Here is a 72,089-nt window from a genome sequence, read left to right as displayed (position 1 = left end):
GGAAAAAACAAGATATAGATCAATAAATTGTGATAAGTAGTGATAAAGTTATTAGCGAATGAATGGGAGGTGAAAATTGCTCTGATGCATAAGTCGAAAAATCCCCGCGGGCTGAAATGGTTAAAGATGATCACTGCAGAGACCCGCTGCTAGCAAGTGAGTGTGGTATATCTATGGAGGTGTTGCCAGTCTGACTTGAAACGCAGGGAGACTAATTGGGACACAAGGTGCAAACTGATCATAACTGTCTAGAGTGCTGCTGTGGATAAAAACAGATTTATTATGTTTTGCTGTACTTAAATATACATCATGTCGAGCTGCTTGAGCTGTTAGCAGCAAGGATTCAAAGAAAGTTCACTTACCTCTAATAGTAATTAAATGTATTGAAGTTGAACCTTTTAGTCACATCTATAGCGATGCAGTCTTAATTTATCATGCAGTGGATCCTATTCACATTATTAAAATTGTGGTGATTAGGTGATGTAATGGAATCTCATTAGCATGCTGATTATACTCATTCTATGATCAGAATAATGTTAAAGTGCATATCATTTCTGCAAAGCTCCTGAATAGAAATGCTGACATCTTGAGGGACATCTAGCTGTTAACCCTTGGGAAAATGGAGCTTGATGTTATCTTTTGAGGCAGTTATTGACCTTTCATTGATTTCAGTGAGACAGACTCTTTATTGATGTAAACTCTGTCACCACAGATGACCTGCAGATCAAAAATTAACTGATGAAAGGTCATAGCAGAGCAGACTGGAAAGATGAATGCTAAACATTAAAGACAACTCTCATCATTTACACTCTAGGAAAGAACAGATGTCAAACTAAGGCAAGAAAATTATATTACGTTATAACTTTCAAGCTGCAAGCAAAAGACTGAGTTACATGCTGCTGGCATTTACGCAAGTCCATTCCTTGATTAATCAATCGATAAGTCTGCATCACATTTATTGATGTAAAACATTTTGTGCTTAATTGGAAAATGCAGTTTTAATATTTAAATGTCATTGAACACAATAAATAAACGTGTGATATTCTTTGTGGCACTTTCATCCACAAAAGTTTCTTTAAAGGATACATCTGAGCTCCCCCCAAAAATGAGATCTATGTAGAGCTCATTTTTGGGGGGAGCATGGATGTAACCTTTAAAGTACTTAGCTTACACATATGAAGGCTACCATAATTGGTTGAAGGAGAAAGAGAAGAAAGCACTTCATTTAGGCACCCGCCTCAATGGCTGTGTAATACACCACAATGTAAATTGTGACTCTATAGTGCCATTATAGCAGCAGCTATAGCAGCACGAGCTCCATAATCAGCACAGCACTCTAAATTGAAGGCAGCACGCTACGCTCGCTCTTGCAGTGTAGAGTGCCTTCCTTAGTTATGCTTGTTTCTTACATAGCAATGCACGTTCCTTTAAATGCCGACCCCTGCTTTGAAGTGTCACAACCGCGATACTTCACTAGCGCTATTATGTTAATTAACATAGTTGCTTAATTAACATAGTAGTAGCCACTCTAGTGAAGTATTGCAGTTGTGATACTTTCAAGTAGGGATGGTCGCTTCCGGTTCTTATATGACGGAACAGAATTGCTATAGGGCTAAAACGGAATTCCGCAGAAAATTTTAAAATTCCGCAAAATTTTACGGAATTCAAATTTGTTTCCCCACCAAACTGATTTCTACCTGATAACAGGTATTTCTACTCCTCTACTCCCTCCCTTAGGAGGAAGGTCTCATCTTCCAGGGAATTGTAGTATTTCAAAAGCCAGCTTACATAGCTTGGCCGGGAATTGAACCCAGGTCTGAGTGCGTGGTAGGTAGCTCTCTTCACCACTATACCAACACCAACACCACGTGCTGAAGCCAGCCTAGCATGTACCATTATGGAATATCCAAGAGAAAAATGAGCTTGCTTAAGGATTTGTAGCATGTCAAAAGCTAACTCACATTGGCCAGGAATCGAACCCAGGTCTAGTGCTCGGTAGGCTGCTATCCTAACCATTATACCACCAACACAACACACTACAATGCTACATGCTGAAGCCAGCCTAGCATGTACCATTATGATATATCCAAGAGAAAAATGAGCTTGCTTAAGGATTTGTAGCATGTCAAAAGCCAACTCACATTGGCCGGGAATCGAACCCAGGTCTAGTGCTCGGTAGGCTACTATCCTAACCATTATACCACCAACACAACACACTACAATGCTACATGCTGAAGCCAGCCTAGCATGTACCATTATGATATATCCAAGAGAAAAATGAGCTTGCTTAAAGGGAACCTAAACAGAGAAGGATATGGATGTTTCCTTTTAATCACTACCAGTTGCCTGGCAGTCCTGATCCCTTTGGCTGAAGTAGGGCTGAATCACACACCTGAAACAAGCATGCAGCTAATCCAGTCTGACTTTAGTCAGAGCACCTGATCTGCATGCTTGTTCAGGGGCTGTGGCTGAAAGTATTGGCAACACAGGGTCAGCAGGAGAGTCAGGCAACTGGTATTGTGTTAAAAGGAAAAATCCATATCCTTCTCAGTTTATAGGTTCCCTTTAAGGATTTGTAGCATGTCAAAAGCCAACTCACATTGGCCAGGAATAGAACCCAGGCCTACTGCTCTGTAGGCTGCTATCCTACAGATTATACCACCAATACAACACAATCTCAAAGTCAATGCTGCGCCTGCTTAGTCCCAATCTCACAGTGAGACAAGACCGCTATGGGAGAAAAAAGTAAAGATAGCGCACATAGTGCTCAATACTGCATGAATCTGCCACGGCTACCACCTCGTGCTGCACTCCAGTGGGATGTGCCTTCACCAATGGGAATAGAAACAGGGTTCCCCCCTCTGTGAATCCACTCACCGGATAGCCACTTGGTATATAGCATGTAGTAATACAGTAATCCACGCTCCTCCACTCGATCTCCGTATAAAAGTTCCTTTATTAAAATCAATAAAAGGCAATCCAAGATACACCAGACATCAGAGCAGCCCTTGGCCGCGGATACAAGGCGCTCCTCCCTTGGTTAGCCCGTGCTTCCGGAATGTCTGCGTGCTGCCTGGCTCCGCCCTACGCGTTTCGTCGTAATGACTCATTCAGGGGCTGGCAGCACGCACTAAAGACATCATTAAAATACCGTCGCTGCCCGTCTTGAGTACCGCCCATGTCGCCGCCCTCTTCCGTCACTAGGCAACCAAGCGGGGAGCGTAACTATTCATACTATGAACACTTGAACTTCTCCATAAATACAATGATAAAATTATTAGACCAGTATATGTTATCTCCTGTAAAACAACATTATATATATATAAATTCCAATTCATTACTGAAACATCAGAGCGAGCAGCGATACCACATCTTACTGCCTCCTATGTAATCCCTCTTCCTACCTTACTGTATACTCCTACACCCCATTTCGTGTATAGCATGTATTGTATAACACAATTATCATGCGCCTTACACCAGCCCTATCATACCTTGTGTCAACCATCAAACTATCTTTCGTGACACATCCTCATGTTAACCCCCCTTAGCAAATACACCTCCTGTGACACCACATGCCTATCAGCTCCCACATATACACGTGGATACCAGTGTCAAGTGTATCAATATACTAATCTATTGTATACACACTGCGTGCATCATTAAACCATTATGAACCACAGTGCACACAGCACAATCCTGCTGCTATACATGTGGTATGATACTTGTGCCCAGCCACCACTATGATCAATCCACTACCCTTAAAGAATCACCATTCACTATCTGTTGTGACCAGTATACTATGCCAATTACCTTCTATATGGGCACCTATATCTATATGTGCTCCACCATTCCTCTGTGCAAACTATGCAATTGTTTGTGCAAATCATGCAATAACCTGTAATAGTGTTAACCTCACAATATTCAAAATGTCTTATCCAGACAGCCTTCATAACAATTAACAGTGCTCTGTGTAACCTTAAAGTGCCATGTGCCCATAATAATGATAATCGCCCAAAATACCCCCCTGTCAACCTATACAAACCCCACCTTATATTCCAACTAATTTTACCTATTCGTTAAAAAACAATTGATATCCAATTCAATATTTAACCCATGAGGCTCCATTGTACCCAATTTGTAGATCCACTCAGTTTCTTTCTTACATAATTGCTGGAGTCTATTAGACCCTCGCCAGTGGGTATGAACCTGCTCCACTGCTATTACCTTAATACCTTTAGGATCATTGTTGTGCACCTTGGCAAAATGTGCTGACACACTGTGCCACATGTAACCTTTTTTAATATTATAAATATGCTGGTATATGCGCTTTTTCAACGGTCTCGACGTCCTACCAACATATTGAAGATTACATGTGCACGTCAGCACATATACCACATAAGATGAGGAACACGTCAGGCATTGCCTTAACTTATGGCTCCTCCCATCTCTCCTAGAGACAATCTCCTCTGCCCGGGCACTTGAAGTGTCCCTACAAATGCAACAATCCCGACATAAAAAGAAACCTGGTCTTTGCCAGAACACCGTAGGTCTCACTGGCGGGTTTACACAACTTGGAACAAGTATATCTCTGAGGTTCGGGGCCCGCCTATATATAAACTTCGGTCTAGGCGGGATCACCTTACTCAGAGACTGATCCTGTTCCAGAATTGGCCAGTATTTATGAAAAATTTGCTCTATCTGTCTATACTGTGTATTGAACGTACAGATAAAGGGAAGCTCCATGTGGTTGTCCTCTTTTTTGGTTCTCTTGCCCAGAACCAGCTGATCTCTGTCCATTCTCGCTACTTCCTGCATCTGAGTATTCAAAACTCTCTCATTATAGCCTTTTTGTTCAAATTTATGGGCAAGAACAGAGGCTTGCTCAGTGTATGCCTCCACCGTAGAACAGTTTCTCCTGATCCTTTGGAATTGCCCTTTAGGCACTGATCGGATCCAAGTGGGATGGTGACAGCTAGTTGTTGGTATAAAACCATTTCTGTCGGTTTTCTTAAAAAAACATCTTGTCAGCAACTCATTGCCTGCCTTATAGATGTTCAAATCCAAAAAATTAATACTATCATAACTCTTCTCCGCTTCAAGTTTGATATTGGGTCTCAACTGGTTAGCCTCCTTTAGGAAGTCTTCCCATTCCTCCATAGTACCCGTCCACAGGATCAACAAGTCGTCTATATATCTATGCCATTCTTTGACTTTGCTAGCATTAATCTGAATCGCCTCTTCTTCCCATTCTGACATGTAAATGTTTGCCAGAGATGGGGCGAAGGGGGCCCCCATGGCACATCCCTTTATCTGTAGGTAGTACTCCCCTTTGTGCCAGAAATAATTCTTTCTTAGGGCAGACTCCAGCAACTTCACCAGAAACTGGACCTGACGTGGATGCAACTTCCCTTCCCTCATGAATGCACTTCCCACTGCCGTAAGACCCTCCTGATGTGAGATGTTGGTGTATAGAGACGCCACGTCCGCTGTGATCAGCAACGTGGCGCCATCCACCACCACATCCCTGAGAATACGCAGTGTATGGGAAGTGTCCCTCAGTACTCTTGGAAGAAGCCCCACCAGCGGCTGCAAGAACTTGTCTAAATAACTACCCAACCTATATGTGATAGAATCGATTCCATTAATAATGGGACGTCCAGGGGGTGCCGTAGTGGACTTATGAACCTTGGGTATCTGGTATATAATGGGCGTCCTAGGATGTAAGGGGACCAAATATTGGAACTCTGCCTCATGACCAACTCTGACCAAATACTCTGGAACTCTGAGTGGTATGCAGAACCATTCCTTACCCCCAAAAAAGCACGAAAAAGAGAGCCAGGAGGGGAATCAGAGGAGGAAGGAGATTACAACAAAAGAAGGAAGGAGTAGGAGGAGGGGAGGGAATATTTAATTTAAGTGGGGTACCTCTGTCCAAACGGGAAGTTAACCTTCTGGATAGGGGATTAAAATTTGCTCAAAAAAAACCCATTAATAAATTTGAAACGTTTATCGATTTGCATAAATTTGTGAGGAAAATCAACCTTAAAAGGTACTTTCTAGATAAAGAGGGACCTACTAACAGGGTTAATGTGGTGGGGGGACAATTCCTACACACCAATATGAAAAATAATTCCACATTCAATCCAGCAGAAAATGCAAGCAAGCATACTATAGATGTTTTTAAGAATCTTGTGGCCAACGATCTGGAGCGTCTGCAGGTACCTCGGGGCAATGTGGCGGACCGTGATGCCTGTAAGATGTTGAAGGATAAAAAGTTGGTGATCCGACCGGCAGATAAGGGGGGAGGGGTGGTTGTCCTTACTAATGATCAATATTTTGGTGAGCTGGATAGACTGGTAAATGACACCACTGCATATATTAAATTGAGTGGAAATCCAGTCTTCCAGTTTAAAAAAGAGCTTATTACCCTATTAAAAAGTGGGTTGGATGAGAACCTAATTAGTGAGGCAGAGTTCCAATATTTGGTCCCCTTACATCCTAGGACGCCCATTATATACCAGATACCCAAGGTTCATAAGTCCACTACGGCACCCCCTGGACGTCCCATTATTAATGGAATCGATTCTATCACATATAGGTTGGGTAGTTATTTAGACTTCTTGCAGCCGCTGGTGGGGCTTCTTCCAAGAGTACTGAGGGACACTTCCCATACACTGCGTATTCTCAGGGATGTGGTGGTGGATGGCGCCACGTTGCTGATCACAGCGGACGTGGCGTCTCTATACACCAACATCTCACATCAGGAGGGTCTTACGGCAGTGGGAAGTGCATTCATGAGGGAAGGGAAGTTGCATCCACGTCAGGTCCAGTTTCTGGTGAAGTTGCTGGAGTCTGCCCTAAGAAAGAATTATTTCTGGCACAAAGGGGAGTACTACCTACAGATAAAGGGATGTGCCATGGGGGCCCCCTTCGCCCCATCTCTGGCAAACATTTACATGTCAGAATGGGAAGAAGAGGCGATTCAGATTAATGCTAGCAAAGTCAAAGAATGGCATAGATATATAGACGACTTGTTGATCCTGTGGACGGGTACTATGGAGGAATGGGAAGACTTCCTAAAGGAGGCTAACCAGTTGAGACCCAATATCAAACTTGAAGCGGAGAAGAGTTATGATAGTATTAATTTTTTGGATTTGAACATCTATAAGTCAGGCAATGAGTTGCTGACAAGATGTTTTTTTAAGAAAACCGACAGAAATGGTTTTATACCAACAACTAGCTGTCACCATCCCACTTGGATCCGATCAGTGCCTAAAGGGCAATTCCAAAGGATCAGGAGAAACTGTTCTACGGTGGAGGCATACACTGAGCAAGCCTCTGTTCTTGCCCATAAATTTGAACAAAAAGGCTATAATGAGAGAGTTTTGAATACTCAGATGCAGGAAGTAGCGAGAATGGACAGAGATCAGCTGGTTCTGGGCAAGAGAACCAAAAAAGAGGACAACCACATGGAGCTTCCCTTTATCTGTACGTTCAATACACAGTATAGACAGATAGAGCAAATTTTTCATAAATACTGGCCAATTCTGGAACAGGATCAGTCTCTGAGTAAGGTGATCCCGCCTAGACCGAAGTTTATATATAGGCGGGCCCCGAACCTCAGAGATATACTTGTTCCAAGTTGTGTAAACCCGCCAGTGAGACCTACGGTGTTCTGGCAAAGACCAGGTTTCTTTTTATGTCGGGATTGTTGCATTTGTAGGGACACTTCAAGTGCCCGGGCAGAGGAGATTGTCTCTAGGAGAGATGGGAGGAGCCATAAGTTAAGGCAATGCCTGACGTGTTCCTCATCTTATGTGGTATATGTGCTGACGTGCACATGTAATCTTCAATATGTTGGTAGGACGTCGAGACCGTTGAAAAAGCGCATATACCAGCATATTTATAATATTAAAAAAGGTTACATGTGGCACAGTGTGTCAGCACATTTTGCCAAGGTGCACAACAATGATCCTAAAGGTATTAAGGTAATAGCAGTGGAGCAGGTTCATACCCACTGGCGAGGGTCTAATAGACTCCAGCAATTATGTAAGAAAGAAACTGAGTGGATCTACAAATTGGGTACAATGGAGCCTCATGGGTTAAATATTGAATTGGATATCAATTGTTTTTTAACGAATAGGTAAAATTAGTTGGAATATAAGGTGGGGTTTGTATAGGTTGACAGGGGGGTATTTTGGGCGATTATCATTATTATGGGCACATGGCACTTTAAGGTTACACAGAGCACTGTTAATTGTTATGAAGGCTGTCTGGATAAGACATTTTGAATATTGTGAGGTTAACACTATTACAGGTTATTGCATGATTTGCACAAACAATTGCATAGTTTGCACAGAGGAATGGTGGAGCACATATAGATATAGGTGCCCATATAGGAGGTAATTGGCATAGTATACTGGTCACAACAGATAGTGAATGGTGATTCTTTAACCTCCTTGGTGGTAATCCCGAGCTGAGCTCGGGGTATGCCGCCAGAGGTCGCCGCTCAGGCCCTGCTGGGCCGATTTACATTCTGTAAAAAGCAGCACACGCAGCCGGCACTTTGCCAGCCGCGTGTGCTGCCCGATCGCCGCCGCTCCGCGGCGATCCGCCGCGTGCAGCGGCGAAAGAGGGTCCCCCCAGCCGCTCGAGCCCAGCGCAGCCGGAACAAACAGTTCCGGCCGGCGCTAGGGGCTGGATCGGGCGGCTCTGACGTCAGGACGTCGACTGACGTCCATGACGTCACTCCGCTCGTCGCCATGGCGACGAGGAAAGCGAAACAAGATAGGCCGCTCATTGCGGCCTATCTTGTTACTTTCGATTGCCGGAGGCGATCGAAAGTACGCTTCCGGAGCGCCCTCTAGTGGGCTTTCATGCAGCCAACTTTCAGTTGGCTGCATGAAATATTTTTTTTTTTATTCAAAAAAAACCACATTGCAGCCTCCCTGGCAAAATAATTAAACCGCCAGGGAGGTTAAGGGCAGTGGATTGATCATAGTGGTGGCTGGGCACAAGTATCATACCACATGTATAGCAGCAGGATTGTGCTGTGTGCACTGTGGTTCATAATGGTTTAATGATGCGCGCGGTGTGTATACAATAGATTAGTATATTGATACACTTGACACTGGTATCCACGTGTATATGTGGGAGCTGATAGGCATGTGGTGTCACAGGAGGTGTATTTGCTAAGGGGGGTTAACATGAGGATGTGTCACGAAAGATAGTTTGATGGTTGACACAAGGTATGATAGGGCTGGTGTAAGGCGCATGATAATTGTGTTATACAATACATGCTATACACGAAATGGGGTGTAGGAGTATACAGTAAGGTAGGAAGAGGGATTACATAGGAGGCAGTAAGATGTGGTATCGCTGCTCGCTCTGATGTTTCAGTAATGAATTGGAATTTATATATATATAATGTTGTTTTACAGGAGATAACATATACTGGTCTAATAATTTTATCATTGTATTTATGGAGAAGTTCAAGTGTTCATAGTATGAATAGTTACGCTCCCCGCTTGGTTGCCTAGTGACGGAAGAGGGCGGCGACATGGGCGGTACTCAAGACGGGCAGCGACGGTATTTTAATGATGTCTTTAGTGCGTGCTGCCAGCCCCTGAATGAGTCATTACGACGAAACGTGTAGGGCGGAGCCAGGCAGCACGCAGACATTCCGGAAGCACGGGCTAACCAAGGGAGGACGGAGCGCCTTGTGTCCGCGGCCAAGGACTGCTCTGATGTCTGGTGTATCTTGGATTGCCTTTTATTGATTTTAATAAAGGAACTTTTATACGGAGATCGAGTGGAGGAGCGTGGATTACTGTATTACTACATGCTATATACCAAGTGGCTATCCGGTGAGTGGATTCACAGAAGGGGGAACCCTGTTTCTATTCCCATTGGTGAAGGCACATCCCACTGGAGTGCAGCACGAGGTGGTAGCCGTGGCAGATTCATGCAGTATTGAGCACTATGTGCGCTATCTTTACTTTTTTCTCCCATAGGGGTCTTGTCTCACTGTGAGATTGGGACTAAGCAGGCGCAGCATTGACTTTGAGATTGTGTGTACATTGGAGTGAGGTGACTCTTCAACCAGCTGCGATCCCCTATAGTGCTAATTTATTGCTTTCTGTGGAGCGCAGTGTATCTTTCTAAATTGTGAATACAACACAATACAATGCTACATGCTGAAGCCAGCCTAGCATGTACCATTATGAAATATCCAAGAGAAAAATGAACTTGCTTAAGGATTTGTAGCATGTCAAAAACCAACTCACATTGGCTGGGAATTGAACCCAGGTCTAGTGCTCGGTAGGCTGCTATCCTAACCATTATACCACCAACACAACACACTACAATGCTACATGCTGAAGCCAGCCTAGCATGTACCATTGTGATATACCCAAAAGAAAAATTAGCTCTCTCTCTCTCTTTCTCTCTAGAACTTGATGCCATTGAACTGAATTTTCAGCTTAAAACCATCAACGGATACCGGCAGAATTTCACAGGCAATTTCGGAATTCCGCCAGAGAAAAAAAGCAATTCCGTTCCAACCAAACGGAATGGAATGACCAATTTCCGCCTAAAATTGCGGAAAATACAATTCCGCGGAAAGCGGTGACCATCCCTACAGAGAGAGAGAGAGAGATGAATCTACCTGGCTATTTGGGGTTCTCTTCGGACAACTGTTGAACACAAATGGCAAGGCCATGCCTGGACGGGCTTGGACCACCAACCTTGCAGTTAACAGCCAAACGCGCTAACCAATTGTGCCACAGACACTGTGTACCACATAGACTGTGCATGCAGTTGCTGTTGAATGATTTTATGGGGATGTATGTGTGTCTTTTGGAAGGAGGAAGTAAGTCTGCTCCAAGAAGTTTCAGCATGTAGTGTTGGTGGTAAATTGGTTAGGATAGCAGCCTACAGAGCGGTAGGCCTGGGTTCTATTCCCGGCCAATGTGAGTTGGCTTTTGACATGCTACAAATCCTTAATCAAGCTTATTTTTCTCTTGGATATATCACAATGGTACATGCTAGGCTGGCTTCAGCATGTAGCATTGTAGTGTGTTGTGTTGGTGGTATAATGGTTAGGATAGCAGCCTACAGAGCGGTAGGCCTGGGTTCAATGCCTGGCCAATGTATGTGAGTTGGCTTTTAAAATCCTACAAATCCCTAAGCAAGCTCATTTTTCTCTTGGATATATCATAATGGTACATGCTAGGTTGGCTTCAGCCTGAACCCAGGTCTAGTGCTCGGTAGGTAGCTCTCTTCACCACTACACCACCACCAACACTGGTGGTGGTGTAGTGGTGAAGAGAGCTACCTACTGAGCACTAAACCTGGGTTCAATTCCCGGCCAAGACCTGGGTTCAAATCCCGGGCAAGGTATGTAAGCTGGCTTTTGAAATTCTACAATTCCCTGGAAGATGAGATGAGAGAAGGGAGGAGAAAAAGGACTAAGGGAACAGTTAATCGGGTCTATGGGTTACCATATAGCACAAACAAGGTTCCATTTGCGATTATTATAATTTTTCCGCCGGAATCCGGAATTCCGCGGAAATTCATAAAAATGTAACGGAATTCTCATAGCGATGGAATTTAGCTCTGGCGGAATCAGCGAATTCTGGCGGAACGGAATTTGTTCGTTCCGATCATCCCTACTTTCAAGCAGCGGCTGGCTTTTAAAGAAACACACGTTGCTATGTAAGCAACATGCGTAACTAAGGAAGGCACGCTACACTGCAAGAGCGAGTGTAGCATTCAGCCCAGGATTTAGAGCATAGTGCTGATCATGGAGCTTGCGCTGCTATAGCAACGCAGCTTCACGAATCAGTCCCATAGACACTTATCTAATGGTTGTAGGGTTACTAAGCAGTTGATCTAGCTTTGCAATTTTACATTTCCAAGTTCAAAAATCAGGATCATATTTTTCTTGAAAATTTGTATTTCTTTGAAATTTATATTTTTCTACCCATGTTTGGGTAAGGTGATATAGTGTGCATCATACTGGAACAGTTCATATCCTTAATATTTTGAATACCAGTTGACTTTAGAGAAAAGAGGAAACCTCCACCAGTACACTCTGGTAATTTACTCATCATCTTATTCACCCCCTACCATAGAGAATTAACATACTTTAGGGTTGTCCAGCCTCCCTCCCCCTCAAATACAAACTTAACTCTCCCTCATTATCAGGATATCCCAGTTGTCTCACAGATGTTCAATGCCCCCCCCCCCCCCCCATACATGGTTAAATCCCCTAGTGGAGTTCTAAACAGAGTGCACACTAAGTGCTCCCATGGAAAGGGTGACAACTAGAGATGGCCTGAACAGTTTGCCAGCGGACAATTCCCAGTGAATTTCCACTGTTTGCATTCTCGGGGAACTGAGAACATATGGCATGTTTGACCCGCCTCCTATACATCATCATGGAGCCAAACATTGACCCCTTACCTCACAGTTAGCAGACACATGGCAGCCAATCAGCTAGCACCTCCTCCTGGACCCCCCACCCCCTATCAAAAAGCAGTTGCAATGTCCATATTGGATTCATTCTCTGCTGGCTGCTGACTGTTAGTGAGAGCAGAGTCAGACTTGCTGCAGATAGGTAGGGAAAGCATTAGCTAGGTCTGTGTTCTTGTTCTTCACTCGCTGTGAAAGCACCCTAAACAGCCCTTTTGAGGGCTAGCACATCAGTCTCCTGTGTATTTTTGTGTGTGACACTCCAAAGCCCACTGACACCCAGAGCTGTGTGCACACTACTGCTGTTGCTACATTAAATGGAACCTTAACTGAGAGGGATATGGAAGTTTTCGTTTAAACAATAACAGTTGCTTGTCTATCCTGCTGATCTATTTGGCTGCAGTAGTGGCTGAATCACACACTTGAAACAGGCATGCAGCTAATCCAGTCTGACTCCAGTCAGAGCACCTGATCTGCATGCTTGTTAAGGGGCTGTGGCTAAAAGTATTAGAAACACAGAATCAGCAGGAGAGTTAGGAAACTGGTATTATTTTAAAAGGAAAAATCCATATCCTTCTCAGTTTAGGTTCCCTTTAACCAGACAGTTGTACAGTTACCAACAGCGGCATGTGTCACTGTGCCTTTAACATGGGTGCAGATGGATGGTGGGGCATTAGGATGACCGGTGACGGACGCTTGGTCATGTTGGGTCAAAGGCCAGCATGGCCATTTTTCTTTCTATCCAAACAATGTATGTACCTATTAAACTATGATTAAACTTTCAACGTATTATCCTTTATAAACAGAATGTGTTCGGTGATTATTTATTTTTGGTGATTATTTTCATTTTTGTGCAGACATGTACAAGTGAGAACGCTGCATACATTATACCTTTTTTCTTGTTTCCAAATCACATTGTAAAAAGAAATATAGAAAATTATGCATTCAAACCTTCTTATGAGATCCCCGGGGTAGCTGAAACATTGATGTTTGTGGAAGCTTGTAACTCTTTGGACTCAAGCTGTAAAAGAAGACTCTTCTGAGTTTTATCATCCATCACAATCCATGTCTATCTGATGACAGATTGCTTTCAGCAAAAGGTCCTCTACTGTTGATTATGTGTGTGATGTGCATGTTTCAGCAGCTTGTAATTGGGCATAGCAAATTGATAGTGTTCTTGTCTCTCTTTGAAGTGATAAAACACATACACAGTGCATCCGTTATAGTATTATAACGTTCACAGTAAGCTTGCCCTTAAAGCTATTACAGCACGTAGCATATTAGCTTAACATAACCTAATTATTTTCCATTGATGATTTCCATTTCGCTACTTTGTAGTTAATACAAAATGCAAAACCTGGGTAAGAGAGTATCGGTGTATCCTAAGACTATATTTAAAATATGCCTGTATGCTGGACAAAACCATATGCTATAATCTCTTGTTTGAAACTATTTTCTGTGGCCCGATGGCTCATGCTGAGAACATGAATTAAATCCCTATGCAAATGTCATATTTTAATTTCAAATCACAAAGGACAAATAGTATTTCCGATTGCAGGAAACTTTATATAGCATAGCACACCCACCCCCAGAAACCACATTTCATTTTATTCTTTCATTTGTATTCATTTATTTACTCATTGTGCATATGTCCTACAAAGTGCTGTGTTTTAAAAAATATATACATGACCTGATAGAAATATGGAAAGGGGCGTTTGCTCAAAATGCTATTGGTCTGCTAAAACCAGTGTACATATCAAATGTTCTGACTCTACTGACTGGATATTAGTTGCAGTTATGTGGCTCAAAAACTAATGAAACAATCAAACATTTTTATGTTAAAAATGTTTACAAACTACAGTGGGTACCTGGAAAAAGAAGCAAGATACAGTATATCGCCTCTTCTCCCTCGGTCACAGAATTTAGCTAATCTCCATTGTATATTATAAGATGGGACAGGTCCTCTCCCCACCTCTTCAGTGTACAACTGCTGTACACTGGAGTAATGTATAAGGAGCAGGGCCAGCTTTAGGCCAAGGCCACCTAGGCCATGGCAAAGAGCACCACAGGAGCACGGGCACCACAGGAGCAAGGGCACCAAAGCAGCAGGCTAAACTGGTGCAGCATTTGCAAACTTGCAAATGCTGCAATGCAGGGAGACCAGATGAGCACCTGACTGCGGTACTCTGCAGCTAGCTGTCTGTGCAGCAGCTACCTTGTGCTCCGTGCATGTTTGCATTGTGGCCGGCGGCTATGGATTTGGGCAGCATTGGAGACGGAAAGGAAAAGGAAGCTTCTGCACTGGAGACAAGTGGAGAAATGAGTGAAACAGATGGCTGCTGCGGTGTGAAGGAGAGGTGGTTACCTATACTGAAAGGGGGAGTGGTAAAAGGAGGGATTATGGGAGCCATCTGGCTACTTATACTGAAGGGTAGGGGGGAGGGGTCATCTTGCTACTGATACTGAAGGGGGCGGCTGTTGACAGTGGCCTTGGGAGGTAAAGAGTTCAAATCCGGCTCTGATAAGGAGGTAATGTATTCTCCACTGCCCTTGCTGTACATTATGCACAGTAGTAGGCGAGAGTCACAGGGGCTATATTCATGCACCTGTCTAAACCTAGCTTCCCAAAGGGTACCTGAACTGACATGTAACATGATGTAAGGTGTAACCAAGTGTTGAGACAATGCATGAGTCATATCTTGTCTAGGTTTAGTTGTGCCACATAGAGTGATAATTGTAGAGAAGATTTGGGTCTTAGGGTCTGAAGAAAGGCAGGAGAACTGCTAGGCCTTATACACACACCTTTATTAACTCCCTAGCAACCGCATCACGCCAAGGGGCGTGAACACAGCGGCAGCCCCAGGACCGCCTAACGCCAATTGGCGTCAAGTCCTGGTACAGGAGATTGCGCACGCTGATGTGACTTGAATGACGGAGCAGCGGCGATCGCTGCTGGGAGACTGTTAGACGGCGAAACCGCTGTCTATTTACACTGTACAGCGCTGCAATCTAAGGCAGCGCTGTACTGGGGACAACCGTGTGACATGGCTGTCCCCTCTGCAAACACAGAAGCGATCCGCTGTCATAGGCTGGCAGCGGGAGAGAGGGTTATAAAATCAATAAAGATATACGTTTATTTATCTCAAAATAAATACAATAAATATTTATAAAACATAAAAATAAACATCCTGGGAGCAATCATAGCCCACCAACAGAAAGCTCTGTTGGTGGGCAGAAAAGGGGGGGATCACTTGTGTGCTGAGTTGTACGGCCCCTGCAGCAAGGCCTTAAAGCTGCAGTGGCCTAATTGCTAAAAAATAGCCAGATCACTAGGGAGGTGTAAGCCTACAATCTTTAAGTGGTTAATAACAAACCTTTCCAATCTAATGCCATTTACTTTAGGACAGAACGGAATTCTACATTTCTTGTCATCATGTCCTGCTTGATGTTTGCAATTCTATGATCAGAAGTTCTTGAATATAAGATATTGATAATATATTGTAAACTACAATAAATCATGTTCAGCTGTTTTTATGTGAAAAATATTGTGGCATATCCTTATAATATATACAGCTAATTATATTTACATACAAACATACTGTAGCATTGCATTTGTAAGCTTATGTTAACCTGCTATTCTAAAAGCCTATGAGATGTGATTGATGAAAAATAAGTTTATGTGAAGTGTTCCATATCACATAAAAACACAGGATACTTCAACTCTTTCAATTCATTCATCACACAATTAATTTCTGACTCTTTCAATAGTGATTCATGGCAAATTGTCTAAACGTTCAGTATCTGTAACGATTGCGGAATTATTTCCGAGGTCAGCGCACAAGATGTGCGCTGACACTGCGGAAATCCTCCACAAGCGTACGAAAGAACAGAACCCAGCTTTGGTGTAATGCACTTGTAGAGGGAAATTCCCACCGGCAGATGGAGCTGTGGAGTGCAGAGGAACAACCCCTCTACATTGCCACAGATGCCAGATGGGAATTGTATGAATTGCAACAATGCAGGACAAGACCACCAATCTAGTCGCCACCCAGCGACGGTGAACACACAATAAGACAGAGTAAAGGAACAGACAGAACCAACTACACGCGGTCCCCACGCGTTAAGCGCAATAGCGACAAAGCGCGTGCCCGGTAAGGTTGCCACACGAGAAGCGCAATAGCGACAAAGTGTACCAACCCTGACTAACCAAAGAAACCCGAAAACAAAAGAGAACACGAACGCTTGCTAAACGGTTCCCTCACCGAGACTACAGCAAGCGTTTGATCCAGACAAGACAGGCAGAAGGAGTAACCAGTAGCTACCTCAGCTATGGCCTACACTCCCAGACAGAGTGCAGAAGGAACCACCGCCACTACCGCTAGGGCGAATGCGATCCCAACAGACAGAAGGATTTCCTGTCGACCGCCGCTGGCGACAAGACAATCGCAACAGACAAGACAGAACTAGGCAATACAGATAATCAACAACCTAACTATGCTAGAAGGAATGCAAGTGCACTCCCAAGGATTACTCTAAGATAATCTTAACAAACAATATGCAGAGGGCTGAGACTCAAGGTAAGTCTAGCAGGAACAAACCATCATGACCACAAGGGATTCTGGGAGAAAATGGTATTTATACTGCAAGCCATCAAAGGAAGCAGCTAAGCAATTTGCATGCCAAGTGGATGCAAATTCCTCACCAGAGCACAATCATCCGATAACGGTGTCTCTTTATTGGGGTCAATTGGTTGATGTGTGTGCAATTCATCCAAAATCATCTGCCACACACAAATCACCATATCCACAACACACTCGTCACACTCATCAGATTCAATCAAAGTGTACACAGAATCGATACAAGCATTAAGAATCTCTTCGCTTTTTGCGATGTAAAAATCGCAAAACGCCTTCCAATCAAACTCAAACTCCTCAATCAAAGCCCCAATCTCCCACGGAGCGAATGGAGGCTCAAACAACCCTCTATCAAGGAAACACTCATACGGGTCGGGATCAGAAACATGCATAGATTTTCTTACTGCTTTAATATAGTGTATAACTCTGCCTAACATAGGATCCACATATGCTTTTGCTTGAGGTAATGAAACCTGAGAAAAATCATACAAATCGAAAACTCCCTCTACACTGGGAATTTAGGTTTGGCTCGTCATACTGTAACGATTGCGGAATTATTTCCGATGTCAGCGCACAAGATGTGTGCTGGCACTGCGGAAATCCTCCACAAGCATACGAAAGAACAGAACCCAGCTTTGGTGTAATGCACTTGTAGAGGGAAATTCCCACCGGCAGATGGAGCTGTGAAGTGCAGAGAAATAACCCCACTACACTGCCACAGATGCAAGATGGGAATTGTACGAATTGCAACAATGCAGGGCAAGATAGCCCTGAGAAAGAGAGAGTGAGCACGGCGACAGAATGTAGGTGTGTCCACCAATCTAGTCGCCACCCAGTGACGGTGAACACACAATAAGACAGAGCAAAGGAACAGACAGGACTAACTACACGCGGTCCCTACACATTAAGCGCAATAGCGACAAAGCGCATGCCCGGCACGGTCGCCACACGAGAAGCGCAATAGCGACAAAGCGTACCAACCCTGACTAACCAAAGAAACATGAAAACAAAAGAGAACGCGAACGCTTGCTAAACGGTTCCCTTACCGAGACTACAGCAATCGTTCGATCCAGACAAGACAGGCAGAAGGAGTAACCAGTAGCAACCGCAGCTATGGCCTACACTCCCAGACAGAGTATAGAAGGAACCACCGCCGCTACCGCTAGGGCGAATGCAATCCAGACAGACAGATGGAGCAACCAGTAGCAACCGTTGCTCTGGCTTGCACCCCTAAGACAGAACTGTAGTATATACGGTTTTAATGGTGTTTTCAGTTGTGCGTAAAATCACCATTTGTATCAAAAATTGTGACATTCAAAAGGTAGGTACAAAACATCATCATCTGTTGAAAAATTATCATGTGCAAACATCTTGTGCGTTCAAACAGTTGCAAGAGGAGGATGTCCTACCATTTCAGAGGGTGGCGGTGGTGGGTGCAAGGCAAAAACGATGGCCATTTCGCACAGCTGTGCTTTTTCCGAGGCTGATCTACGTTAATACACAAAAATGCACAGGTTTTTATTTCCTGTGTCATGAACTGGGGGCGGGTACGCGATGACGTACGTATTTCCGACCGCATGCGTAAAAACATAAGCGGCAACCAGACGTTCACGCGTCCAAAAAGGAGTCGTGTTTCCGTATGCGTAATAAGTTACGCATCAGCGTAGACCATGTGTTCCAATATGGGACGCACGCGGACGCGTAACTTTATACGTTTGCAATCTAAAAAGAGGCGTATTCACCATCTTAAGGAAGTACATTGCTCCTAATTGCAAAATCAATTGCAAAAAAGGCCGTTTGAGGTTGGCTGTGGGGTACAGTGACTCAAACGTGCATATGGAATATAAGAATGCATAAAAACGCTGAAAAAGCGAGGGGAAGAAAAAGCTGGAGGACAGTGGGAACAATTGTTGCAGGAATCGTGCATCGTCATTGCAGGCCTGTTTACATAAAATTGCAACACATAAATTTAAAGATTCAACTTATCAAAAATTCTTTATGCATATTTAAACCTATGAAGAATCTCGGATGCAAAAATAGCTACAGCTATGGATCTAAAAAAACATGCCAAATCATTATAGTCATTAAAACCCAATGGACCTAGGGCTTCACTTTTGATAATCACTTTTGATGCTGATCCTATGTGTATGTTTCACAATTTTAGTCATGAGCACGCAGTATCTATAATATCATCAAGGTGGCTTTTTGAGTATCCGTCCATCCTCACTCCCAGTGACACAGCTACAGATCCCGTAGTGCCGGCAACCCTTTACTCCTAGACTTGACCCCTAAGACAGAGTACAGAAGGAACCACTGCCACTACCTCTAGGGCGAATGCGATCCCAACAGACAGAACGATTTCCTGTCGACCGCCACTGGCGACAAGACAATTGCAACAGACAAGACAGACCTAGGCAATACAGATAATCAACAACCTAACTATGCTAGAAGGAATGCAAGTGCACTCCCAAGGATTACTCTAAGATAATCTTAACAAACAATATGCAGAGGGCTGAGACTCAAGGTAAGTCTAGCAGGAACAAACCATCATGACCAGCAAGGGATTCTGGGAGAAAATGGTATTTATACTGCAAGCCATCAAAGGAAGCAGCTAACCAATTTGCATGCCAAGTGGATGCAAATTCCTCACCAGAGCAGCAGCTCAGCAAGTTGCAGAGTGAAGACAGGTCTCCTTTCCAGGGACCTGCAGTACTCAGACTTACAAATTGGTCAAAAAGCTGTCTGCCTGTGCAGACAGCAGAGCAGATCATTACAGTATCACAACCAGGGCTGCTCATCAGGATTCCGGATATCCGGGTAACCCGGATATCCAAACTTTTTTACGCTATCCGGATCAGATTCAAGATTCCGGATTTCTCTAGAATTCCGGCTAGCTATCTGCGGATATTTGGCCGCTTAACTCGGATATCTGCGGATATTGCGGATATCCGGATCCGAAATACTGTAACTAAGGAGCTGACATCCTGGAGCCAATCAGAGGGCTCCCAGCAGAAGCCCTAGCAACCAATCACAGAGGGGAACCCTGGCCAGCCCCACCTGACCTCATTGAGCCAATCAGAGGGCTCCCAGCCTAAACCCTGGCACCCAATCACAGAAAGGAACACTGGCCAGCCCCCCTGTATAATGCCATGATGAGACATATTGTCTTAGCTTGCTGAATGCTCACTGAGAGACATGCTCCAGTGCTGGTGGCCTAGCAAGGGGGATGTACACAGTTATAAAGCTAAAGCTGTTCAGTGATTAACCCCTTCACTACTATCACTACACTATTGTTAAATCATTAATTAGCTTGATTGATGTCATAGTGTGACAGTCAGAGTGTGTGCTCCAGTGCTGCTGGGCCAAGGGCTGTACACAGTGAAAAGCTATTCAGTAATTAACCACTTCACTATCACTACACTATTGTTTAATCATTAATTAGCTTCATGTCATTTGTGTGACAGAGTGTGTGCTGCAGACAGCTGCTATGTGTCTGTATGTGTGCTGTGCATAGACCAGGCCAGCTGCTGCCTGCTGGCCAGCTATTAGCCTTAGGTATAGGTTAGGTTAGGGATTAGGGGATAGGATTACTGTGTTATTGTGTAGTTAGTACTGTAACAACTACTAGTACACTGGCTGCAGTACTATAGTAGTACTACTGTGTTAGCTTTCTACAGAACTGCTGTGCTGTGAGCAGTGCCAGTGTGACAGTTATTGTGCACTAGTGTTTTCTCCTCTGCTGTCTGACTGTCACTTGGCTCTTGGCATCTGGCACGTGGCAGTTGGCATGTGTCACTTGCCATGTGTCACGTTGCACTTGGCACGTGTCACTTGCCACGTGACAAGTGCCAAGTGACACATGCCAAGTGCCACGTGCCACGTGACACGTGCCGAGTGACAGTTAGTGCCCGACCCTTCTCCAGTAGCAGCAGCGGACTTCCAAAGTGACTACCTGGCTATGGGCAGGCAGTGGCGGAGAGGGGAGAGCAGTGGTAAGCGGCATGGCTGGGAAGCAGCACGGGCAGTAGCGGTGTGCGAGCACATGGGCCTGATCTGCTGATTGCACAGTCAGCTGGCAGCCCACAGCAGATAGCTGAAGTTGCTGAAAATTGGGCTCCCCAGTTTCCACCGGTTTCCAGTATCCTTCCCAGTAGATTAGGGATGATAAGGGGGCAAAAAAAAAGAGAGAGAAGCCACAGCCCTGTGGCCGTGACTACAAGTGTAGCACCATCTTGATGTTATCTTTGATAACGTAAAATCTGTACATTCAAACAAAATAATATGAAAAAAAACTAGAACGTCGCTTCTAAAACGATAACATATTTCAAAAAATTCAATGTTCTAATGTTGTTAACAATATTTGTTGGGCACCCTTTTTTCTGCTTTGGGCACCGTATTAATGATAAATACATTATAGTAGGGATGGGAGGACGAATCCGGCAAATCCACGGCTCCTTGAATATTGGGAAATATTCCGGATTCGTGGATTCAAATACCGATGCCATTTACGATCCCCGGATCTGCCGAATCCCGACGCTGCGTCCCTGCGCATCCACGGCTCCTCCCACTCGCCCTCGTCCTCCTCCGACCCCCGCGCGCCTCCTCCGCTCGCCCCCCGCATGGTTAAAATAGTAGTCGCTCACCTATCAAGAGCGGAGTGCAGAGCGGCAGACCTCTTGCCGACTTCCTGGTTCCCCCTAGTGACCGACTTTTACTATTACATCATCAGTAAAAGCCGGTCCAGCCACTAGAGGGAACAGGAAAGTAACGAAGAGGTCTGCTGCTCTGCGCTCCACGGGAAAGGTTAGTGGATACTTATTTATGCAGGGGGGGGGGGGGGGCTACCTACCGGCCCTTATACCTTCCTACCTAAAGGCCCCTATACCTACCTACCTTTGTGAAGGCCCCTATACCTACCTACCTACCTACCTACATACCTACCTATACTGAAGGCCCTATACCCTGCTACCTATACTGAAGGCCCCTTTACCTACCTACCTACCTACCTAAAGGCCCCTATACCTACCTACCTAAAGGCCCCTATACCTACCTACCTACCTATGTGAAGGCCCCTACTCCTGCCTACCTGCATACCTACCTATACTTAAGGCCCTAGACCCTGCTACCTATACTGAAGGCCCTTTTACCTACCTACCTACCTATACTGAAGGCACATGTACCTTACTACCTATACTGAAGGCCCCTATACCTACCTACCTATACTGAAGGCGCATATACCTTGCTATCTATACTGAAGGCACACATACCTAGCTACCTACCCATACTGAAGGCACATGTACCTTGCTACCTATACTGAAGGCCCCTATGCCCTGCTACCTATACTGAAGGCACACATACCTTGCTACTGATACTGAAGGCACACGTACCTTGCTACCGATACTGAAGGCCCCTATACCCTGCTACCTATACTGAAGGCCCAAGTACCCTGCTACCTATACTGAAGGCACATATACCTTGCTACCTATACTGAAGGCTCATATACCCTGCTACCTATACTGAAGGCACACGTACCTTGCCACCTATACTGAAGGCACACGTACCTTGCTACTGATATTGAAGGCCCCTATACCCTGCTACCTATACTGAAGGCCCAAGTACCCTGCTACCTATACTGAAGGCACATATACTTTGCTACCTATACTGAAGGCTCATAAACCCTGCTCCCTATACTGAAGGCCCATATACCTTGCTACCTATACTGAAAGCTACCAATATTGAAGGCACCCATACCTAGCTAGCTATACTGAAGGCACCTTTACCTCGCTACCCATACTGTGGGTACCTATGCCTGGGTACCTATACTGCGTGCAATTATACCAAAGATTGCACAATTCTCATGTGCAGGATTCGTTAGATTCGGGATTGGAAAGGTTCGAGATATTCGAGAACCTTTTTAGATTCGAATTTGTATTCGGATTCAAAGAAATTGTGGATTTGTCCCATCCCTACAATATAGTCTATGGTGGCGTCCTCTTCGTCCACCAGCCGACGGCGCCCTTTTTTCCTGCTTTTTTTTAATGTATATTATTTATGCATGTACAACTATGGTATGAAAAATCAGTTTGTTTGTTTGTTTTTTTTTACTTTAAATTGGTTTGAAACTTTAAAGATTAAATATATGCAATATAAGCATACACCTCTTACCTTTCTTTCTCCAAAACAATTAGTAAGATCCCTGAATATTCACATTGCAAAGCAGTGCCTCTGCCACTGAGCGGAAACTTAGGTTAGCTCATGGCACTGGTGGATTTGTAGTTTTATGCTGGTACATAATAGTAATCTATGGAAAAGAGACAAACAACACAGGGGGAGGAAGTGAAGTCACAGCAGTACTTCACTTGCTTTTCACATAGTTGTAGACTAGGAGAGGGCATTGAAGCAAAGAAAATGATTTAGACTGCCCGAGGCAGGCTGTAAAAGAGACAAGTAAGGCTGCACTTTCACAGAAGAGAATCAAACAGCATAACGTACGTGTTATACAAGCAACATATACATAACATGAGCTGCACTATTTGTTATATGTTGCTTGCATACACGCCAGTAAAATTGATGTGTGCTGTGTGCACATGTCTACTATACCAGTGCTTTGTGAACCAGAGCCAATGTGTTGTGTGAAAACAAGGCTCAGCCAATTATTTTTTAGCCCCAAACCAACTGAATGCCCCTGTGTATTCTTCCTTGATTAGGGTCACTGGGAAGTAAAGCCTAGTGTACTATACTGAGCTAAGTGAGAGTGTCCCATGATGGAAAGTGTTACATTGCTGCTTTGTTTTATGGGCTTGATTTACTAAACGTGTGATGGGCCGTAATCCTAGGTGGCAAACAAGAAGGCTGAAAAATCACTGTTCCTTTTATTTATAAATAAAACGTTCCCGTGCAGTTCACCAACCATAACTGTGGTCTAATGTGACCCAAAAAATGCCTGCAGCAAACACTATTTTTTAATAAAAAGTGCTTACTTTAAAGGAAGGCTATCCCGAGTAATAGAAATGTAGTACCGGTACTAAGCAATTATACACAAGTGTGCAGAAGGTCTTATTTTTAAAGGAAAGAGCAAGATCTTGATTTCAGTGGTAATTAAGTGCAATAAGCCCAGGTGTTTGTGATAACAGATATAAACAATCTCTTTACAATAAAGCAATTTGCTGGAATAAAAACTGTTATATAAAGACCATTATCCTACAACCCCCCCAAAACAGGTGGGAACCTTGGCAACTGTAGTCAGCCTCGGTATGCAAGCCACATGTTTGGCACCACTATAATCCTTCTGAATTATGCTGGTATCTCGGTGACAACCTACTGGCCTAACACACTGTGGGCCATATCCTATTAACATTTCTCGGTGTAGATATTTTCAAACCTTATCAATAAAATACTTGTCAAGCTCCTACAAAGCAAGATATTAATCATAATAATTTGCTATGACCTTTTTTTTATCAGCTATTTTCAGTTTTTTTGCTGAAACATTATCTTCTTGGAGAAAACGCAGATGAAAAGTTAATAGAATATGGTCTATTGAAAGATGGACACACTGAATCCGTGGACCTGATTTGCACAACTACAAGACATATAACATTTATATCATGCTTTTCTCCTGGTGGACTCAAAGCGCTTCAGAGTGGCAGCCACTTGGGATGCTCACCACGGGTGACCAGGAGCATTAGGGAGCCTTGACCAAAGCCTCCTTACTGTTTTACGTACAGGCTTGAGCAAGGATTTAAACTCTGGTCAAAGGCTTGAACTCTACATTAAAGGAAGCACCCTTAACCAGCTGCTGAAACAAGACAGCAGTGAGTAGGACAGTGTACTGAGGACTGCTGAGAGCTGGAGCTGGAGAGGCTGGAGCACTCTTGATTACACAGGTTACTGCGTAACACTTGAATGCACTATTTAGCTGCAGAGATTGATCTGGAACAAGCTGCACATATTACATTATCAGCTGGCTTATAACATTGCTCATCCATAAGTAACCTGGCACAGATTATACTAAAGGGATTTTTAGGAGTGTTGTGTCCTAGAATAAAGACTATGGCTCTCGGCACAAATTACCCTCTCAGGAGTTATATATTAGGACATTTGACAGTTCACTCTGAGGATAGGGATAGTGAGGAGTGTGGAGGAGTTTGTGTAATGAATGGAGATTGTGTGGTCCACAGTCGGGTGTGTGATCAGGTCGCACTTTGATGGTGCCGCTGCAGTATTGTTTTTTTTTTTGGGGGGGGTGTTGGGGGGGGGGGGGGTCTTTTGATATCAATACATTGCTTTATGGTGAAGTGACACTTGGGGTGAATTTTTGTATGAGCAATTTAGGATACAGCTCAAGCTGTGGTCCCTTTCGAGGTACCGTTGCAAAAAATAAAGAGGGAGGAGCACTCTCTGATTTATAAATGATTTGTGATAATGGAAAGGCAATCTTCACATTAATTTACTAAGAGATAGAAATACATTTAATGTACACTTTAACTGGGAGGGTTATGGTGGCTGACATTTTTTTTTTCTTTCAAACAATGTAGATTGCCTGCCTGTTCAGGTATAGATACCAGGAGATGATGGAAGAACACAGCAGGGAGAGTGCCTCCTGCCACTACTCTGCAGGGGCCTCAGTGGAGCAGTATAGCCTGGGGGAGACCTGGGGCATGTCAGCAGTTCTGAGGGAGCGGCAGTAGTGGTGATATATAGATTTTTTTAATAGATTTCTTGCTAAAATCTATTACAAATCTATTTGCAGTGTGTGACAGTAATAGAGCCCTCTCCAATCAGATGCTGGTCAGAGAGAGAGAGAGAGATCTATTTTTTTGGGCACCTCGGGTGGCAATCTCACAGTGTATGGCAGGCCTAAGAATCCCTATATATTACTGTGGTTCAAATTCTTCTCACAGTGACATTGGGGTAGATACAGATGAATGCAAAGTGAAGGTTTTCATGGCCCCTTTTAGGAGATTAATTACTCAGGGTCTGCTACTAGCTGTGAATCGGGATGAGTAAAAATGATGCAAATTTTTTTTTTGTGTGTGAAAATCCTTCATTAACATCAATGATGCCACCTTTAGTGGTTAATTACAAAGCCCTCGTACATCCTAGATCATTAAATCTTATTAAGGAGAACAGTGGGAACAAGGGAAAAACATCTTTAAAAAAAAAAAAAAAACTTGTTTATTAGGAAAAAAAATATTTTTAAATACAGTTAAATGACGTAACAGACGGTAGTGAAAATGTTCATTTTGTCAACAGAGAGCGCAGTGAATTTCCTGGCGGAGTTTGCAGAAAGTCAGTTCACAGTATGCAATGACCACTTGGAGACCAAATGCAAGTTGCAACGTTTTGGCCAGGGAGCACTGTACAGCTGTGATACTGCTGTGTAACGTTCCTTGGCAAATATACATATTGTTTGTACTATTAAAATAATTTTTTTATATCATGAAAAAGCACCATTTTCATTAAAAAGTTTGGTAAGCGAAAATAGGCCAATTTGCCATGAGATCAAACTTAAAAAATGTGCCCACTCATCTCTATCTGCTAGTTGTTTTGCATCTTCTGGATTTGTATATGTAACTTATTCTCGCTTGTGCTGTTCCTCAACATTAAAAAGCTATTTTCATAGTACAGTATCTGTGTCAGCTCTTGCATGCCGACAAGGTTGAAATAATCAACAGCATATTTTATGTCATTAAATAGAACATGGTCTTCTATAACAAGTACATTCATTTACAGGGAAAAATAGGATCAGTTGTTAGTATTTGTCCTCCTGGGGAAAATGGTTGAAAATATAATAAGAAAGAAAAATAGTAATACCACATTGAGTGTCATTGGGAAAGGAAATAGGTGATTAAAGGACGCCTGAACTGAGAGGAATATGGAAGCTGTCATATTTATTTCCATTTAAAGGGACACTTAAGCCAACTAAAAAAATGAGTTTTACTCAACTGGAGCTTCCCTCAGCCCCCTGCAGCTGATCGCTGCCCTCGCAGCCCCGCTCCGATGCTCCTGGACCCGCTGGCGACCACTTCCGGTTTCGCCATCACCGGCCGACAGGCTGGGAACGCGAGTGATTATTTGCGTTCCCAGCCACAATTGCGCCCCCTATACTGCTATTGTAGCCTTCCTTGCCTGTCGGCCGAAACCGGAAGTGGTTGCCAGCGGGTCCAGGAGCATCGGAGCGGGGCTGCGAGAGCACCGATCAGTTGCAGGGGACTGAGGGAAGCCCCAGGTGAGTAAATCTCATTTTTTTTGGTAGGCTTAAGGTTCACTTTAAAAACTCCAGTTGCCAGGTTGTCCTGCTGATTTTCTGTCTCTAATACTTTTAGCCTTAGACCCTGAACAAGCATGCAGATCTGAGATTTCTGACTGAAGTCTGACTCAGTCTAGTCAGACTTCAGTTGCAGGCTGCATGCTTGTTTTAGGTGTGTGATCCAGATACTACTGCAGCCAAAGAGATCAGCAGGATTGCCGAGATCTAGAATGGTTTATAAGGAAATAAATATGTAAGCCTCCATATTGCTCTCAGTTCGGGTGTCCTTTAAATACCCTACAAATTGTTAATGCGATTTATAAATGTGAGTAATTATGGTAAACATAATATTTTATTTGAAAAAAAATTAAAGATGCAATTGGCGCATTTCTAGTGCTACTGCATATATTGTAGCACTGCCAAGATAATTAAATCAGTGGAAAAGTTGCTACCAAAGAGAAGTTAGAGTGTGATTTATGCTCAGTTTAGGGCTTATTCACAGTGGGACATTGCGTTGTAATAAAATGTTAAAGTCACAATGCAGCATTACAACGCAACCCAAAAAAAAGTTGGTAGCGCACATCAACTACTGTCACATTCAGTAGGTACAGAAAAGCATACAGGCAATGAAAAGTATGCTTTCCTGTACCTGGTAACGTGTGTTTAAAGGTATCGCACTGCAGCAGTGCGTTACCATAATGATACACGTTGCAATGCAACGCTAACTTCACACTGTGAACATCCCATAGGATTATCATTGCAGTGCGGTAAGCTGCATTGTAAGACTTTGTAACGCAGCTCTGCAATGTCCCACTGTGAATAAGCCCTCAATGTCATATTCATACCAGACATATAAGGTCAAAATTAGAGATGTAGAACATCTTCAAAGCTCTCAATAACAAATTGGTGATTGGTGGATTAAAAACATTGAAGAAAATCAAGAAAGACAGCATCAGCCAATCTAATGTAGAAGCAAAAATAGCTGAAATAGTCAAAAAAGGTCTTTCCAGGTAGCGATAATGCAAGTGAAGAAAACTAACACAACCCGTAGCCCTTGGAAGTTTCCAATCAAAAGAAGGTTAACATGAAACCTAATATCCTTACCCTAATAAAGGTATAAAAACAAATACCTAAAAAAATATAGGCACTCAATATTCAGTAATAAAAAAACAAACAAAATATAAATAGTAAAATAATGGTGTGAAAGGGATGGCCTACTTCCAGTAGAGCACAATTCACAGACAATGCATTTCATAGATCAAGGCTCACTTCTTCTGCTTCAGAAAGTGTATGTTTGTGTTTTATTTTTTAATATAGTTTTTAAATGGTCACGGTGTCATTTATAGAGGTGAAGGATAATATTTGCTCACCTTTTATTATTAAGGAAGCAAACAAATTTCACAATAAATCATTTCTATTTTTCGTTGTGGTTATTGAATTTTTTTTTTCTTATGCAAAAAGACGTGCAGATTGATTGAGACTTTCATTGTACAACCCTTTGAATTTCCACATTTATCTTTAAGTAGTCCGGTATAATTAGTAACTCCTATGTTAACAGGGTTGTTGTTTCTTTTTTTTTTTTTTTTTTTTTTTCTTATTTTTCAAGATCTTTCATTAGCAATTATAAATAGGTTAAGTTATTGTTTCTACGATTGCAGTGGTTATATTGTTGCTGTGGGCTATTATGTTTACAAAGAATACAGCATCATGGGTATTTAACAAAACCACAGCAACACATTTATTGATTTTTAAAAAGAATCAGCCATCAATTAGATTCAGTTAAGCAATGAGTTACATAAAAGCAATTCTAATTATGGACCCTGAGATAGTCATACACAATCAATTCTTTTTGTTGTTTTGTGTATCTCCTCACTCACTCTGGTTATTTTATCTATAACTGAGCTGAACAGATAAATATTTTCAGTCTCTGGCCTCAGTAATTAAATACAAATAAATACTTTAATTTGTCATGGATTGGTGTTTTCTCATAAGCATAAAACCACAGTGAGAACAGTTATGCTGATCTGTTGAAAACATTTCAAAAGATTTCTGCCGACAAAAAATAGAAATAAAGAATAAGTGCCATGGGGGTTGATTCATTATGGGTAATGTGCTGAAACAGTTAACTCTCCTTATGCATGTGAATGAAAGTAGCATGACTTAATGATACCGCGGGTCCAATACACTTGCTACTGGGCTGGCAGCGAAGCATTCATTCTTTAGCAATGGCCGCTCCTTGTAAGTGCCGCATGTTAATTAATATAGTAGCGGCCATGCTGGTGATACGTCATTATCGCACAGCATTTATAAGGAGCTGCCATTGCTAAGGAATGCATGCTACACTGCCAGTAGTGTGCGCAGCATGCACGCAATATCATTGAGTCGTGCTACTTTTATTTGTGCGTGTACGGAGAGTTAACGCGCACTGTTTCAGCATGTTACCCAAAATGAATCAACCCCAATGTGAGAAAAAAAAATGAAAGGGGGGGGGGGGTCAGAGAGAGAAGGAAATAGACTGAGCTATGCACAACCCTTCACCGGATAGATGTTGTGATTAAATTAGAAGGTGCATTCTTTGCTGAAATTAAAGCAGTGCAAGCATAGGTAAGCAGACCGCCTATCTAAATGTTTTAGCATTGCCCTTACTTGCAGAGTCTCTAATGATCAGTATTCAAATTGTGTTTTTTATTAGCCATTTAAAGAACAATGAGTAATATTCAATTATTTATATGGAATCATTGTTCTGTTCCCTTTGAGTCTCTCAACACATTTCAAAAGCTCACTCAACTTAATATTATGCCTAAAGTACCTTTCCCACCTGAGCATCTATGTATGATGAGGGTCATAGCCAATTCAATGGGCCCGATCCAATTCACGTTTTTCTCCTTGGTGATATTTTCACATTGTAACAATTAATTGCCTTTTAAGCCACCAGCAAGCAAGAAAATACTCAAAATATTTTTGACAGAACTTTTTCACCTCCTTTTTGGTACTATTTCACTCAAAATTTTCTCAATTTACTCAAAAATACTTTGTAGTATCTGAGTCTCGTGATTGGTCTAAAGTTACCCTGGCAATCCGATTTCTGAGGAAAAAAATCTGCATTCTCTGATTGGTCCATAATGCTTCCAGCCTAAAACTGATTGGCCTTAAATTTCCGAGTTGCGGTAATGCAGCATTCCAACGGATATCTGATTACTGCTGTGGAAAGCCGATTTACAATTGGAAAATTTAAAATGGGCATTCTGCTGAAAATTTCTGACCATCCCTAATTACCTGTGTATTTGGTTGTGTGTTACAGCTAGCTTGTGATGAGTTATTGTCAGGCTCACCTAGCTTCGTGCCAGTCTCGCGTGATTGCTTCCGCATTGCGCATTTTATGTTTCCAGCCCGGTGCGTCACATCCTACATCATCCGCCGGCCTTTGTGAGTGCACACAAAGATACGCATGCACACGCGGATGAAAGTACGCATGCGCACCGACGCGCATGCGGAAATTGAAACCTCTGCCAATCAGTGGTGCTATAAAAGGTAGTCTGCCCTGACATCCTCACTTTGTGTTTTTAGCAGCTATCCTGTCCTGAGACTATTACCAGTTTGCTTGATTTACTGCTGTGACCCTGTTTGTGACCCAGACTATGTTTATTGCCTGCCGCCTGCCTCTGACCTTAGCCTGTGACCTTGATTATGCTTATAGTCTGCCACCTGCCTCAGACCTCAGCCTGTGACCTCGACTACGCTATTGTCTGCCGCCTGCCTTTGACCTCAGCTTGTTACTTCGACCACGTCTATTACCATTAATATTAAGCCTGCCAGTCTTCTACAATTATCTCCAGTCCAGCCTGTACTCATGTCTCGATTGTCTCTACATCACAGCTTTGCCTGTTCTCCAAGCCTCAGGTGGGGCAATCCCCGGGGTTGTGATTGGTGGTCAATAGGCCGCAACAAGTAGTCCACTGCCCACTAGGGGTAGCGGCCCAACATCCCTTGCGGGGTGCTCTGGTGAAAACCCATGACCACTTAGACTCCATGCCCTGGCAGAGCCCATGCCAACTGCCTGTGGCGAGGTCAACAGGTTCTAATCCTGGAACCATAACAGCTATTTAAAACTGATGTAGCCCATGCTCTCTTTCAAGCCAGGGAGTTGGTAATCCAACATTGTAAAGATGAAAAGCCCCTAAGGAGTGAAAGCAGCAATTAAATACCGCAAACATAGGGGAAAAAAATAAAGCTGTAGGAATTTTTCAGAAAATTTTGAAGAAATATTTCACCCTTGGCCTAACCTCTTGGAAATCTGTGAGCTGCCCCACTGACTTCAACCAGTTCCCTACCCTGGGGTTTTCCCCCTAAAAAACCCAAGCAATTTTCTACATTTCACAGTTCTCCTATTCATTAGCCAATAACTTTAGCAGTACTTATCACAAATAAATGATCTATACCTTGTTTTTTTTGCCACCAATTAGGCTTTCTCTGGGTGGTACTTTTTGCTAAGTCTTATTTTACTTTGAAAGTATTTTAAAGGAAATAAGGAGAAAAAAAATTAAAAAGTTATTATTTCTCAGTTTTCAGGCATTACCGTTTAAAAATAAAAAGTATTACTGTAGATCAAGCCCACATATTTTATTAGTCCATATGTCCCATTTATTTCAACATTTAAACTATCTTCCTAGTACAATGTATGGCGACAATATAATATTTGTCATTAAAGGTGTATTTTTCCCATTTCTTTGCTTTGTACTTTACAAGCAATTACAAGCCGTATTCGCCAAAATAACAGTAATATACCCTCACGGCATACATATCTAAACTGCTAAGTCAATTTATTAGCTCCCACCCCCGTAGTTAGCAAGATGTGCCCCTTTATTACCCTCCGCCCCCCATAGATAGCCAGGTGTGCCCCCTTATTCCCCCCATCCCCCATAGATAGCCAGGTGTGCCCCTTTACCTTCCCCCCCATTATAGATAGCCAGATGTGCCCCTTATTAGCCCCTCCCCATAAAAATCCCAGATGTGACCCTTTATTAGCCAGACTCGCCCATTTGTCCCCCTACCCCCATTGATAGTCAGGTTTGCCCTTTTGTTTTTCCCCTCCAATAGGTATTCAGATGTACCCTCTATTCCACCTACCCCCCCCCCTGGATAGCCGGGTGTCCCCCTTTATCCCCCCAGTATAGCCAGATGTGCCCCTTATCAGCCCCTCCCCAGTATAAACGATGTATGTGCCCCCTTGACACCCATAGATCGCCAGGTGTGCCGCTTTATTCTCCCCCCCTCGATAATCAGATGTGTCCCTTTGTCAGTGCCCCCCCCCATATATAGCCAGGTGAGCCCCTTTGCCCCCATAGATATCAGTGTGTGCCCCTTTGCCCCCCTTCCCATAGATGGCCAGGTGTGCAATTATCCTGCCCCCTCTCCCCCTTAAATAGCCCCCAGATAGCCATTATGCCCCCCTCCCCTCACCTCCATGCTGTGATCGGGCAAGCAGCATGGAGGATTAGCATGTAAACAGCTCACCTTGCCTCATTCCAGCGCAATCAGTGTCCCCTCCGTGCATCACCGCTGCCTGCATCATTATGCCGAATGGACCGGGTCCCGGTTTGATGACGTCATCAAGCCGGGACCCGATCCATTCGGCATAATGACAGAGGCAGCGGTGATGCACGGAGGGGACACTGATCGTGCTGGAACAAGGTGAGGTATGTTGTTTACATGCTAATCCTCCATGCTGCCCGATCGCAGCATGGGGGAAGGAGGAGGGGGGAATACTAAATTACAAGGGATCGGGCTGCGGGTTGAAGGATCGAACCCCGGGAGGGCATCTTAAATTAGTGTAGTTAGAGGGAGGGGGGGTTAATGAGCCCCGACACGTGCTAGCACGCGCACTGTGCTCATTAAAGGGAGCTGACTTATATTCACGTCATGTGGCTTTCAAGAGTGAATATACTGTAGGTAGGATACGAACTGGTTAAAGCCAGACGAACATCAAAAACTTTCAGGGCATCTCCACAGCCAACAATTTCTTTTAACCTCCTTGCCGGTTTTCCTGACCTGAGCTCTGGGTAGAAAAAAGAAGCTGCTAGCGGTGATCCCGAGCTCAGGTCGGGGTAGGCAGTACAGTGCTCTACCTTTAGTTTTGGAGTGCTGTGCGTAATCGCGCTACACACGGGACTCCAGCCTCTCTCCCCGGCAGTGTGGGGTCTTTCCCTGGCCGCCGGGATCCCCATGTCCCCGCTATTCTTCCGGGGACCCGGCGGCCAATCGGAGCGGCGGTGCCGGCAGAGTGACGTCATCAGGGGTGGGGCTAATATTTAAAACGAACTTCTCTATATTAGAGAAATATAGAGAAGTTTGTTTATATGTATATTAGCTCCATCTTGTGGTCAAAGTGAAAACTGCAGCGCTGAAGCCCAGGAAGGTACATTTTTCATTCAGCTGCAGAATGATTTTTTTCAGGTTTTAGGGTCTGAAAGAGTGGAAAAAAAATGCACCTCTTTTAGACCCTAAAATCTGGAAAGAATCATAACGGCAAGGGGGTTAAAAAGGTGTACAAAGTACACAAAAACCTAGACAGTGGCATGGTGGAGGGGGATCAAGGGCAAAATGTTCCTCCCAAAATACTTTCTTTTCGCAGAGACTTTTTTTTCAAAAATCACATATAGTTTATAGATTTTTCAAATTAAGGTCTTTTACATTGCTGCTATGTTTACATGCCTAAAATTTGTTACAGGCAGAAACTGTCTGAAATTCCTAAAAATGTTTGCATTTATCTCCTCAAACATTTTAAATTGCAGTCACAGTATGTGAGGCCTAAAACATTTTTCTTGCAGCCACACAGCGGATACATTGCCATAACACAGAGAGAAACAGAATGTGCTCTGTAACTTATGTGCTGACAAAGCACATTCACTCTAAACTGACTCCCAAGAATATTAAGTAGGGTGCTTCAGTAAGTATTAAGTAGCTCCCCCTAAAATGGCAATGAAAGGTACCTAAAGCTGGTATCAGTGGTGTATCTAAATAGCTTTGGGTCTCAGTGCAGGTTTTACATTGGGCCCCACAAATATTTTATACATAACAATTCATATGGTGCAACAAAAAGGACATCCACAGTATGAGAGGTGTAAGCAGAGGAAGAGAAACGTGTATTAATGATTACCACTTTAAAGCATATATAGAAATAATCATCAGCAGCATAGCACCAATGAGCTTATACTGCGGTATTAGAGGCATATGTGTAGGATAATCAAAAAGCACCCTGAGAGGAAAAAACACACCGGGAGCCCCAATGGTACAGCAAGTCACAGTGTTGAGTAAAATATATTGGTGGATGGTGGTACTCACAAACGAGTGTTGCATACAGGCAACTGAAGGCAGGTGGAGATCAAAAAACCTGACTCCACTCGGGTGTTCAGCTCCACTGGATGCAGTCACATTCTTGATAACAGATTTCAGATGGTTATGCGGATAAAACACCTAACCACATAGAATACCCCTGCCAAGGGAAGATGGGTAATACAAGGGGGAAAGAGGCGTCTCACACTCCGGCTTGCCTCTGCTTTGGAATTGTACTCAGCCTGAGGAAGTGGGCAAGGACCCACGAAACTCGTTGCCTATTGCATATTAAAGTTCATTTATTGCCTATGCGAATGTTTCATCCTTGAGGTAAGCCACCTCCATCTTTCCAATTTTAGCTGTTTTTAACACAGTTTGATTATCCCTTGGGCGCCTCTTTCCCCCTTGCGGTATAAGAGGGTCCCTAGTAGGCCCCTCTGGCCCAAGGGTCCCGGCGCGATCTAAACCTCTGCATCCTCTATTGCTATTCCATTGACTGGTATGCTATCTAAGGGTGGGTTGGGGGGGGGGGGGCACTAGTTAATACTGCTATATAAAGGGGGCTATTTAATACTACTATCTGAGTGGCCCTACCTTATTCCTCTAACTGGGGGGAGCGGCACTACTAAATCTTTCTATCTGAGGGACCCTACTTAATCTTGTTGAAAGGGGACTATGAATACTACTATCTGATGGGGCCCAACTTATATTGCTATTTGAGTAAAGGCTACCTGATACCGCTATTTGAGCAAGGGCTGCTTAATACAGCTATGTTAGCAAGGGCTGCCTAATACTATTAACTGAAGTCAGCTACTTAATACTACTATCTGAAAAACTCATGGCTACCAAATACTACTATTTGGGGACACACATGGCTACCTAATACTGATATCTTTGGGAGAATTGCCACCAGATATTGATATCTGGAAAGCACACATGGCTATCTGGTGGCATTGTTAATCTGTCTATCTGTGGGACATATGACTTCCTATTTCTTTTATCTGGGGGCAACTGGCCACTTAATTATTGAATCTGAGGCACCTGACTACTTAATTTATGAGTCCTTAGTGTTAGCCAACACCAGGGTAGTTTTAGAGTTAGGCACCATTACGGGGATCGGTTACAGTTAGGCATTGAGAGGCTAGTCTAGTGTTAGGATAAGGTAAGGTAAGTTAACAATAGAATATTGGTAAAGATTACAAATATTTTACTATCAAAATTAACTATGGAATATCAGTAAGTTTACCAATATTCTACTAGTGGCTACTTCTGGCACTTTTTTTACTTGGGGCCCTTTTTACATGTATGCCAGGCAGCCAGCTCAGGCACAGATGTAAATTTGCAAAAGGGGACTAAATGCCACTTTGGGGGGCAGTGGGGTCCAAGGTTAATTTTGCCCTGAGGCCCATTGTAACTAGAACTAGCTCTGCCTTTTCTCCTTGGAGATAATTGTTCATCTTTTGTTAAGAATAACTCTTCAACGCTCATCAATTGGAAAAGTATTGATAGATCAAAAACTATTGTCAAAATTATGCAAGTATTTTCTGGTGGCTTAAAAAGCACTGTATTGATATTGATAAAGTGGGAAAATATCACCTAGAAAAAAAAATTGGAGAAAAAGTGAATTGAATAAGGGCCGATTATAAGTAACCTAACTTCTTAACCACTTGAGGACCACAATGTTAAACCCCCCTAAAGACCAGGGCTTTTTTTGTAAAATAGGCCACTGCAGCTTCAAGGCCAAGCTGCAGGGCCGCACAACACAGCACACAAGTGATCCCCCCCCTTTTCTCAGACCCCACCAAAGAGCTCTGTTGGTGGGGTCTGATCCCCCCCCCCCCTGGTTTTGTTTTGTTTTTTTATAAAAAAAAATGTTTAATTCATAAATATACTTTTTTTTTTAACACCCACCCTCCCTCCCTCCCTCCCTCCCCTGGCCAGCGTATCACAGCGATCAGCTGTGATAGGCTTCAGCCTATTACAGTGGATCACTCCTGTGGGACACAGGGGGACAGCCTTCTCACACAGCTGTCCCCAGTTCAGCGCTGCTGCAGATCGCATCGCTATACATGTAAATAGACGGCGGTTACTCTGTCTACCAGTCTCTCGAGCGGCAAATGCCGCTCAGAGACTGAAGGCGGAGCTCCGCTCCACCCATCAAGCAGGAGATGCACGCGCACCCTGCGCACAATCTCCTGCACACTGCGGCCCCAGGGCTTTACACCGATCTGTGTTAGGCGGTCCTGGGGCTGCCGCCGCAGCCACACCCATCGGTTTGACGTGGTTGGCAAGCAGTTAACCAAGGTCAAATTAACGACTCAATCTATACCCCTTGACAATGTTTTTTGGGAGGCGGAATCATAATCTGTAGCATGTGTTCATAAACATTCATTAGTTATAATATATTCTTGTCTTAGTCATTTTTTTTTAAATTGTACATTTTATTTGAAATAGCCTGCCTTTTTAAATCCTACATTTTATTTGGAATAGCCTGCCTTTGTACTCAGAAAGATGAACAAAGTTAACGGTTTGCATTTCTGAAGGTAAAGTTACACCATAGTATTGTCATTTATAATATATATATATATATATATATATATATATATATATATATATATATATATATATATATATATACATACATACACATTGTTACTTAGTGAATATACTTTCATCACGGATCCAATGCAAAAGCCTCAGAAAAACTGTCAACTGTGTGTGATGAATTATGTGGCAACAGAAAGGAGAGTTAACAACACTGAGGAGAAAATAATGAGTCTGAAGTAAAAGCGTGAGGACAGAACTGTGTTATCTTTAGACAGTTTCAGATCCCTGCATATATTGTATAGCTATTTATAGGCTCCTTTCTATACAATTGTATTATAAGGAAATACATTTTAAGAAATGCTACGGCTTATGAGAATAAGAAATCAATACAATGCAAAAAAAACCCTAAAAATTCCTATGTATCAGAATAAAGCCAGTTTAACGTAATAGGGCTGTGAAAATGAGTTTTAATGTGCAAGAAAATGTTTTTTTTTTCTCTTTTTAACCCTCGGCATTAAAGATGAGTCATTGCCAGGACTATAAAATAGCAACGCTAACGCCGTCTAAATATGTCTCATTTTACATACACACCGCAAGCAAAAGACACATATTTTGAAGATTCAACTGTAAAGGCACTCAGAGACAAGAAACTAGCACTGATACCAACCGATCAACCATCTAATTGTAAAAAATATCTTTCATTGTCGCAATGATCATGCTCAGCTGAAAACCTTGTCCTCTGGGAAAGATTCTTTAAAGAGGAACTTCAGCCTAAACAAACATACTGTCATCAAGTTACATTAGTTATGTTAAGTAGAATAGATAGGTAATATAATCTATAACCCACCCTGTTTTAAAAGAACAGGCAAATGTTTGTGATTCATGGGGGCAGCCATCTTTTTGGTTGAAAGGAGGTGACAAGGAGCATGAGACACAGTTCCAACTGTCCTGTGTCCTGATCACCCCTTCCAGCTGCACACGCTAGGCTTCAAATGTCAAATTTAAAATGTAAGAAAAAAAATTTGCACCAAAACAGCAGAATGAGAGCAACAACATCAGAAATCCCATCATGCTTTGCACAGCATCAGGGGAAAAATGCCCGGGCAGTTTTCTTCTGTGCAGCTAAAAATGAGGCTTGTATAAGAGAAACAAAGTTCTGATGCTGTGAAACTGTTAAAGAAACACCAGGCCTTTTCAGTGCTGTTGAGTCGATTTTTAGTCTGGAGATTCACTTTAAGTTTAGCATGTTCTATACTATATTTTCAATAGAATAGATGTTAAAGTATAAAACACATATGAACACATCAGCTCAACTGAAAATCTATTAAAACCCAATACACCTTCAATTGATGCCAAATTGCTGTGTTGGCTTATGCTTGGTTCATACCGCATGGATCAAAAACTGATCCATTTTCAGTTTCAAATGGATCACTTTTTAATATTATGCATCAGCTTTTTATCCATGTGTGTCATTCCATTGCCTTTCACCACCTGCTCGGTATACCCTCTACGCAGCCAATGCATATACTGTAAATTAGATGTTAAATTAATCACAGGCTCCCCATACTTGCATTCTGTTTGCATGGACAGATCAAACTGGTCCACTACAGATGGGCTGATTTGAATGGATCCTATTGGTTTGCATCCTTTTTAGGACTCTGACAAAGCAGGAAGCCCCATGAAATGGCTGTCAGACAGACCAGTTTCACCATCATGTCTCCAAGTCTGTGTGCTCTCTGGTGGATCAATAAACAGCTTTGAAGTTTATGATACTAATGCCAATCTCGCTACCTCTATCTGGATTATTTGGACTGTTTTAGCCATGAGCACAGTTTTAACCTATCAGTCTAACTTGATTGCCAGTCACCGCTTATTTCTGTAAACATTTTGTTGGGATTCATTCCATTTCATTTCGGTAAACAGGATGAAAGTGTATGCCTTGCTTTAGCCTGAGTATCAGGCTAGTATTGCATATGTGTTACCTGGCTGTAACTGGAGTACTTTCAGTCACCAACACATTCAACAACCTTCCACCAAATTGTGGAGTTGACTATCTTTCATTATGAATTTATTTCACAAATTAATGGATTATTTTTCAATATCTGTTTTTCACATGAATCATTTCTCCTTTCTGGTCCTAAAGTGTACCTGAGATGGTCTTAATGTGTGTATTTATACTTACCTGGGGCTTCCTCCTGCCCCATGAGGCATGTGGGCTCCCTCACTGTCCTCTCTGCATGCTCCAATCTTGTGCTATGGCCCCCGGTAATCGGGGTAGTTGCTGCCAGTTGTACGCTTCTGTGCATGCGTGGCACAACAAGGTGTCTTAGGTGAAGGCAAATGGCAATGCCAAATTGGACATGGTGTTTTAGGTGTGGGCGTATGGCAATGCCAACTTGGACATAGTATAATAGGTGGGGGTGCATGGCAATGCCAATTTGGACATGGTGTCTTAGGTGAAGTCACACGACAATGCCAACTTCTACAATGTGTCTTAGGTAAGGGCGCACAGCAATGCCAACTTAGACACTGTATTTTAGGTATGGGCGCATGGCAATGCCAACTTTGATATATTGCCAAGCTCCTGTGCCTGAGAGTGTTTTCCACCTGCACAGTAGTACTGTGCAAGTGCAGAATGCGCTGAGCTGTGGGAGTATGATGATGGTGAGCACTCGTCCGAGCCACACATGCACAAAAGAGCATGGCTGACCAGATAACCGGGGGCCATAGCACAAGAACGGAGAGGGAGCCCAGACACCTCATGGGCTGGACAAAGCCCCAGATTAGTATAAATATACACATTAAGACCATCTCAGGTTTCCTCTAACTCATATTTTATAACTTATTTGTCACAGGACAGGGTTTAGCCACCTGACAAGAAGAGGAAAAAGACTTGATTTGCTCTATCCTTAGCCCAATGCATGCATGCCTAATCTCTTGACTAGCTCCTTGCCAAAACACTTGAGACATTCTACCAAAAGCACAGCTTTACCACCATCTTGGAAATAGGACATCACAGTTTCTTTGCCTTGTTTCAGTCAATTTCATATGTCAATGAGCATTAGTCAGAAGGTCGGACACACACAAGACTGACAGGAAACAAATTAGATTTTTTATTTTTTATGTCAGAGTACCTAGACAAAAGGTTAAAGGGATATTCCTAGTAACATTTTGTTCTCTTCTTAATCTGTTTCGGGCACTTGAATATTAAGTAGCAATTTAAAAGTTTGAAAGAAATTTTTACAACTGAGGAGATTGTGTAAGCGCAATGATAATGAGGTGAAAAAGAGGTTATAACAAGAAGTGAAAAACAGTAAAAGTATACTTCACATTGATAAACACATTATTCGCCTCTGCTTTGTTTTCATGTGGATAATTATTCATTATTCAGAGAAAGGAAAGCAGAACACACACATATACATACATACATATACACATATACACACACACACACACACACACACACACACACACACACACACACACTTCCTTTGTTTTCACTGATATTATGGCTGACACACCCTTGTCCCAGATTATTATCAGTGACCTTTCCTGGTATATGCAGGAGCACACAAAAGCAGTTCGAAATATTAAACTGAATTATGGAGCCAAAGGGTCGTAAGTAGCTGCAAAAAAAGTAGCTGTGGCAGTGGTGTGTGCTGATATACAGTGTGCAAAGAGACACAGATGTAGCTGTGGCGACAGTGTGCAGAGAAACACAGATCTCTGAATAGCTATAACCACAGTCAGCTCCAATGAAATGAACAGGTAACTGTGCAAAGGTCTTTATGTTTCCCTATTCCTTACCAGGTGATGGTCATCTATAAGAACAGGTGTCAGACATCCATGGAGATGCCTTCAAGTTCTTCTTTCAATAATGTGATCATACATGCATATATACTAGTATGTGTGTAAAGCATGATACTTTAATAGTAAATGAATAAAGTTTTTTTTTATGGAATTCAATCATACAAATTAAATCAGCTTGATGAATATTATTGTATATTGGATTTTGCTTATATGCTACAACAATATGAATATAATAGCCATTAGGCCCATTTTGTAATGCAGTCCCATGCATGCGCACACCACCGGCACGTATGGGCTTATGGCACACATGTACGCAGGTGGACACAGACAAGAAAACCTCTGTCAAGGTCCAGTTGAAACTCCGGGCTACCCATAACCGGCCTTAAAACTTTGGGGACACCGCTGTCTCAGCCCATTGGATAAAGTAAAGCTAGTTGCGAGGAAATAATTACCCTTGACCCTGGCAGCCTCCCACAATGTTAATGGTAAAACCTAAAGGCTATTGTTGTTTTCAAGGTACTCTTTTAATGCTTGTTCTATATGTTGTATGCTCCCGTCATCCCCCAGTAATTCTGGGTTCAGTTTCCAGTTGAATTGTGACTGACTACACTTCTGAATACTTAAGAGATGTCGAAGCGTAATCTGGTAACAGAATGATAACCAAATGTTTCCCACAACTGTATCTCTCACCATCTCTAGGCCTGCCTGAGTGAGCATCAATTGATCTATTCTTAAGTATTTTTGGTGGGGATCTGAAAAGTGGGTGTACTCTCTATTCTGGTATCCTGGGGGTGTTAAATTTTCTTTATATTAACTAGTCTGAGATTATTCAAGCAGGCCTTCATTTTATATTAATATGGCGAAAAGAGGGGGTGAAATAAATGTTAATGCAAGGCAATGGTCACTCTACCATAATACACCAAGTAAATGGTTTCAGAACATTAATATCACACACTGTAAACCCCCTCAGCCTCACACAGTACAAGATGGGGTAGTTTAAGTGGGACACTCTGAAAACATGGGAGACTGTAATCGCACATCTGATCATAATAAGATGGTTGGAGTCTAAGGATTCCTCTCAATGTGATCTGCTAATAGTGTCCACCTCCTCCCCATGATCCAATATATCATACTCCTCCTTTCCTCATATGATCCACTTACTTTGCTAGCCAATCTTTTTTGATTTGCTTAAGTAAGGAACAGGGATGGGCTTATGAACTCCTCTTTTGTCTTATTCATGCTCTCTGTCATCCCTTTCTTTTCCCCTTTTTTCCCTATGAAACTCTATTTTCTCTCCTCGTTTTTCCGCTGTTCCAATATGAGCCTATTCAAGAAGAACAAGAAGAACCCTTGGATATACACCAAAGCACTCTCCTTTGAATGGTTGATCCTAATTAACCATTGTGGCATCTAGCTTGCACACAAAGATAAAAGGGGAAAAAACCAATAGCCCAATATAGTGTAGTATATTTGTCAACCACAGTTGAGTGAGCTAGGTAACATATGACGGTTATACTCACAAGAGTAGGCCACTATGTAGGAAACCACTATATAGGCAGATGGGGAGATTATGACCTGACCCCGCTCAGGTTAAGAAGTCGCTCTCTGTTGATAGGAAAAAGGGTAATACCCCTCCACCAAGGGTGGACTAGACAATGTTGAAATTGCTTGAACAAAGGTGCCGATAGGATAAAACCATGTTAAAAAAAGGGAGGTTTTGGTCGACTTACTTCCCCAGCAGACAGACAGACACAATTCTGTTATTTATGTCAAAAAATTAACATTTATTAGAAGCTCCACTTTGCAACGGGCACCGATTTTGCATGCACACTCCTGCTTGTTGAGGCAAATCAAGGAGAAAAAATGGGGGGCAGCAGAAAATACATGGCTAAGGACCCATAAATAGTTAAATAGGTAAAAAATATATAAAAGTGTACATTCATATGCATAGAATATAATCTATATTACTATCATACAAACAGAAGAAAAACAAAACAAAAAATATAAACAGTGGTAAAAAGATATTATATAAGGTGCATATGGTAAAAGTGCATAAATTATGTATCAACTTTGGGACTCTTGGATTAGACTGCTCAATGCTGCAAAAATAAGCATACTAAGGTAGAGGAGGGAGATAGGATAAAGTGCATAGTAATCACTGTAGGTCTGTGGACACAGGGGCCCATATGCAATTAAATTTTTCTCCATAGTTTTGTCCAAGGTGATATTTTCAAAATTGTCAATAAAAAGCCTTTTAATCCCCCAGCAAGAAAGAAAATGCACAAAATAAATAGTACTTTTGCTACTACTTTGGGTACTTTTTTCAAATGGGAAATGCTAAAAATTATTTTTAAGAGAAGCTGAAAAATGATCACCAAGTGGAAAACTCAGGTGAAAAATGTGAATTGCATATGGGCCAGGGTGTCAAAGCTAATGGGCTAAACTCAGTATAACAAGTCGATATAAAAAGCAATAACACTTACCTACTATAGGTTTGGAGTAAAGCAAAGAACCTCTGTAAAGCTAGGAGTGCTTTGGCTGTGCTTATATAAGGCAAATGGGTCAATTAACCAATGGGATGAAGCCACCTAATCAAAAATTGTGGTGCAGTGCAGCTGGCGCACCACACGACACACATGCATACATGCCTAGTATGTACACGTGCGGATGATATCACTGATCAATACAGATCAGTAGTTCTCATTGATCTACTGAAACAGTAGTTTTGATCTGATCTGTATTCACGCGCCAGGAGCCACAGCGGCCACACTTGGCGGAGTTGTGTGTATGGTTTTCCTGGACATTGAAGTTTGCTTGCTAATTAAACCACTCAGATTTTGGACTGATGGTGCACTTTTCTCATTACATACATGGAATTGCCACAAATCTGCTTTCTACAGCTTTAAAGAAAACCTGAACTGAAATTAAAAGTCAAAATAAACATACACAAGTCATACTTACCTCCTGTGTAGTCTACTCCTCAATCTATTTTTCCTCTCCTGCGTCCTGTTTGTCCACTGTGATCAATGGAATTCTCCGTCCTCCATTTTGAAAATGGCTATTACACCATAACAGCTTCCTGGTCAGCACACAGTTAAACTGTAACATCACCCACTTGAGCCATAGGGAAACATGGACACATCAGTTCTCCTCTCAGCTGTAACTGACAGGAACTGATATATAACTGACAGCAACTGATATATTTCAGTTCTGACAAAATGTTGTCAGAACTGGAAGGGATCACAGTAAGAAGAAAATGGTGAGCTTCTGAGAGGAACTGATGGCAAGGTAACTATGTAATGTCCAGTTAAAGTTACCTCATGTGTTTATTTTAAATAATTTTACTCAGTACAGGTTCTCTTTAAATGGAGCACACGTCCACCAAACACGATAAGGACTTCAGCAGTTGTGGTGAGAATGTTGTTTATTAACTTTCCCACTATGTATTTTTCTTATGAAGTGAGTGCAGCACATTTGCCTTCTTTCCTAGAGATAAAAATTGGACAGTGATTGACCAATCAAAATTGGATGTGTGTAGTTATGCACCGTTAGAGCTGTCAAATCAAACACAGCTACATTTGAGCAATACTATCCATTGATATTACAGTCTCTCATATATACAGGATCTAGGATCTAACATCAAGAAAATATTCAGCTCACATCCATTATTGTTTGTGCTCTTAAATCATTGTCTCATTCTGCCATCTAGAGAATGACTGTTTTCAACACATAAAAAAAATCCCCCACAAGATAACAGCTGATTCTCATTAGACAGAACGCACAAACACAAAGCATCTGTTTTAATGTTTTCTTAACTTGCAAACCATACATTAGGTGGAGAGAGATGTAATTATGCTTCTTTAATTGGTTGATGTGTTTAATTACATAAACTCTTTATTGTATAACTGATCTGCCTTGTGGTCATAATTTCAGATCTTTCAGAATAGCCTCTAAATATGATAGTTGTGAAACAGTCAGCAACTGAAAATTTATGTTCTTGCAATTGCTTTGCAAGCAATAACAACCATAACTGCCATGAAACTACAGAAAGAATACATCCGTTTATTCTATAGATATTATTTTTGATTTGGAGAGCACTGTGTACAGGCATATTGCAATGCTGATGTTATGTAATAACGAGGTGCAAACAAAAGACGTTTCTAAGTTCCTACCAATCAATATGCAGAATCTGAACCAGGGCTTTACAGTATCTCTTTCAGAGCACACCAAAATTAGTCATGCATTAAGTGAGAATTAAAGTATTTTATAATTTAAGTACATTGAGAATACTTTAACAGATAGCTCACTGAGAGATAGATGAGGACAAAACATGGCATGACACTAAATAGGGCATAGGTGCAATGAAGGCACCAATACATTTAGGTGATGGGATATAGCTAATAGTACAATATCGGTAACATTTACCAATCTTTTACTATTTTAGTGTTTGTTTTTGTTAATAAAACAAATATTGGTAAATATTACTTGTCTTTTACTACAGCTAAACCCGACCGTACTCTCACACAGAACCCTACCCCCTCCAATGCCTTATCCTAACCACCCCTTCCCGACACCTAACCTTAGACCCTACCCCCTTCCTGATGCCTATCCTTAACCATCTTCCCAGCACAAACCCCCTTCCTGATGCCTAATCTTAACCGCCCCCCAGTGCAAACCTCTTTCCTGTTGCCTAACCTTAACCACTCCCCCTCATACTCCTGCCGCAAACCCGGTCCCCACACTGCAAAACCACCACAAAAAATTCTTATACCTGTAACCTGTGCCCAAATTTCAACATTAGTGGCAATGGTGGTGTTCTGATTTGTTCAATTACTGCAGACAGACACCAACATTTCCAGTTTCCCTAAATATGGTCCCTTCAGTCGTAGTAAATTACAACAAAAGACTTTCATAACAGTTACTATCCTCACTTAACAATGTTATGAGAATGTGAAGCTTCACCTTTTACTTCGAAGTTCTAGAAGTCGTTCTTTTTGCAGCAATGCCATGAGTGTTGAAAAACAATTGACTGCCACCATATGCATTTCCTACATGTTAGAATAAACAAGCCAATGGTGCTTTTAGGCTTCTGACAGTAGGAATGTCAGTACTTAAATATGCACATTTGTAGTAACTTGAGTGATGCAATAACATGTAGGGAAATAGGCTAGAGCCACCCTCTTCTGGAAGAAAATGCTCATTAAAAGATGCTACCTTGACTACACCTATTGTGTCAGCTCTATATACTGTATATTCAGCCATAGAATGTATACCATTGTGTTCTCAGTTGTAGAAATGTCTGTAATTAGCCTTACTGCCACTCCAGATGAGAATGCTGAGGAGTGCTAAAAACTAGATCTCTATGTTGCCAGTGATACTCCTACTTATTATTATTATTGATTTATAAAGCGCAAACATATTCCGTGGCGCTGTACATAGTCTAGAGCGTACATAAAAATTCAGAGCAGGCATCTTGATGCCATTTAACTGCACAGCTTACATCTGTTTAACCACTTGCCGACCGCACGCTTATACCGTGCGTCGGCAAAGTGGCAGCTGCAGGACCAGCGACGCAGTACTGCGTCGCCAGCTGCAGGCTAATTAATCAGGAAGCAGCCGCTCGCGCGAGCGGCTGCTTCCTGTCAAATCACGGCGGGGGGCTCCGTGAATAGCCTGCGGGCCGCCGATGGCGGCTCGCAGGCTGAATGTAAACACAAGCGGAAATAATCCGCTTTGTTTACATTTGTACAGCGCTGCTGCGCAGCAGCGCCGTAAGGCAGATCGGCGATCCCCGGCCAATCAGCGGCCGGGGATCGCCGCCATGTGACAGGGGACGTCCTGTCACTGGCTGCACAGGACGGATAGCGTCCTGTGCAGCTCGGATCACCGGGGAGGGGACAGGTAGGAGAGGGAGGGGGTAATTTCGCCGCGGAGGGGGGCTTTGAGGTGCCCCCCCCGCCAGCCACACGCAGGCAGAAGAGATCAGACCCCCCCTGCACATCATCCCCATAGGGGGGAAAAAAGGGGGGCAATCTGATCTCTCTGCCTGCACCCTGATCTGTGCTGGGGGCTGTAGAGCCCACCCAGCACAGATCACTAATAACCACGCTGGTCCTTAAGGGGGGGTAAAGGGTGGGTCATCAAGTGGTTAAGAAAAGCAAACATGATTTCCTAATTTTACCCCATAACCTCTTCCTAACAAAGATACATTTAATATGCCAGGCCTTATTTTCACTGGCTTCTTAATTCTCAGAAACAAACATTCCACAGAGCTGCAGCTGACAGAAGTAAAGATGTCACCTGTGAAACATGTCAGAATTTAAATCAGGGTGAGGAAAGATTTTACAATGTGCAAACACTAACTAAGTAATTTATAAAGAATATTGTAAAAAAAATAAAATAAATAAACAATCAATTTTATTAATTACATTGTTTTTTTTTTTTTTTTACAATTCCTTGTTAAGGCTACTACATAATGGGGTTGATTCACTAAACCCTAGAAAAAAAATTGGTGTGGTTAACAGTGTTGTTCTAGTCTGGATTTCCTTATTCAGAAACCCGGATAATACCGTGCACAACAGTCTGGCAATATAACAAGCAGAGAGACTCACAGAGTTGCGTTCCATGTTGCACTTCAAATGACTTCAATGTTTCCTCCTTCCGGCTTGGAAGGAGGAAGCATCGGAGTCACATGAAGTGCGACTCAATTACTCCACTTGTAATGGTGCTGAACTGCTGTGAAAGGCATTATCTGGGTTTTCAAATAAGGAGACCGCAGATTGTTCAGTACTAGACTCTTCCACGACTTTGACGTTCCCCCACGGAAGAAACCTAACCACTAACTAGCAATTCAAACATAGTGTACACCTGAGGCTGCTATCCACAAATAGTGTGTACACATTTTCTAAAGAACAGCAAACAATTGGCAGCGCTCCTTATCAGGCTGCAATTGAAATTAAACCAACAGAGGTGTGCAACCACCCCGTAGGAACTTAAATGCACACCTTGTATACAAATCAAATGCAAACTATGTAATAAATCTTCATCTAGATAAATTTAATGCAAACTGATACACATGAATGCAGCTAGCCACAAGTAGACTTACATTTTTTGTACAACAGGAGAAATTGGCAGCACTTCCAAATGCAGGCTGCACCCGAATTGGCTAGCTGCATAGATGTGCAGAGCCGAAAACACGGGCAGATTACACAACTTGTATTCAAAACAGATGCAGCAAATGGAGGATGTTAGCTTCCAAAAACAGTTTGCGCACAGATTGTTCAGTACTAGACTCTTTCACGACTTTGATGTGCCCTCACGGAAGAGACCTAACCACTAACTAGCAAATAAAGATAGTGTAAACCTGGAGCTGCTATCCACTAATAGTCTTCACATTGTCTAAAGAACAGCAAAAAAATTGGCAGTGCTCTTAATCAGGCTGCAACTGAAATGAAACCAACAGAGGTGGGCAACGCCTACTAAGAACTTAAATACACACTTTGAATGCAAATCAGATGCAAACTATGCACTAAACCCTAGTCTAAATAAATAAAATGCAAACTGATACACATGAATGCAGCTAGCCACAACACAAGTAGACTCCATTTGCTGATTACTGCTACGCAAATCTATGCCCCTGTAAACTTACCTTGTGGATCAGGGGTGTAGATAAGCACATCTGATTGTGCTCTCAATCGCGCATGCACCCATGTGCATTCTCGTCCACGTCCCTCCGGTCAGTGATCAGTGAATGGGAACATGTGTTCCCATTGGGGCAGCACGGTGGCATAGTGGTTAGCTCTCTCGCCTTGCAGCACTGGGTCCCTGGTTCGAATCCCAGCCAGGGCACTATCTGCAAAGAGTTTGTATGTTCTCTCCGTGTCTGCATGGGTTTCCTCCGGGCACTCCGGTTTCCTCCCACATTCCAAAAACATACAGATAAGTTAATTGGCTCCCCCTAAAAAAAAAAAAATTGGCCCTAGTCTACAGTACTTACACTACATAATATAGACATATGGCAATGGTAGGGATTAGATTGTGAGCTCCTTTGAGGGACAGTTAGTGACAAGATATATATATATATACTGTACAGCGCTGCGTAATATGCCGGCGCTATATAAATACTAAATAATAATAATACTAATGTGTTCCCAAAGCCGATCAAAGTGTCAATAGTGAATGAAAGCCAGCATTAGCGAGATGCCGTTATTCATTAACAAAGTGAAAGTATAAAACTTATTTTTAAATTATTATTTTTTTCTGGTTGAACTAGATGGATTAACCCATTCAGGTTCCGTCGTTTTCACGTGAGAAATGTTCACCTCCCATTCATTAGCCTATAACTTTATCACTACTTATCACAATGCACTGATCTATATCTTGTTTTTTCCACCACCAATTAGGCTTTCTTTGGGGGGTACATTTTGCTAAGAGCCACTTTACTGTAAATGCATTTTAACAGGAAGAATAAGAAAAAAATGGAAAAATTCATTATTTCTCAGTTTTCAGCCATTATAGTTTTAAAATAATACATGCCTCCATAATTAAAACTCATGTATTGTATTTGTCCATATGTCCCAGTTATTACACCGTTAAAATTATGTCCCTATCACAATGTATGGCGACAATATTTTATTTGGAAATAAAGGTGCATTTTTTCCATTTTGCATCTATCACTATTTACAAGTTTAAAATAAAAAAAATATAGAAATATTTAATCTTTACATTGATATTTAAAAAGTTTAGACCCTTAGGTAAATATTTACATTTTTTTTTTTATTGTAATGGGTTTTTTTTTTTTTTTTATACTAAACATTTTATTTGGGTACTTTTGGGAGGGTGGGAGGTAAACAATAGATGTATAATGTAAATGTGTGTTAATTCTTTTCGTTTGTTTTTTTCAGGTGTAGTATTACTTTTTGCCATGAGTTTGTTTACATGATGTCACTCTAAGCGTAGCACGCGCTTAGAGTGACGCATCGGGAAGGAGACGGCCAGAAAAAGCTCAGCTTCCGAGAGAAGCTGTCGCTTTTTCAGCGGGGGAGAGGAATCAGTGATCGGGCTCCATAGCCCGATACATTGATTCCTTGGCTACCGAATCCGCGGCCAGGAGTGCGCGTGCACGCGCACGATCGGCCGCGGGGGCGCGCGGTAGCGCGCATGGTTCCTGGACGTAGAAACTACGTCCAGGAACCAAGATAGGTTAATGTCTTTCTTTCAACCAAATGTAACTATGTAAAACACATATACAGCACTTCCTGTGTACTGCTTACAGCACACATTAGAAAGCCTAATTTTTGGCCCCCCCCCCCCCACCCCATAAAAAAAACCCAAACAAGATATTTATTATTTTGTGTGATAAATAGCGATAAAGGTATTGGCGAACGAATGGGAGGGTGAAGAGAAAATTGCTGTGGTTTTTAAGGGGGAAAAAAGTGTATTTTACTATATAGGAGACTGTATTCATGTGTAAGCTAACAACAAATGTGTGTGAACAGAGTATTTACCATTTTCTCAGAGAGGAGTCACAGCAGAGTCAATAGTTATATCAAAAAAATGGCAAAACATGTTCCATATAAAATCCAAACAATTTGTCTTTACTTACTGTCATATAGCACAAAATGACATATCATGGTCACACATATCATCATTTATATACAGAAGGCTATCACTGAAATTCCTTTTGTGATACCAAATACACCTCTTCCCACATGCAGCAAGGGTTATTTTTCTTGTGAGCCAAGATGATGCATCCATATGCCAGTTCCATGACATTTAAATGTAAATTGCTATAGGTTAAAAAAAGGGCATCCGTGAAAGAAGAGAAAACTTTAAGTATTCACCTTCTTTTAATTATTTTTCTCACATATTTTTTGTTTTATGAATGGGATTACATTCTGTGCAATTTAATGGTATATTAATAGATGTATTTTCCGAATAAAAATAACCATAAATAATGACTTCATGATAGCAGTGCTGAATTAAGGGAAACAATTCACAGCAGTAGGCTTACATGCTAGCAAGAAAGGACTAGAAGAACATTGTTTCCTTAATATTCTGCTGGCAGCTCCTTCATTACTAGTCACAGGGAGCAAGGTGACATTAGAAAGGTCACATCTAAAGCATGCAATCTGCTTATTGTCATGGCTGTATTCTGTATAGCAGGATGAAAGTGGGACTGGCTCCAGCAGTGCAGTTTCATGTAAGACCAATGGAGACATGTGCATGTTGAGAACATTGAAAATAGCTCCCATTGATTTAGGCTTAAAAACAAGAAGAGAATTGAGAGTCCAATATGGTGCAGTATTGTCAGGTAAAATGAAGAGTTCAATACAATGTTATGTGTATATACTCACAAACACAGGTTACCACTTTAAATGCAGGTGGGGAGCATTAGGACCTAAACCCACTCAGGTTAAGAAGTCGCTCTCTGTAGACAGTAGATGGGAATGCACCCCTCCACCCAGGGTGGACTAGAAGATCAGCAAAAACTTGGTATACAGAGGCGCCAGAGTAGAGTAAAACATTTTAAAAACTGCTTAAAAGCAGAGGGGGATGTTAGGGTGGACTTACCTCCCTCTTACAAAAAAAGAAAACTCACTTGAGTCTCGATAGAACAGAATTGACAAATTATTTATTCAACTCCACAAATGCAAATTGTTTTCCGGGCGTCACCCCGCTTCCTCAGGCAAAAATGGGAGCACAACTCAGTGGGTCAAGCAATAGGTTGACAGAGGCACTCAAACCTATTGCTTGACCCACTGAGTTGTGCTCCCATTTTTGCCTGAGGAAGCGGGGTCACGCCCGCGAAACGCATTGCATTTGTGGAGTTGAATAAATTATTTGTCAATTCTGTTCTATCGAGACTCAAGTGAGTTTTATTTTTTTGTAAGAGGGAGGTAAAGTCCACCCTAACAACCCCCTCTGCTTTTAAGCAGTTTTTAAAAAGTTTTACTCTACTCTGGCGCCTCTGTATACCGAGTTTTTGTTGATTGATTTAGGCACACAATTTGCTGAGCCTTACTTCTAAACTATAATTTAAGTGGCATTTCACTACCTTGGTAGGCTTTGCTGTTTATTCAAAGAGATTTTATAGACCTTTTTCAGACCAACATGAAGCACTGGAATAGAAGATTTACACACTGCCGTCCCAGATTTCCTCCCCCAAAATATAATGCTTATGTGTGCATAAAAACATATAAAAACTAACATGGCCCCTGCAAGATTATTGACACTGTGGAGTAAACCTGGTACACACGTTCAATTTTGATTGGCTAACGGGTTGACCAATTTTACCATCTACACGGCTAGCATTAACATTGAAAATGTACCGTTGTTTCATGAATATGGCTTATTGTCATTTTTGAAATCATGCAGGTCCTTTCTACCATTACTAATCTTATTTCATATTAACATTTAGACATTACCAAGGCAATAATGTATAAGAGCTGGAGAGACCAAAAGTATAAAGTAATACTTTATCAAATTTACCAGACAGATCCTATAATCTGTCTTCATAACATGGTGCAAGTGCTAATAAAGCCAATCTCTGGGAAAAAATAATAATCACCCAGAGAGGAGTAGTGTAAATGTAATTCAAGGGGGGGAGGGATGTTAAGCTGAAATCATTCATTAATAAATAACATAAATACTTGATGAAATATTGCAATAGATGAAGGATTATGTGTCAATGCTGCAGCCACAAGCACTGTCAGTGGTGACTGAATCATCATACTTTGCACAGGGGTGTAACTATAAATCATGTGGCCCCCCAGAAAAACTTTGATTGGTGTACCCCCTTCCCCCTCAAAGTGTTCAAACACTTTCGCTCGCCAACCCCTTATGCTCCTCACAACCTGGGGGATCATCTGCTAGTTTCGTTAAATTATAGTCAGAACTGTTGTTTAACCACTTGCCGACCGCGCACTCATACCGCGCGTCGGCAAAGTGGCAGCTGCAGGACCAGCGACGCAGTATTGCGTCGCCAGCTGCAGGCTGATTAATCAGGAAGCAGCCGCTCGGGCGAGCGGCTGCTTCCTGTCAATTCACGGCGGGGGGCTCCGTAAATAGCCAGCTGGCCGCCGATGGCAGCTCGCAGGCTAAATGTAAACACAAGCGGAAATAATCCGCTTTGTTTACATTTGTACGGCGCTGCTGCGCAGCAGCGCCGTAAGGCAGATCGGCGATCCCCGGCCAATCAGCGGCCGGGGATCGCCGCCATGTGACAGGGGACGTCCCGTCACTGGCTGCACAGGACGGATAGCGTCCTGTGCAGCCCTGATCTCCGGGGGGGGGGGGGGCAGGTAGGAGAGGGAGGGGGGAATTTCGCCGCGGAGGGGGGCTTTGAGCTGCCCCCCCCCCCCCCCCGCCAGCCACATGCAGGCATGAGAGATCGGACCCCCCCAGCACATCATCCCCCTAGTGGGAAAAAAAGGGGGGTGATCTGATCTCTCTGCCTGCTACATGATCTGTGCTGGGGGCTGCAGAGCCCACCCAGCACAGATCACTCAGCACAGCGCTGGTCCTTAAGGGGGGGTAAAGGGTGGGTCCTCAAGTGGTTAAAGAGACACTGAAACAAACAAAAAATTAAGATATCATGATTTGTATGTGTAGTACAGCTGAGAAATAAAACATTAGCAGCAGAGACATACTGTAAGTCTAATATTGTTTCCAGTACAGGACGAGTTAAGAAACTCCAGTTGTTATCTATGCAAAAGAGCCATTGAGCTCCACGACTTTCAAAGTCGCTGAGACCTCTGTCTTTTGAAGCTTATTATCTCAACTGTCAGTCACTGTATTTTCTTTTTCTCTGCAGAGAAGGGGTTCAAAAGTTCACTAGCCTACTCTGTAAAATCATTTAGAATGCTGAGTAGTGTGTAAACTGCAAATATTAGAGAACGATGCAATGTTATAAAAAGAACACTATATAACTGAAAATAAAAATATGAGAATATTTTCTTTGCTACTAATGTTCTAGTAATTATCCAACCAATTCATTATATCATAACTTTTTTCTTGCTTCAGTGCCTCTTTAACAGGCTTGCTCTTGGTCTGTGGCTTAAAGTATGACAAGGAAAGGGCCAGCACTGAATAATATGCTTTTTTGTTTGTTTGATTTTTAAATATATATATTTTAAGTGCAATTTGACAGTCTCCAGAGCCCCTTTAGTATAGTCTGACTTTAACGTGAACCCAAGGTGGTAAACGGATGAGAAAAAAACTGTTATTTATCCTTCTTCTCCTAAAAATTACTTTCTAAGTATCACATGGTTTTGTTTTATATTTAAACATTTACAAAGTAGGATGAATATTTTACTGTCTCAAATCAGTGGCAGCCTATTAAGTGTCCCAGAGTTAGAAAAACAGTCAATAGGTCCTGTATTTTATCTCTCCCTGCCCTCAGAAGTTGTGTTCTGTTTTATGGCTGTAATTTGCTTATCAGCAATGTTTACTATATTCCTGGCAAGGTACAGACAAGACAAAAGCTGTCACTTCTATGCTAGTAGAAATGAACTCTTTCAGGCAGCAAATACAAATAAAACAGCCTCGTTATTCATATGTTTTGTACAGTACATAACCAAAAGCTCCAAAGTTTGGAAGCCAGTTTAAGGACCCATGCATGGAGCTACTGCTACTTGGGCTTCATTATCCTGTTGTTCAGGCTTCAAGGGAGGAGGCAGGCAAAGACCGAATTTCCCTAGGAAGATTGCAGCTTACAGTAATGACAGTCAGTGTTGAGTCAGAGATCCTGTCCAGGTCCTTTCAAAGTGATCAATAGGACACCAACACAACAAAAAACAGTCAAAAACGAGTTCTGCAACTGAGTCTAGGAAAAAAAAGCAAAAGAAAGCAAAGATTTAGGAAAACATTTGTTCCTGAAGTGGGGTTTTCAGGAACACAGCAGGCCATTAAGCAGTATCGGCTTCCAATACAAACACATAAATATGAATGGAACACAGAGAAAACAGCGTCTGTTTCTTATCTGTAAAATCTGTGTAATGCAGCAATAAGCTGAACAAGCTGATACATTCAATAGGGAGATAAACCAAGCTGGCATTTCCTATGTTCACTGCTCCCTTCCTCTGCAGCCTTCATAGATATGAAACAGTGACAATACCCTTTTCTGCCCAAGGCCCTGTTCCCATTTGCTTAAAAAACTGACCATTTCCACATCGGAAAGATAGACACGTTGACGGGTGTAATTAATAGAATCTATGCTCTCTTGTCAGTCTGCAAGGAATCTGTTGTTGTAAGCAGAATTGGAACCTGCAGATAGAATCAACGGACGCTTATGACAATGGAGAGTGTCCATTCTCACTAGGCTTGTCACCACACACATTCATGCTCTACTCGCCTGTCTTCAATGTATTGGTCATTTGGAGTCCTCCGCTGCTGCAGCAGCCACCATTGCTTGACTCCACTGCACGGACAAGTGCCGGTATATAGATCGGAAGAACCAGGCTCCCATCAGATCTGTAAAATACTTGTGGGCAGGGCTGGATTTGTACTTTCGACCGCCCAAGGCCTGCTTTGTCTAACCACCCCTCAGGAGTCTAAATGGAGCCTGCACATGTGTAGTGGTACAGCATGCATTTGATTACATCACACAACTTGAGTTAGTGATGTAACTGGCTGTTGTAATTGTATTTTTCCATAAACCTAAAAAAACAAAAAAATATACTGGTAAGTTAATTACTTCCCCAAAACAATTGGTCTTTGATAATAATTATGGTAAGAATTATATTATGAGCTCCTCTGAGGTCAGTGACATGTCTATGTACTCTGTAAAGTGCTGCAGAAGATGTCAGTGCTATATAAATACAAAATAATAATAATATAGTAGTACATTAGAATATGACTATCAACAACAACAACAACAAATAACATTTGTAAAGCGCTTTTCTCCCGTGGGACTCAAAGCGCATAAGCATGGCTCAGACCATCGTGGTACAGAGGAAGAAATTTTATAAGTCTGGAAATGCCACGCTAAACAGGTAGCTTTTCAGTCTGGATTTGAATAGCTCCAGGGATGGTGCTGTCTTTACTGGGTGTGGTAGGGAGTTCCAGAGAGTAGGGGCAGCATGGCAGAAGGCTCTATCTCCAGATTTTTTGAGGTGCACTCTGGGAGTGACCAAGTTTACAGAACTTGCTGATCTGAGGTTGTGAGAGGTGTGGTGCAGCTTTAGCCAGTCCTTCATGTATCCAGGGCCCAGACTGTGCAGGGATTTGAATGTCAGCAGTCCAATCTTGAAGAGTATTCTCCATTCTACTGGTAGCCAGTGCAGTGAGCGAAGGATCGGTGTAATGTGACAGTGGCGAGGCTGGTTTGTTAGCAGTCTGGCAGCAGAATTCTGCACTAATTGCCGGTGACGCAGGTCCTTTTTGGGGAGGCCAACATAAAGGGCATTGCAGTAGTCCAGTCTTGATGTGATGAAGGCGTGGACTAGGGTTGGAAGATCCTCTGGGGGAATCAGATGTTTAATCTTTGCAATGTTCTTCAGATGAAAGAAGGAGGATTTAACTACAGATGAAATTTGGTTTCTGAAACTCAATTCCCCATCGATTAGTACGCCAAGGCTGCGCTGGTAGTAAGCTCCTCTGAGGACAGTCAGTGACACGACTATGTACCCTGTAAAGTGCTGCAGAAGATGTCAGTGTTATATACTGTATAAACATAATAATAATATGGTAGGACATGGCAGGGTTTAGATCAGGGGTGGGTAAACTTTTTGACTCGAGGGCCACATGAGGCTCTCAAGTTTTACCAAGGGATTGGACCAGAATAGGGTGTGGCCATGAAAAGACAAAGCAGAGCTAAGTGTAGTGCAGGCTCAGACTGAGCCGCCGAAGCACCGGTTTTTCCATCGGGGGCCCCTGCCACCCCGCCTCCTGGGGGCCCCAGTGCTGAAAAGGAGGGGGCACAGCGCAGGAAGGGGGGAAAGTGGGCACAGAGAGGTGGGGAGGGGGGGAAGCATCCCCCCCTCCCTCACCTAGGGCCTCCTCTCCAGAATTGCAGCCAGCCAGTGAAATGGCTTACCGAGAGCGATAGCGCTGCATGCAGTTGGTCTGGTTTGGTTTTCTGCACTGACACTGTCCAATCACGCTCTCGCAGTACTTCCTGTGAGAGCGTGATTGGACAGTGCAGTGCAGGAGACCAGACCAGCAGCGGCACGCAGACCTCTTCTCTCAATAAGCGATTCCCGCTCGCTGCCGGCTGCAATTTTGGAGGGAGGAGTGCGGAAGCAGGGGACCCTAGGTGAGGGAGGGGGGAGGCTTCCCCCCCTCCTTGCCGCTCTGTTCCTACTGCCCCCCCTTCCAGCATGGGGGCACTGAGACCTACCTACCTAAACTGGGGGGAGCGCGGAAGGGGGGGTCCTAGGTGAGGGAGGGGGCTTCCCCCTCCCTGCTGCTCTGTGCCCACTGCCCCCCTTTCCAACATGGGGCCCCCACTAACTGGGGACTTGCCTACCTAAACTGGGGACACCTATAAACCTGGGTATATCTATACTGGGGAAACCTATATACCTGCCTACCTAAACTGGGAAATCTGCTGGCTGCTTCCAATCTGATTGAATTTTGTGGGGATATCTGCTGCCAATCTGATTGCATTTTGTGGGGATATCTGCTGCCAATCTGATTGCATTTTGTGGGGATATCTGCTGCCAATCTGATTGCATCCTGTCATGAAATCTGCTGCCATTTGACTACTTGATGAATTATCATGAGGCATGTAACTACTTGATTATTTTATCTAAAATTTATCTGGTCGGACCTAATCTTTGTGAATAACACCACTACTTATTTTGTGTTTTTTTTTTAAGCCTGCCCATGACCCATCATGACCACGCCCATGTTCCAGTGCATGGTGACACCCATTTATTTTTCTGCCGCGCGCGCATATCCCTATTGGAGACTATCCTCAGAAGTGCTCAAAATCTATTCCCTACCATAATAATGCAAAATTTCCAGAGTACATGGGTATGTGAGCCCAAAATGGGGGAGGGGGGGAGGAGAGGGGATTGGAGGGGGGGCCCAGGCTGAAACTTTCTTGGTGGGCCCTTAGTGTCCCAGTCCGAGCCTGCTGTAGTGTACCAGTGTAACACAAAGGCAATGGAGCCGAGTTTTCCCTTAAAACACAGGCAAAGTGACCCTAAAGGTAAATACACAACATTCCCCCAACCACAAAAAGCAAATGGCAGCAGTCAGACTTCTTTAACATCAAAAAACACAGGCCCAGGGACAGCAGGGAGACCAGCTCAGACAGCAAGTGAACAGCAGGTTAAAGTGAAAAAAAAAAACTACTCTGCTATATTTTTTCTTACACCTATATGCAAATTAATAAATGTGTTGGTCAGCACACAGTGCGTTGCGCCAGAATATTTTTCAAACAAGAATACTTTAGTATAAAGGCCCGTGCACACGCTAGACAGGCTGGAACGACTGGTCCATCAGACCCTCCCGCTGGGCGGGCGTTCCAGCGACAGTCCGGCGTGTGTACAGTCTGTCAGGCAGACTGATAAGGCTGTTTCTGAGCGATCCGCCCGGCGTGTCTAGCGTGTGTTCGGGCCTTAACAAACCATTATGTGTACTAACCTGTTAGAGTACTGTAATGCGGTTATAGGTGTAAGAAAAACATATCTGAGCGACGCAACATAAAACAAACTTTTTTAATCAAAAACATGAGTATCCAAATGCCCATCTTGGGTTGTGATGGAATGTCCTCTGCCACAAACAGCAAAAAACAGCAGTCAGCCCTCTTTTGCACCAAACAACACAGGCCTACGGACAGCAGGCCGTCCCCCTCACTCAGACAGCAAGACACATTGGACCATATGTAATTAACTTTTTTTTTTTCTGAGTTTTCTCCTAGGGGATTATTTTTTATCTTCTATTTAAAATAACTTTTCAGTACTTTTTAACTAAAAAGGTACCAAAAAGTTGATGTAAAAGTACTATCAGTAAGTACTTTCTTACTGATGGCTTTACCAATTATTGGATGCAGCCAAGCACTGTATTTTGAACTTTGCATGGTGTAACCATTACACCATGCAGCCACTGCTTACGGATATGTAGCCAGACATGGCCTTGCCTTTTGTGTTCAACAGCACCTATTCAGTAAGAGACCTTAGGCAAGTCTTCCTAACACTGCTATCTTGTCTAATTTTTCTCTTGACAACTGTTGAACACAAAAGACAAGGCCATGTCTGGCTACATATCTGTAAGCAGTGGCTGCATGGTGTATTGGTTAAGGGATTTGCCTCTGACACAGAAGACCAGGGTTTAAATCTTGGCTCTGTCTGCTCAGTAAACCAGCACCTATTCAGTAGGAGACCTTAGGCAAGTCTTCCTAACACTGCTACTGCCTATAGGGTGTGCCCTAGTGGCTGCAGCTCTGGTGCTTTGAGTCTGCCAGGAGAAAAGTGTGATATAAATGTTATTTGTCTTGTCTAATTTTTCTCTTGCATTGAGCATAAATGGTACATGCTAGGCTACTTTCAGCTACTTTCAGCTAGTAGTGTTGGTGGTATAATGGATATGTTAGTTACCTACCATACACTGAGACCTAGGTTCAAATCCCAGTCACGGTATGTAAGCTGGTTTTTGAAATACTGGAATTCCCTGGCAGATGAGGGAGAAGTCTTGAAACATGCTTTCCATCAAGATTTCAGCCAGTAAATTTTTTTCTAAATTTTAAAGTTCACCTCCCCATTGAAGTGAATTGAGGTTCGCGAACTTTTTCGCGAACCGAACTTTCTGCGAAGGTTCGTGAACAGGGTTCGTGAACCGAAAATTGGAGGTTCGCGACATCTCTAGCACAAAGCACAGGGAAAAGCGCTTTAAAAAAATCTCAATATATGCGATAACACTGGCGATTTATAATGTGAACAAAGCCTTATTTGGCTTTCTAAATCAGGACTTTTCTGTAAAGGATACATGAGGTGACATGTGACATGATGAAGTAGACATATGTATGCACAGTGTTAAGAACACAAATAACTATGCTGTGTTCCCTTTTTTCTATCGCTGCCTGAAAGAGTTAAACATCAGATATTAAAATCCGGGTCGGGACTGGGTCAGACTATGGCAATCACTGATAAGGCATTACAACCATATAACACATGTCTAGCAGAAAATGGTTTCTGAGAGCAAATAAGAGATAAAAGGGATCAATAGTTTATAAATTTTAACTCTGGCATACTTCAATGAGTCTGTCAATGAGTAGGAACAAGGTAACAGTAAACACTTATAAAAGTAGATTTAAATATTAAATAAAACTGTGGAATAGCTAGAAAAAAATAATTTTAGGAGGAGGAGGAGAGATACAATTGTTTATCAATTATTTTCACCTCATGTTTCCTTTAAATGTTTTCTAGTTGCAATTTAAAAAAAAATGCTTTAGTGACAATGCACATTTTTAGTAAGATCTTTTGCTTTTAGGTGATTTATTTATGAACATTGAAGTAGAAAAAAAACAAAATGATACCTGTGCCTCATTCTGTAATTTGATGCAGAGTTATTTGTAATGCACATTAATTGGAGAGCTATATCTCTGTGACAATACAATTACTGCATTGTCATTGATCTGACCCTGGGCCATGACTTACACAAATTTAAAAGAGAAAAAAACTCTGCTCAATAATATATCTAACACTGTGCTTTGCTGGTTTCTGTTGTATACACGTAAGCTGCAATTAATATAAACAGATAAATACACTGCAGATTAGGTACTTTGTATCACTGTGTTTTTATTTTAATTAAAGCAATATAATACGTGCAGAAATCTCAGCATAAAGTGTTCTATGTGTACATGTTCTGCAGCCTTAGCTTAAGATTACCACTTATGTGATATTGGTTTTAAGGTCATCAATATCAAATCAGACTAAACCTAATTGCAATCAATCAGGCTGTAAATGCGCAAAGGTTTAACTGTGAACAAACTGTAAGTAAGCACTTTTATTAAGCCATTCATCTGAAGGGTACAGTCATGTCCAGAAAAAAATAAAAAAATAAAAGCCACAATACAATACTGCAAAACGGAATGTTTTAGGTAGTGAGGACTGACATGGTGATGCTGAGTAAGGCCTTGTTCACATTACATTCAGGTCGCGTGTCCGTCCGCAGTGGGCTTATTTTGAGGCATTTTCTCTTTCCGCTTCCCGGCGCTTGGGTTGGCGATTTTTTTTTGTGGTTAGCGGTTTCCGACACGTTTTTCCCGCACGTTTTGGTAATTCCCTCCCTGACGCAAGTCAGGAAGTTAACTCTTTGATCCAGAAAAGAATACAATGTATTTATTCTTAAAAACGCGAACGCAAGCGCTCCACAAAGAGGTTTTGTGAGCGTTTTGCGTTTTTTCCTATACCTTTTATTGAGGCAGAATCGCCTCAAAAATGGCTCAAGCAGCGCTTATCTAAACGGTTCAGAAACGGACCGCTTAGATATGAACTATCTCATAGAGAATCATTGTGTAAGCACTTCCAGGGCGATTTTGAAAAATCGTCCGTGCTTAAAAAATAACAAAAATGCCTGTAGTGTGAACAAGCCCTAATAGCTTGGGAAATATACACGCTGATAAAAAATAAGACAAAGACAGAAAGAGAGAGAATACAAAGGACAGAAACTAAGTCTCATTTGATCATGCTCAATACCATCAGGGAGGACAATAACAGCATTAGCTTTGGAGCAATTATGTAGTTAAACCTGTTATGTTAGAGTGAATGTGCATAAACACAGGGCCGGCGCTTCCATAGAGGCAGAGGGGGCAATTGCCCCAGAGCTTCTAGGGGCCCCCTAAGGTGTCTCTTGCTCACCCCCGCCCTAGCTATGGTGACCCATGGGTACTGTAGGGGGCTAATTTGCACTACTTGTTGCCTGGGTTATTACGCAGCCAAAGTCCAAAGCATAGAGTGCGGGGCTGCCTCCTGTGTCCTGCCAGATTAGGTAAGACTTTGTTACTTCGCTGTGTGTGCACTCTACATTTAAGGGGGAAAGAGGAGGGAAATAATGGGGGTCCCAACAATGCTTTTGGGGGGACATAAGATGGACACCTGATGATATTATGTGATGGGTGGGGTAGTATGGGGCCTGGCAGCGAGCTTTGGGGCCATGAAGGTGGATTTGCTGTGAGGGTTTGTCAGGGGGCCCCCAAAGTTACTTTTGCTCCGGGGCCCCATAGTAGGTAGATCTGGCTATGCATAAACAAAATCATCCATGTAAAGTACAGGCAAGGTTGAATTCTGTATGGCTGTAGCCTTGTCCTAGCAATGTGACTATAAACTAGCATTTGTAATAATTCAGATAGTGAAAAAAAGTCAAGTAGATGGAAGGCGTGGTCATTGTGGAAGGATAGCTGGTGTACATGTAAAAAGGGTTCGCCTGGAAAAAAGGGTGCCGATAAATGTAATTTTGGTTATACAAGGTGCCAGAAAGCTGTTAAACATGATTTTGTTTATGAAAGGCACTGGATATAGCTGATGAACGTGATTTTGTTTATAAAAGGGCGCCAGATATAGCCAATAAATGTGATTTTATTTATAAAAAAGCACCTTTTGTAACCAAGGAGTGTTAGTCCATTTACAAAAGGCAATGGATGTAGTCACTCTTAGAATATAACCCTAACCTTAATCCCCCCTGGCACCTAACCTTAACCCCTCATGGTGGTACCTACCTCCCCTAGCATCTAACCTTAACCCCATGGTGGTGCATAAGCCTTAACCCCATCCCCGACACCTAACCTTGACCCCCATGGTAGTACTTAAAAAAAAAAAGCTGTACTGAAAAAAAGTTCCCCTGGGGGTACTCACCTCAGTAGGGGGAAGCCTCTGGACCCTATTGAGGCTCCCCCCGTCCTCCTGTGTCCCACGGCGGTCTTGCTGCGGCCCCCAGAGCGCACAGGCGACAATTTTTCAGCCTGTGCAATATTTACCTTTTCTGGCTCCAGCGGGGGCACTGTTGCAGCTCTTCTGACGGAGATGGGCGAAAATAGTCGATCTCTGTCGGGTCCACTCTACTGCGCAGGTGCAAAAGACCTACGCCTGCGCAGTAGAGTGGCCCGATGGAGATCGGCCATTTTCGCCTATCTCTGTGGGAAGAGCGGATACTGCAATAAATATTTACGCTTCCGCCGCTCCGGGATGATTTTGGCCGCTGCCGTGGGACCGAGGAAGATGGGGGAAGCCTCAATGGGATCCGGAGGCTTCCCCCACCCGAGGTGCATATCCCCAGGGGAGTTTTTTCATTACAGATTTTCTTTAAGCCAAAATGTAGCTGTAAAAATATACCTATTATTATATTGAGGGCATATAGTGTAAGCTTAATTGAAATCAAGTCATTTTTCATAAATACAAATATTCCCATGATATAGCCGATTTAATCATGACATAGCTAATATAAAATAAAATAATATTTTATGCCGCAGCATAAATAAGTTGACGTGTCTCAAAGAAACACTTTCCCCCCGCTGGCAGGCTGCAGCTGCAGCCTTTTTCCTGCTTAAAGGACCCCTAAAGTGAGTGGGATATGGAGGCTGACATATTTATTTCAATACCAGTTGCTTGACTATCCTGCTTATGCTCTGACTCAAATACTTTTCAGATCAGGTGCTCTGCCTCTGACATAAAGGAACTCCAATGAAAATAATGTCTGTTTAAACCCCGCCTCCCTCCCCTCCACACCCGTCCCCTTCCTTCCCTCTCATCCTCCCGTGACTGCCGCTGTGAGTCACCGCGCATGCTCGCGCCCGCCGCCCGCCTCCCTTCATGTTCTGCTCACATCCAACAGCTGTCCCTGCGGCACATGCGCAGGAGCACGCAGGGACACACGCATGGACATGGGACGCAGAGACAAAGGGGTTTTATTATAGAGGATGATTTATTCAATGTTTGCCCATTGTAAAATCTTTTCAATCCCTGATTTGCATTCTGACTTTTATCACATGGTGACATTTTTACTGCTGGCAGGTGATATAGCTGCTGCTTGCTGGTTTGGCAGTTGGAAACAGCTGTAAACAGCTATTTCCCACAATGCAACAAGGTTCACAGACATGAAACTGCCAGGAGTACAATGGTCCTCAGAGTTTCCTGTGGGAGGGGTTTCACCACAATCAGCCATACAGAGCCCCTTGATATTCCTGTTTGTGAAAAGGAATAGATTTCTCATGTAAAAGGGGGTATCAACTACTGATTGGGATGAAGTTCAATTCTTGGTCACCGTTTCTCCCTTGTTTTGCTGGGTCTCTGTAAAACGCATTTTATACCCTGATTGCATGTATAACAATCATGTTGTATAACTGTAGGCTACCTCTCTGTCTGTCACCACTTGTTGCAATGTATGTATCCCATTTATTGTCCAGTGCTGCGTAATATTTTAGCGCTTTATAAATATAATAAATAATAATAATAATACACATTCTGAACCAGCCTGGATCACAGAAATGCTGTGTTAGTGCTGCTACAGGAGTCTTCTCTTCAAGTCACATGTAAATTCCTAAAGGAAGGTACTTATGATGCTGCCCTGAGCAGTGTTTATTTTGGTACACTAAGCATGCTAAACATGGTAGCATAATGGATAGTACCCCAGCCTTGAATTGGCCGGACACTAGGTTATGAACATAGTTTGACTATGGTAGGATTAGATTATGACTGAGCTTCTCTGAATGACATCTCTATGAACTTCTGTGAAACTCTTCAGAAGATGTTAGTGTTGTATAAACACACAATTGCAACAATAATAACTCCACCTACACCCTCCCCTGTTTAAAGGTTTGACCAATCCTGCCTCCTGTGCGCCCCCCACCCACCACCACCACCACCACCACCACCACCAAAGCAACGCACATGCAACCACCATTCATCCACCTACAACCATTAATAGGTACTGTTGCCTTATTCCCCTCTCCCTCATAACATGTGTAACAGGCATAGTTAGTTCCCTGTCCCAAATCCCTCATATCAAGTGTGTGCTATATAAACACCACTCTACTTTTTCAACATCAGGTCAGTTCGCTTTGCTGTTCCCTGCATCTGCTCTGCCTCTTTTCCACATGGCTCCTGATGCATGTCACATGACATGCATTGGGAGATGAGCAAAGGTATGCTGTACAGAGAGGCTGCAACAAACAGCAGAGTAGTTTAGCCTTTTAGCAGCCTCAAACAAATTATCTCCTTTGAGATAGTGCACTGCAGTTTGAAATAAGCTGGTAGAATTTGTTGCACTGTAAATTCTTGGAATGCTTTGATGTCTCTCTGCTAGCAGAAAATATAGAAACTGAAAGCAGAATTCCTCTGCTATTGTCTCATGCTGTCCTCTAGTGACAAGATGCCATAAATACATACTGCAGCGGTATTAATTATTAGCAAGAACATGTAACAAATATGAAATAAAATAATGCTAAAATAAATTGGTCTGGAGCAAGCCTCTAAATAAATTGGCTGCTAAAGAATTAAGAGTTACATAAAAATGCTACTCAATGACCTGAAGAAGCAAGCCCAAACTCGTAAAACATGTTGCATTGTACAGTATTGTATCTTCTTGTCAGGTTAACCAGTTTTTAATTATGTTAACTTTTGTGGGGCACCTCCTCCCTCCTAGTACTATGACAATATGTTAAAGAAAACCTGTACTGAAAATTAAAAGTCAAAATAACCATACACAGGTCATACTTACCTGCAGTGTAGTCTACTGCTCAATCTCTTTTTCCTCTCCTGTGTCCTGTTTGTCCACTGTGATCAATGGAATTCTCTGTCCTCCATTTCGAAAATGGCCATTACCCCCTAACAGCTTCCTGGTCAGCACACAGTTAAACTGTAACATTGCCCACTTGAGCCATAGGGAAACATGTACACATCAGTTCTCCTCTCAGCTGTAACTGACAGCAACTGATATATAACTGACAGCAACTGATATATTTCAGTTCTGACAAAATGTTGTCAGAACTGGAAGGGATTATTGTCAGAAGAAAATAGTGAGCATCTGAGAGGAACTGATGGCAAGGTAACTATGTAATGTTCATTTGAAGGTACCTCATAAGTTTATTTTAAATAATTTTACTCAGTACAGGTTCTCTTTAAGTATATTACATATTTGTGTCTCTAAACATTGTATGATACCGATACTGTGCTTATGTGGCAGATGACAGATGTAGCAGGGGACAGAGACTGTGATTTGCTATTTAGACACTAGATGTTTTAATAGCTATTCCACGCTTTAATTCTGATAATCTCTATCACTGATAGATTTGCTTAATTCCCTAATTCTGAAATTAATTTGAATTCCAACTTTATTTCTTGGAGGAAATGGGAGTAGCTCTTACCTTGCATGTGGTAGTAGGCCCTGGGGTAACTTATAATGGACACTAGAGCTCACCAAAGCTTCAAGGTTTTGCAAAATTCAACAAAGTGCCCAGAGAAAGGTGGTGGTGGGCGGTGGCAGGGTCCCTTTAAGTCTTACATAAAAAAAATCAGTTTTACTCACCTGGGGCTTCTACCAGCCCCCTGCAGCTGTCCCGTGCCCTCACAGTCATTCACGGATCCTCCTGTCCCCCTCCACCAGCTAGTTTTGTTCCAACAGGCCCAGCCACGTTTAGTCTTCTCCGCGTTCGCCTGTGCAGGAAGCTGTTGCAGATGAGAATGTGAAGAAGGAGACGCGTGGCCAGGTCTGCACAGGAGCACTGAGCTTGTTGGCTGAAAATGAAACTAGCTGGCGGCGGGAGGCAGGAGGATGCGGGAGTGACTGCGAGGGCACGGGATGGCTGCAGGGGGCTGGTAGAAGCCACAGGTGAGTAAAACTGATTTTTTATGTAAGGCTTAAGTATGCCTTTAAGGAGAGTAAACGGCTCTGTTTAGCTCCTGCATGCAACCATTGTATTGCAGTGAAATAATGAAAAACATGTTTCTGGTATCTAAGCTTATTTCCTGAGGTATCGAGTATCGATATCTAAGGTAAAATTAGACATCACATACACATAAGTGGTATATTAATAAATCATTCCCAAATTAAAAAATAGAGCAATTAGCCATCTTCATTATTAAGTTGCTCCTTTGTAATGGATATTCCTCTAGAGAAACAATCAATAGACATAAATTATAATGGACATTTTTACGTAAAGCAGAATTTGTAACAAAAAAAACGTGATACATATGCAAATCTCACAATACTAGCTGGGGCTTCTACACATATTTAAAATATTCCATACAATTTATTTCTACAATGTTCATAAAATTAAACTCATTATAACAGTTAGATCCAATTAGTTAATAATTAATTATTAATTAAGCTAAATGGAATTAAATTGATTTATGATCCATTCCCTCTGACTATATTCAGTCGTGCTATGAAATTGCTATGCAAGATAATCACAAGTTCTAAATCTAAAGTTCTGTGTCATTATAAACAATGTATAAGTATTTGAGAATTCTAAATATTGTTGTTGTTGTATAAGAATTAACACCCTCTAGTGGTTATAGAAATAAATAAATTGTATTTTACACATTGTATAAGAAGGTCTCAATGATGTTGTGAAATTAGGATAAATCTCAAGCTTTTTAGGTATTTTCATACTTCTGGACTATGAATTTTGTGATTATATACAGTATGTATAATATATAAAGAATACCATTTATATTTTAAATCTATTTTTTTCATATTGTTCATGAATATCAATTTGTGTTGAGCAGCACAGAATTCAAGATGGCTAATTGTTGCATGTTTTATGATGCGATTCATGTTAATTTTATTTAGAAATTACTTATTTATATGTGAATGTATGTTTAATGTAAGCAGTGATGGCACTGACAGTAAGTGATCTGAAATGCATTGGTTATGTTGATTAAATAAAGTTAATTAAAATGCAGTGGTTGTTTTTTTTTTTTTTTCAGAAAGTAAGTAGAGATGCTTATTCTCCTATGTATATTTTACTCTTTCTGTCATTGTTATACAAGGCAGCATAAATACATATCTTATGATCTACTGCATGGTACATATTACTGTTAAAAATAGGTTCAAAGCCAACTGGGGAGAAGCTGTTCTCTACATCTGCTCTTCTGGTGGTTGACTCTTGAGACCACACAGTCTTATATGTGTAATGGCTTCCCGTATCATCTTTTTTCTGGTTTCATAGTATACCACATTTAAATGCTTTTGTTTTTCCCCCTTTGTGCTTCCCTACCTTGAGGAATCCCAGACCCAGAATCATGACTGCAGTTTTACAGTTAAGAAGGAACTGTGGACCATGTCTTTATTTGTCAGAGAAATGGGGACAGCATCGCAGCTCAATCTGCATCCTGCTGACACAAACTGATTCTAGTGTAACAGGGTTATTAACAGGTACAGTGATCAATATTAGTAATAACTAGCTGGAGATGAAGTAGCTATTACAGATTGCTGTCACACATAGTCCTTGAGTGGGAATATTTTTCATCATCGTCACACTGTAAACTGACATTACATATCAGTGCCATGCAGTTCTTTTTCTCTTCCCCTTTTGTCTCACAATTCTGTGTAATGGGTGTACATACCTCCCACCCACGTTTAAAAATATATAGTTAAAGGACCACTGTTGCAAAAATCTTACAACTTAAAATATATGTAAACATATACAATTAAGAAGTATGTTTCTTCCAGAGTAAAATGAGCCATAAATTGCTTTTCTCTTATGTTGCTGTCACTTACAGGAGGTAGTAGAAATCTGACAGAACCGACAGGTTTTGGACTAGCCCATCTCCTCAAGGAGGGTTCACAGGGATTTTTTAATTTTTAAAATGCACTTAGTGAATGGCAATTGCTCCGTCCAACCGCCAACAAAAGTGCATGGTGAGCAGGGAGGCTGGCCAGCATTTTTGTATAAATCTTTTTTCAGGGAGTGTCTTTATAAAGAATAAAGGTCATGCAGAGAATCCCCTATGGAGAGATGGCCTAGCCCAAAACCTGTCGGTAATGTCAAATTTCTACTACTTACTGTAAATGCCAGCAACATAGGAGAGAAGCAATTTATGGCTCATTTTACTTAGGAAGAAACGTACTTCTTATTTGTATGTGTTTTAAATTTTAAGATTTTTTGCCACAGTTCCTCTTTAATTTGTTCACTCCATTAGCTGTTATCTACTCCTGTCTTGTATTAACTGTTGTATTGCTTATTTTGTGCTGTTATACCCTGTATGCTGTTGTACAGTGCCACAGAAAATGCTGGCGCTATATAAATCAATAATAATAATAACATGCCTAGCATATAATACTAATCTGGTGGGAAAACTAATTACCGTATCTAATTATGTACACTCACTAGTGCATGGCACCAACCAATCATCACACATCATATAATGTCACAGTGATGTCACATTTATGCCAGGATCAATAAACAAAAGACTAAAAACAATACAAGCATCTCATACATAATTATTTATCCACATGTCATACATCCTTTTCATTTGGTACAAACAAATGGCTATGTTCAAAAAAGTGTAAAGCGACGTATTGAGACTACCGGTTCCGGCGCCTGCAGAGGAGGAATGCGGTAGCGGAGCTCCACTAAGCACCACACCAAACAACCAGCAAAAACCCTGGAAGACGCTTGGGGCCTGATTCACAAAGCGGTGCAAAGTGTTTGCACGCGAGTGAAAACCCCTTTATCACGCCTAAACTCAGTTTAGGCATGATAAGAAGAAACTCGCGCGAATTTTCCGCGCCCAAAGTTTTGCGCGCGTAAGCGCGCAGGCGCGCGCGCAGCGCCCGGCACTTCGCGCAAAGCTCCCATTAAGCCCTATGGGACTTTGCGTACGCGCGTACGCGCGGTAGCTTCACGCGAGTTAGAGCACAAAGCGGTGATAACTTTGCTAGTGCAAAGGTTATCACGCCTAAAGTCTTTTAGGCGTGATAACTGAGTTATCACCGCTTTGTGAATCGAGCCCTTGGTATTTACCCCTCAGGACATCGAATAAGATCCCAGAGGTCAAACATGGACCGATACCTTACCAGATCAGCGGCAAAACACGGAGACCGCCCTCGTGACTCAACACGTGGCAAGATGGCGGAACAGACCCGATACACTGAAGGCTACGCCACAGCAGAGTCATCAATACATGACTGGGAAGAAGATGGGCACCCAGAACAGAGGCAGGGTAAGAGACATCCGCAACACCCTAAATCCCTAGCCAAAGAGGTCGCTAAATACCTCATGCCTGACCTGCATAGCATAGTGGAAGCGGCAATAACCAAATCCCTGTCCACCATTACCAAAGACATGCAAGCGCAGGCACACAGGCTCAAAGAAGCAGAAAAAAGAATATCCACATGTGAGGATGACTTACATGATGCCCATATCAGATTGAAAGACACGGAAAGGAAGAATATTGCCTTTCACACTCGAATAGAGGATCTTGAAAATCGCTCCAGACGGAGCAACCTGCGCATAGTAGGCCTCCCAGAGTCATTTAAAGCAGAAGACCTAAAATAATTCTGTGAAAAAACCTTGCCAGAATGGCTATCCATCACAGAAATCTGCAAGACTGAAAGGGCGCACAGAGTAGGCCAGATACGATCAGACAAGAAAAACCCAAGGCCCAGAATGATCATGGCGAAATATTTAGATTACACAGACAAGGCCACGATACTCAGAGCGTATAAAAATATGGAAGGGACACTGACCTACGAGGACACACCAATTAAGATCTTCAATGATTATTCACAGGAGGTCTCATTAAAACGGCAGGCTTTCACACCCATATGCTCTGCTCTCATCAAAAAGAAAATGCGATTCGCTTTACTATACCCAGCTACGTTGCGCATTACAGATCAAGAAGGCCAGATACATGTGTTTAAAACACCGAAGGAAGCTGAAAACTTTCTCAAATCGCACAAAATCACTACACGTCTCTCCAGGAGCATCTCCACGATCTCAAAGATCACCATCACCTGAAAGGGGGTGATGTATCATATCCCTAGGGGGTAATCAGGAATGGTTATAAGAATCCTGTGGACTAACAGGTCCAGGTATAAATCATATCTTCTGAACTATGATATCTATACATTATTAACATGTCATATGCTGTTGTTTGCTGTGAGTGCTTTGGTAGTGAGGAAGCTTATCGCAAGTCTGTAGGTAAGAGGTGAAGTCAATACCTAATTGGAGAAATGCTGTTATCTCCCAGAGGAAGGTTACTTCATGTCTATACTTTTATGATAGTTTACTTAGACCTATTCCATGTTGGGGGTAGGGTTAATGTTCAGTATATTTTATGTAATTTTGGGGCACTGTTATGGGGAGAGGGAGGGAGTCACATCATTTCCCTGTATGCTATTAATGTGATAATGCTGAATCGTGTCAAGATCGCTCGGGAGATACAGGAAAAACATCAGACATGACAGTAAAAATCTGTTCATGGAATGTCAAGGGATTGCGCTCGCCTATTAAGCGATCGCAAGTCCTGAGACATCTAAAAAAAATTACGAGTAGATATAGCACTACTACAGGAAACGCATCTAAGGGAAGAAGAAATAAAATGTATGCATAAGAGCTGGGTGGGACATTGCTTGGGGTCATCAGCTATAGGTAGGAAAGCAGGAGTGATCATTTTAATCAACAAACTATTAAGGGGAAAGGTAGATTTACATTATGTAGACAGAGAAGGACGCTACATAGCTGTCAAAATTCATCAAAATTTCACAATATACAATATCTATGGCCCAAACGATAACACATCAGTGTTCTATGATAAATTGCAGGCCATGTTGCTTAAAGAGAATCCGGAGTCTCTCATACTGGGAGGAGATTGGAATGAGGTGCCAGACCACATAGAAGATACTAAAACTGAAAATAAGGGAATAAAACAAAGATCCAAACACTCGTTATTAACAACTCTCCTCAATCCTTTACAAATCATAGATGCTTGGAGATTTCTCCACCCATATGATAGAGAATTCACTTTTTTCTCCGCACCTCATTCATCTTTTTCCTGCATTGATAGCCTCTGGGTAGGTAATACCTATGCCCCCAGACTCGTATCAGCTTCTATACAAGACATTCTAATTTCAGACCACGCCCCAGTAGAAATAGA

The sequence above is a fragment of the Hyperolius riggenbachi genome, chromosome 2 (assembly GCF_040937935.1).
Source record: "Hyperolius riggenbachi isolate aHypRig1 chromosome 2, aHypRig1.pri, whole genome shotgun sequence".
NCBI lineage: Eukaryota > Metazoa > Chordata > Amphibia > Anura > Hyperoliidae > Hyperolius > Hyperolius riggenbachi.
Note: the sequence above shows the minus strand (reverse complement) of the source record.